This window comes from Protopterus annectens, chromosome 7.part1 (assembly GCF_019279795.1).
Source record: "Protopterus annectens isolate FY-2018-M chromosome 7.part1, PAN1.0, whole genome shotgun sequence".
NCBI lineage: Eukaryota > Metazoa > Chordata > Ceratodontiformes > Protopteridae > Protopterus > Protopterus annectens.
This window is the reverse complement of record NC_056740.1, coordinates 448405560-448477648: the sequence shown is the minus strand read 5'-3', so window position 1 is coordinate 448477648 and position 72089 is coordinate 448405560. Positions and strand designations below refer to the sequence as shown.

The following is a 72089-nucleotide window of genomic DNA, read 5'->3' as shown; positions in this document are numbered from 1 at the left end:
TGTCCCCCTCCCATCAAAGAATGATTTGTTAAGGTTACCCCTACAAGAGCACAAAGGTCTATACATGAAGATTACAGGGGACACAACCTCCTTCACCAGAACAGGGACAGAATCTCAAAAGGAGAATTTTATAATTATACTCTTGTAAAAAGTTGTACACCATGTTATTCAAAAATTGAACAGTATATTCATTACTGCCAGATGATTATGCTCCCAGAATCACAGTGTGCAAGTTTTTTTAATAAATATTTCCCAACGTCCTCCCTGTCATAAACACTGTCAGCCCTTCCTCATTGCCTTTCCTCACATACGTGCCCAGAGTCTGCCATTTTGAGCGGTATGGTGCTTCTTCCCACCTGTTTCACACCCAATGTCTTTTTTCTCATTTCTCTAGCATCTGCTGCTTTTCACAAATGAATGGCTCCTAAATGTGACCTCCCCCCCCCAAGTTTTCATTTGTTGCATCCTTAACTGACTTTCAAAATAAAACTTGAATACATTTATGAAGACAAAAGGTGTTACATAGTTCATTTTTGCTCACAGATTTCAGCATCATAAATGACACGTCCAGACAATCTTTAAGCACAACTGCATCCTTCCATAAATGCAATCACAGCAGGATTCATATCCCGTAAATAGAATTCTGTGGCCTGGTCACCCTTCACAGCTAGGCTCATACCTCAGATTTCAAGAGCAAACAGGTCAGTATTACCACTAATGACATGCAAAGCTGTTTTCTGAACAAATCCTCTCTTACCTGGGGAGGCTGATAAAATGCAAAACAAAAAAAAAATGGGGGTCATTATATTAGGGGAATTCCTCTGCAGTCAAAATTCCACAAAGAAAATGTGTTAAAAAGACACAACGTTCTCACTGTCTGTTCCAAAGACAACGGGCAAGTAGCTTCCTAAATTGGCAGTTACATTGATGATCTCATCACCTTCATTAGGCTGCTTGTAGCCTATACAGACAGCATCTCCCTAAATTACCAGAGTGCCTATTTAAACCACCTGCAATGTCACAATATTAAAATTCTCTGTTATTTTTTGTATGTATGAATAGATTAGTGTCTGTTATACTCCTACATTATGTATGCGTTCATAATAATTGTAGATGTATGCATTCATAATTATTGTAGAATTGCAAATACATATCATGATGACTTTACTTCACCTTTGTTGGTTGATATTTATGAAATGGAAAAATGAAAGTTATTCATCCACAGCACTTATTAACTTTACATCAACTAAATTAGGCGCTCATGTAATAATAAACACTTCACACTGACAACACACATACTGAACACAACTTTGTGTTCATCTGGCAGGTAATGCAGAGGATTAAGGTTCTGAGCTGCTTCCTGAAGTCCAGAGTTTGATTCCCCCAGTCTCTGCTTGCCTGCTGTGTTTCACCGACAGCACTCTTGGGAAGTTGGGCTAGGCTCCTACTGTGTCTCTTAAGTGCTGTTTTCTCCTTGATTTAGCAAAACTCACATTTCACATATCCCACTTCAGTATTCTGGAATAAAACAATTGTATATTTCAATAAAAATGGTGAGAATATAGTAAAAGCACAAATCCTGAACCCCTGTACCCCCACTGTACCCCCACTGTACCCCCACTATACTCCCACTGTACCCTGTACCCTGTATAACTTAGACTGCAGTATATGCTGTGTATGGAGCCATAGTACATAACGTTCATCTAAAGTTAACGATCCATGTCTCGCCTTCTTTTTCATTTTATGTATAACCAAGACAATAGGTGTGCCTAAACACTCTGTGATAACTACAATGGTGAGATAAAAGTCTATGAGCATTTCAAGAAAAGTTTAGCAGTTTATTGCTGGCTCTTCAGTCTATGATTGGTTACTTCATTGAGTTTAACACCCTCATTTTTCACTCACAATAAACCATGTGAATCTGGAGGAAGGAGGAGCTGGCATTATGGCCAAGGTGATTATCTCACAGATTAAATATACAGAGTTTGATTCTGGCGTCTGGTTGTTGGCTACATTTGTAATAGTGTGCAGACTAATAGCCTAGTATTTACCTCTCAACCTATGAATGAGTTACTTAAGTAAGCCAATGTTCCTGATTCATTCCTAAAACACACACACTTGTGCTTTAGTGGAATTCAACAATCCAGGCAAATTTCCAACATGCTATCTATGAGACGCCATGCAATGAAGTGTAACTGATACTATGCAGTTCTATCTTAATGGGAAATTTCACGGTCACTTTCCAAAAATACTCTTTGGATATGCCTTTAGACTGTTCAACATATGTTTCATTCATAGGATTTTTGTTTTTTTTTTTTTTGGGGGGGGGGGGGGTAGCTACAGTTGCTTGAAATTCTAGCCCAGCTAGGATCGCAGACTTTTAATTTACACTGACAATACTGAGAGCTCTGTGATTTGTTGCTCTAGTTTCTGTTTTTTTTAATTGGTTGTCTCTCCTAGTTTGTTTCCAATCTGCACTGAGCTATGGTCAGCACACCACCACCATAGGTCTCGCTTGATAGTGGGTAGTGTACACAAGGGCTGTTTACATTGCAAGCCTTGCATGAATTAAACAGAATTTAATACTCTGAATTTGTAACCTCACTCAGCTACAATGAGAACAGATAAGACACAGCTCCACAGCAGCAGCTATCGAAGTCTCCCCTCGAGTGGAATAAAGCAAATCACTGTTTTATAAGTAGTCACCTCAGAAACCTATCCAGACAGGAATCACCACCCCTAGTCACTGTACCCAACCAAACTACTTCCCCACCTAAAACAACCCCCCCACCTCCAGTAATCTTACAAATAGGAACCATGGAAAACCACTCTCGTGGAATTTCTGTAGCCAGTCTGATTAAGATGGGTACCTTGAGACAATATAAGAATTGTCTCATACTGTCTAATGACTAACAACACAACACAGTGTGTGATGGATGTATTTATTTAATGTTACTGGAGGCTAAAGGCTCACACTCTGTCACCACTGATGCAAGGATCACCAGCAGCTCACCCCACAGCAGGCCTCTCCACAACTCACATAAAACACATAGTGCATCATATGTTGAGGTTCGAAAGCTTAACCTGTCCAGACCTCAAAGACCTCCAAAACCCAAGAGTATTAAGCACTCTCAGCAACATTCCCCTTCCTCATTCCAGTCTGGATGTTGGTGCAGAGGATTCAGGATCTGTTAATGACTTGTTTTCTGTGGTCTAAAGGTACAAGGTTTGATTCCCTCAGCCACCTTTGCCTAACTCTGTGACTATGAACAAGTCACTTAACCAGACACAGCTCCCACCTGAGACTGAAAAAGGACGATGGAGATCAGTCTGGCAACAAGGCCAAAGCCTACCATCTCACATAGCAAATAAGGTCACATTATCTCAAATACTATGCCCATAAGGCAAGCTTCCACACAACCTAATATTCTAGTCGTAGGTGACTCCACAGTGAGACATACAGATGCACCACTTACCAGGCTAAGAAAGGAAAAAGTGACAATCAGTTGCTTGTTTGGGCTATGATCCATCAGATCACACAAGCACTCAGGTCCTTAAACAGCAAGTACAATTATGATTCTGTCATAGTGCATGTTGGTGTTAACAACTTGAGATGTACCTCCCTGGATTAAATGAGGAGGGACATGCTGGAGCTCTCAGACTGTGTGAGCCAGGCAGATAAGAGCCTAGCACTTAGCAGCATCTACCTTCTCCAAGCATGATACCCTTCAATACAACCAAAAGTTAATTAACATCAATAACTGCCTTAATGTTTGGTGTCATCCACGGGGCGGGGGTGTGATATCTGTCTGCCTGGGAGGACATAGTTAACAGACTGAGTTGTTTTGGCAGGGATGGCCTGTATCTGCCCCTCTAGGCTTTTGGGTAAAACATTATCCACCCACATTCTTCCTTTTTAGGCAATGCTAATGAGAACAAACTACCTACATAACAAAACAACGTAAAGCTCAGAGGTCAAAATGAAAAAAAGGCTGTCTGAGTATCAGACTGCTCAGGAAGAGCTGTTTCAAAAATGGCAGAGTTAGAGGACAGAGCACACACAGAAAGCCTGATCACTGCTAGGAGCCTAAATAAAAAAACTCAATTTTCTGCAAGCCCTCATCACCCTAGAGGGCATTGACATATGTGTAGTGACCAAGACGTGCTTCAAATTTGCAGAGAGCACTCTGGCAATGTAGGGCTATAATTGGGCTATAATGCCTTCCACATGTTTAGACCAGCTACTACACAGGAAGAGAAGAAAGGTGGAGGTGGCTCAGTCCTCATCCAGAAAAGACTCACATCGAGGCTGGTAAAGAATCATGATGCCCTTCTGATCCTTCATGTCCAACTCACCATCAGCAAAGTCCCTTACCATATCCTAACAAGCTGCAGAATACCCTTTATGATGCAGAAATAAGTCCCTTACCATATCCTAACAAGCTGGAGAATACCCTTTATGATGCAGAAATAAGTCCCTTACCGTATCCTAACAAGCTGCAGAATACCCTTTATGATGCAGAAATAAGTCCCTTACCGTATCCTAACAAGCTGCAGAATACCCTTTATGATGCAGAAATAAGTCCCTTACCATATCCTAACAAGCTGCAGAATACCCTTTATGATGCAGAAATAAGTCCCTTACCATATCCTAACAAGCTGCAGAATACAAGCCTCAGGATAATTTTTGCTGCAGAATAAAAGCCTCAGGATATTTTTTCTGCTCAAACCTATTATATACATTTTTTCTTTCAACTCCCACCATACCTTATTGGACCAAAAGGAGCACCTATACTCACCTATCCAGCCTGTGTGGGTTATTCTTCACCTGGGTAACCAAACTCCACTGGACTAAAAGCCTCAGGATATTTTTTCTGCTCAAACCTATTATATACATTTTTTCTTTCAACTCCCACCATACCTTATTGGACCAAAAGGAGCACCTATACTCACCTATCCAGCCTGTGTGGGTTATTCTTCACCTGGGTAACCAAACTCCACTGGACTAAAAGCCTCAGGATATATTTTCTGCTCAAACCTATTATATACATTTTTCTTTCAACTCCCACCATACCTTATTGGACCAAAAGGAGCACCTATACTCACCTATCCAGCCTGTGTGGGTTATTCTTCACCTGGGTAACCAAACTCCACTGGACTAAAAGCCTCAGGATATTTTTTCTGCTCAAACCTATTATATACATTTTTTCTTTCAACTCCCACCATACCTTATTGGACCAAAAGGAGCACCTATACTCACCTATCCAGCCTGTGTGGGTTATTCTTCACCTGGGTAACCAAACTCCACTGGACTAAAAGCCTCAGGATATTTTTCTGCTCAAACCTATTATATACATTTTTTCTTTCAACTCCCACCATACCTTATTGGACCAAAAGGAGCACCTATACTCACCTATCCAGCCTGTGTGGGTTATTCTTCACCTGGGTAACCAAACTCCACTGGACTAAAAGCCTCAGGATATTTTTTTCTGCTCAAACCTATTATATACATTTTTCTTTCAACTCCCACCATACCTTATTGGACCAAAAGGAGCACCTATACTCACCTATCCAGCCTGTGTGGGTTATTCTTCACCTGGGTAACCAAACTCCACTGGACTAAAAGCCTCAGGATATTTTTTCTGCTCAAACCTATTATATACATTTTTTCTTTCAACTCCCACCATACCTTATTGGACCAAAAGGAGCACCTATACTCACCTATCCAGCCTGTGTGGGTTATTCTTCACCTGGGTAACCAAACTCCACTGGACTAAAAGCCTCAGGATATTTTTGTATGTCTCCTAATATTTGTGTCCTATGATATTTTGCATATTTTAATCTAATACAACCTTAAGGTATACTAGAATAGATGTTGGTTTTGCCAGCAGCCATATCCCCCTCACCTCTAGTTTCATCCACTGAAACACTCCACTGCCTCCTCCTGCACCCCAGCAGCCCCTATCTACCTCACTTTTCTTTATAAAGCTTCCTTCTCATTACCTTATTTCTGTTTTCCTTTTCTGTTCTCATTACTGACTCTCTATTGATTTAATACCAGCTCCGGCCACTAGATGGCAGTCTGTACTCTCCACTGATTCTTCTCACCTTTTCTCTTCTTACCTTCTACCTAAACCCTTTTTAAGACTGTTTCACTCCTCTCCGTTGAATTTCTCTCTGTTTCTCCCTTGGTCTCCTTACTGTTTTACTTACCCTGTTACCCTACCTAGTTTTCCCTCTACAATTGTACCTTCTCTTTCTCCTGTAATTTACACCCTATGCCTCACCATTGACTTAGCCCTTTTACCTGTCTTCTATTAGAAGTTCCTGGTCTTCTATCTTACTTTTCCTTTTCTTGTACCTTTTGACCTTACTTACCTCCATGTCTGATTGTTTCCTCCTTCTCTTTTCTTTAGCTGTTTCTTTTTCCGCTCATTCCATAACTTCCGGACTGTGCTTCTTTCCTATATATCTTTTGCCCCTCCCACTAGCTTACCTCATCCTTACCTGAACTTTCTTATATGACTACCTTGCTAGGGTCGCCATTTTAATCCCCCTGCTCTCCGCGTGGCTGCTGAGCAATCCCTTGCGTCTTAGACTATCTAACTTTGTAAGTTATCTGTTTTTATATTGGCTTAGACTAACTAACTTTGTAAGTTATCTGTTTTATATTGTATTCCTTTTTTGCATTTTGTGTAAGGGTACCTTTGTGCTTACCAGTGGATTTATGTTTTTACATTGCTTGTCGGTCTGTATAGAACTGTGGGTTCTCTGTTTTCATATTACAGTCATTACTACTATAATGCACTGCGTGCAAGGTTTCCAGTGCTGATTTGATGACCGCATTCATCTGCCTTTAGATGTAACTTGTTTATTGTATTTATCGGTCTTAAATACCAGCCCCGCCTTTACAGCGCACTAAACAAGCTTGCTGTAATATATGACCGCATTCATCTGCTTTTAGAAGAAACCTGTTTTTTCTATTTACCGGTTTAAATTACCAGCCCCTCTTTTTACAGCGCACTATACTAGCTTGCTGTAATACATCGCTCTGACTACCCCTTTTTCAGACCGCAGTCCTGCTGTATTGCCTCCATTAAAGGAAATAATATATTCCTTGTCACCTGAACTAGTCTGCGCCATAGTAGTTTCCCCTCTCTTAGTTACAGCCTCCCACTCTCATTGCTTACAATCAGAAGTGCTTTCTACAGCTGTTAATAGGTTAGCCGTAATTTGCCTTATATCCCCATAAAGAATATTGCAACTGCTCGCTGTTGTCGCAGAAGTACCTCTCTAGACTTCCCCCATAGCTGAACCTCCTTTTATGCGAGCAACAAAATAGAAGGCATCTTTTTTCTTTTTCCCACCTTAGATATCTGCCCCTACTCTCCCGCTACGTATTACTACCCATAAGGTATTAGTCTGTACTCTACAAACTACCTAGAACGGATAGTTTTCAGGGTAATCTCACTAGTCGCTATACTCTGCAACAAGGGATTTCAATAGCGCCTAGTCTTTTATGCTTATCGCTTATTAGATAAGAATGTTTTAAGCGTACTATGTACCCATCGGAATGCTGGAGAAGTAGTAGCTTTTCTTACTGATTAGAAGGCATGTACTCTGAACCAGCCTTGGCGGAAGCCTGTTGCTCCTTTAAAACCTGATAATTAGCAGCATAATTTCAACGCTAGTGTCTTTATTTTATTTATCCTTCTTTAGGAGCTATACTATTTTAGATTTCTGTCTCTTTTAATTCCAAGAATACTATGGTATAACCTCACCCTCCTGTATCTTTGTCTACCCTATTGTAGACACACATGAGTAGTTATTTTGTATGGGTAGACTGTCCTTAATATTAGATTTGAAATTCTCTACCTGTAGTCCCCACATTTATTTGAAAGCGAATAGTCCTAGCCAATACTTAGTATACTGCCTTACTTGGTAACTGGACTTAATTGCTGTATCTCAGTAAACTGACCATTCTGAGGTCGTGGGAAAGGATGTCGCATTAACTGATACACTACAATATGGATGTGCCAAATAACATCATATAATTTCTGTTTTGTACATAGTTGACATTCTTGTGGATTTGAGTTAATCTGTATGTCTTTTTATTAATCCAACTGCTTAGAGGATCGCTAGAAAGTATGTTTTGCCTTACTGTTAGGACATGTGTTGCATAGTCCTGTTTTAGATAGTTTTATCTGAATTAGTTGATTAATCCTGTGTAAACTGTTCTGCTTATGAAACATTTCTATTGTTTAATCCTCTGCTAACTCATACTTTCTCCCCCCCCCTTAATATTTTTTCTCTCTCTTCAGCTGCTCAAACCTATTATATACATTTTTTCTTTCAACTCCCACCATACCTTATTGGACCAAAAGGAGCACCTATACTCACCTATCCAGCCTGTGTGGGTTATTCTTCACCTGGGTAACCAAACTCCACTGGACTAAAAGCCTCAGGATATTTTTTGTATGTCTCCTAATATTTGTGTCCTATGATATTTTGCATATTTTAATCTAATACAACCTTAAGGTATACTAGAATAGATGTTGGTTTTGCCAGCAGCCATATCCCCCTCACCTCTAGTTTCATCCACTGAAACACTCCACTGCCTCCTCCTGCACCCCAGCAGCCCCTATCTACCTCACTTTTCTTTATAAAGCTTCCTTCTCATTACCTTATTTCTGTTTTCCTTTTCTGTTCTCATTACTGACTCTCTATTGATTTAATACCAGCTCCGGCCACTAGATGGCAGTCTGTACTCTCCACTGATTCTTCTCACCTTTTCTCTTCTTACCTTCTACCTAAACCCTTTTTAAGACTGTTTCACTCCTCTCCATTGAATTTCTCTCTGTTTCTCCCTTGGTCTCCTTACTGTTTTACTTACCCTGTTACCCTACCTAGTTTTCCCTCTACAATTGTACCTTCTCTTTCTCCTGTAATTTACACCCTATGCCTCACCATTGACTTAGCCCTTTTACCTGTCTTCTATTAGAAGTTCCTGGTCTTCTATCTTACTTTTCCTTTTCTTGTACCTTTTTGACCTTACTTACCTCCATGTCTGATTGTTTCCCCTCCTTCTCTTTTCTTTAGCTGTTTCTTTTTCCCGCTCATTCCATAACTTCCGGACTGTGCTTCTTTCCTATATATCTTTTGCCCCTCCCACTAGCTTACCTCATCCTTACCTGAACTTTCTTATATGACTACCTTGCTAGGGTCGCCATTTTAATCCCCCTGCTCTCCGCGTGGCTGCTGAGCAATCCCTTGCGTCTTAGACTATCTAACTTTGTAAGTTATCTGTTTTTATATTGGCTTAGACTAACTAACTTTGTAAGTTATCTGTTTTTATATTGTATTCCTTTTTTGCATTTTGTGTAAGGGTACCTTTGTGCTTACCAGTGGATTTATGTTTTTACATTGCTTGTCGGTCTGTATAGAACTGTGGGTTCTCTGTTTTCATATTACAGTCATTACTACTATAATGCACTGCGTGCAAGGTTTCCAGTGCTGATTTGATGACCGCATTCATCTGCCTTTAGATGTAACTTGTTTATTGTATTTATCGGTCTTAAATACCAGCCCCGCCTTTACAGCGCACTAAACAAGCTTGCTGTAATATATGACCGCATTCATCTGCTTTTAGAAGAAACCTGTTTTTTCTATTTACCGGTTTAAATTACCAGCCCTCTTTTACAGCGCACTATACTAGCTTGCTGTAATACATCGCTCTGACTACCCCTTTTTCAGACCGCAGTCCTGCTGTATTGCCTCCATTAAAGGAAATAATATATTCCTTGTCACCTGAACTAGTCTGCGCCATAGTAGTTTCCCCTCTCTTAGTTACAGCCTCCCACTCTCATTGCTTACAATCAGAAGTGCTTTCTACAGCTGTTAATAGGTTAGCCGTAATTTGCCTTATATCCCCATAAAGAATATTGCAACTGCTCGCTGTCGTCGCAGAAGTACCTCTCTAGACTTCCCCCATAGCTGAACCTCCTTTTATGCGAGCAACAAAATAGAAGGCATCTTTTTTCTTTTTCCCACCTTAGATATCTGCCCCTACTCTCCCGCTACGTATTACTACCCATAAGGTATTACTCTGTACTCTACAAACTACCTAGAACGGATAGTTTTCAGGGTAATCTCACTAGTCGCTATACTCTGCAACAAGGGATTTCAATAGCGCCTAGTCTTTTATGCTTATCGCTTATTAGATAAGAATGTTTTAAGCGTACTATGTACCCATCGGAATGCTGGAGAAGTAGTAGCTTTTCTTACTGATTAGAAGGCATGTACTCTGAACCAGCCTTGGCGGAAGCCTGTTGCTCCCTTAAAACCTGATAATTAGCAGCATAATTTCAACGCTAGTGTCTTTATTTTATTTATCCTTCTTTAGGAGCTATACTATTTTAGATTTCTGTCTCTTTTAATTCCAAGAATACTATGGTATAACCTCACCCTCCTGTATCTTTGTCTACCCTATTGTAGACACACATGAGTAGTTATTTTGTATGGGTAGACTGTCCTTAATATTAGATTTGAAATTCTCTACCTGTAGTCCCCACATTTATTTGAAAGCGAATAGTCCTAGCCAATACTTAGTATACTGCCTTACTTGGTAACTGGACTTAATTGCTGTATCTCAGTAAACTGACCATTCTGAGGTCGTGGGAAAGGATGTCGCATTAACTGATACACTACAATATGGATGTGCCAAATAACTACATATAATTTCTGTTTTGTACATAGTTGACATTCTTGTGGATTTGAGTTAATCTGTATGTCTTTTTATTAATCCAACTGCTTAGAGGATCGCTAGAAAGTATGTTTTGCCTTACTGTTAGGACATGTGTTGCATAGTCCTGTTTTAGATAGTTTTATCTGAATTAGTTGATTAATCCTGTGTAAACTGTTCTGCTTATGAAACATTTCTATTGTTTAATCCTCTGCTAACTCATACTTTCTCCCCCCCCCCTTAATATTTTTTCTCTCTCTTCAGCTGCTCAAACCTATTATATACATTTTTTCTTTCAACTCCCACCATACCTTATTGGACCAAAAGGAGCACCTATACTCACCTATCCAGCCTGTGTGGGTTATTCTTCACCTGGGTAACCAAACTCCACTGGACTAAAAGCCTCAGGATATTTTTTGTATGTCTCCTAATATTTGTGTCCTATGATATTTTGCATATTTTAATCTAATACAACCTTAAGGTATACTAGAATAGATGTTGGTTTTGCCAGCAGCCATATCCCCCTCACCTCTAGTTTCATCCACTGAAACACTCCACTGCCTCCTCCTGCACCCCAGCAGCCCCTATCTACCTCACTTTTCTTTATAAAGCTTCCTTCTCATTACCTTATTTCTGTTTTCCTTTTCTGTTCTCATTACTGACTCTCTATTGATTTAATACCAGCTCCGGCCACTAGATGGCAGTCTGTACTCTCCACTGATTCTTCTCACCTTTTCTCTTCTTACCTTCTACCTAAACCCTTTTAAGACTGTTTCACTCCTCTCCGTTGAATTTCTCTCTGTTTCTCCCTTGGTCTCCTTACTGTTTTACTTACCCTGTTACCCTACCTAGTTTTCCCTCTACAATTGTACCTTCTCTTTCTCCTGTAATTTACACCCTATGCCTCACCATTGACTTAGCCCTTTTACCTGTCTTCTATTAGAAGTTCCTGGTCTTCTATCTTACTTTTCCTTTTCTTGTACCTTTTTGACCTTACTTACCTCCATGTCTGATTGTTTCCCCTCCTTCTCTTTTCTTTAGCTGTTTCTTTTTCCCGCTCATTCCATAACTTCCGGACTGTGCTTCTTTCCTATATATCTTTTGCCCCTCCCACTAGCTTACCTCATCCTTACCTGAACTTTCTTATATGACTACCTTGCTAGGGTCGCCATTTTTAATCCCCCTGCTCTCCGCGTGGCTGCTGAGCAATCCCTTGCGTCTTAGACTATCTAACTTTGTAAGTTATCTGTTTTTATATTGGCTTAGACTAACTAACTTTGTAAGTTATCTGTTTTTATATTGTATTCCTTTTTTGCATTTTGTGTAAGGGTACCTTTGTGCTTACCAGTGGATTTATGTTTTTACATTGCTTGTCGGTCTGTATAGAACTGTGGGTTCTCTGTTTTCATATTACAGTCATTACTACTATAATGCACTGCGTGCAAGGTTTCCAGTGCTGATTTGATGACCGCATTCATCTGCCTTTAGATGTAACTTGTTTATTGTATTTATCGGTCTTAAATACCAGCCCGCCTTTACAGCGCACTAAACAAGCTTGCTGTAATATATGACCGCATTCATCTGCTTTTAGAAGAAACCTGTTTTTCTATTTACGGTTTAAATTACCAGCCCCTCTTTTACAGCGCACTATACTAGCTTGCTGTAATACATCGCTCTGACTACCCCTTTTTCAGACCGCAGTCCTGCTGTATTGCCTCCATTAAAGGAAATAATATATTCCTTGTCACCTGAACTAGTCTGCCATAGTAGTTTCCTCTCTTAGTTACAGCCTCCCACTCTCATTGCTTACAATCAGAAGTGCTTTCTACAGCTGTTAATAGGTTAGCCGTAATTTGCCTTATATCCCCATAAAGAATATTGCAACTGCTCGCTGTTGTCGCAGAAGTACCTCTCTAGACTTCCCCCATAGCTGAACCTCCTTTTATGCGAGCAACAAAATAGAAGGCATCTTTTTTCTTTTTCCCACCTTAGATATCTGCCCTACTCTCCGCTACGATTACTACCCATAAGGTATTAGTCTGTACTCTACAAACTACCTAGAACGGATAGTTTTCAGGGTAATCTCACTAGTCGCTATACTCTGCAACAAGGGATTTCAATAGCGCCTAGTCTTTTATGCTTATCGCTTATTAGATAAGAATGTTTTAAGCGTACTATGTACCCATCGGAATGCTGGAGAAGTAGTAGCTTTTCTTACTGATTAGAAGGCATGTACTCTGAACCAGCCTTGGCGGAAGCCTGTTGCTCCTTTAAAACCTGATAATTAGCAGCATAATTTCAACGCTAGTGTCTTTATTTTATTTATCCTTCTTTAGGAGCTATACTATTTTAGATTTCTGTCTCTTTTAATTCCAAGAATACTATGGTATAACCTCACCCTCCTGTATCTTTGTCTACCCTATTGTAGACACACATGAGTAGTTATTTTGTATGGGTAGACTGTCCTTAATATTAGATTTGAAATTCTCTACCTGTAGTCCCCACATTTATTTGAAAGCGAATAGTCCTAGCCAATACTTAGTATACTGCCTTACTTGGTAACTGGACTTAATTGCTGTATCTCAGTAAACTGACCATTCTGAGGTCGTGGGAAAGGATGTCGCATTAACTGATACACTACAATATGGATGTGCCAAATAACATCATATAATTTCTGTTTTGTACATAGTTGACATTCTTGTGGATTTGAGTTAATCTGTATGTCTTTTTATTAATCCAACTGCTTAGAGGATCGCTAGAAAGTATGTTTTGCCTTACTGTTAGGACATGTGTTGCATAGTCCTGTTTTAGATAGTTTTATCTGAATTAGTTGATTAATCCTGTGTAAACTGTTCTGCTTATGAAACATTTCTATTGTTTAATCCTCTGCTAACTCATACTTTCTCCCCCCCCCTTAATATTTTTCTCTCTCTTCAGCTGCTCAAACCTATTATATACATTTTTTCTTTCAACTCCCACCATACCTTATTGGACCAAAAGGAGCACCTATACTCACCTATCCAGCCTGTGTGGGTTATTCTTCACCTGGGTAACCAAACTCCACTGGACTAAAAGCCTCAGGATATTTTTTGTATGTCTCCTAATATTTGTGTCCTATGATATTTTGCATATTTTAATCTAATACAACCTTAAGGTATACTAGAATAGATGTTGGTTTTGCCAGCAGCCATATCCCCCTCACCTCTAGTTTCATCCACTGAAACACTCCACTGCCTCCTCCTGCACCCCAGCAGCCCCTATCTACCTCACTTTTCTTTATAAAGCTTCCTTCTCATTACCTTATTTCTGTTTTCCTTTTCTGTTCTCATTACTGACTCTCTATTGATTTAATACCAGCTCCGGCCACTAGATGGCAGTCTGTACTCTCCACTGATTCTTCTCACCTTTTCTCTTCTTACCTTCTACCTAAACCCTTTTTAAGACTGTTTCACTCCTCTCCATTGAATTTCTCTCTGTTTCTCCCTTGGTCTCCTTACTGTTTTACTTACCCTGTTACCCTACCTAGTTTTCCCTCTACAATTGTACCTTCTCTTTCTCCTGTAATTTACACCCTATGCCTCACCATTGACTTAGCCCTTTTACCTGTCTTCTATTAGAAGTTCCTGGTCTTCTATCTTACTTTTCCTTTTCTTGTACCTTTTTGACCTTACTTACCTCCATGTCTGATTGTTTCCCCTCCTTCTCTTTTCTTTAGCTGTTTCTTCCCGCTCCGTTCGCCCTGCGGGCTCACTCCGCTCCCCTCCCTACCCCCAATTCCCACCCACCCCCAGGGGTCCTACATTTATCCAGCCTCTGGACACACCTCAACCTTCTTACACCCAATCACACTCTTCCTCAAATTGTGTACCACCTCATATTTAGCCACACCTACTTACCTATTATAACCTGCCCCACCTCTCTGTTTAACACACCTAAAATAATACAATCACTCCCAACTCCCCAAATCCTCACATTACTTCCACCTACAACATACCATCAAACCATACTCAAACTTACAACTAATTTATCATGACTACAGCTATCTTCCAGCCCCAGTTAAAAATACCTATCTCCTTCTTACTATTATTCCCCCTCATCACCACTTACTTCTTAACCTCCTATGAACATGCCATAACTGCCTCCCTCTCCCTTCCATCAAAACATACCAGTACTACTGCTACTTCCACAACTCCAACCTTCATACACACATCCACACAATCTACCTACCTATTTGCCAAATACCATAGGCTATTTCACTACAAAGTACCAAAAACTAAAACAAAGAAAATATTCGACACCCTTCTAAAATACAAAGTTGAAAACTATTTTAGACTACTCCATCTACTACTAGATGGTGACATACACCCCAACCCAGGCCCTCATGCTATTACTACGAAAACTCACAAAAATCATATCAAACCCTTCTCTATTTCATCCACTACACACTCTAACTTATTAACCTTAGCCCATCTCAATATACGTAGCATCTGTAACAAACTTAGTCAACTCCATGCCCTATTAGATGTTCACAAATTTGACATTCTATGCTTATCAGAAACTTGGCTAAAACCTTCAATTAAAGACATTGAAATCACCCCACCAGGATACAACATTATTAGACTTGACCGTACCTCCAGGAAGGGAGGTGGAGTAGCTATTATATATAAAACAAACCTGCAGCTCTCTCTTCTTGACCTTACCCTAACCCAAACAAATAATGCTGAAATAATATGCTCCAAATTTCAAATTAATACTACTAAAGCAATAAACATCATCTGTGCATACCTCCCCCCTGGAAATAACATCCCTACTTTAGAACAACTTCTTGAACAACTCTCCAATACCCTCCCCCAAGAAACACTAGTCCTTGGGGACTTTAACATTGATTGGAAATCTTGTAACAATACTACCCCTACTTCCCATATAAACCTTTACGGTTTCAAACAACTAATTGAAAGTCCCACTAGAATAAATACTAAAAGCAAAAAAGAAACCACCCTAGACTGGATTCTTACCAACTCTCCTCTACAAACCTACCAAACTGGCATCCTTCCAGATGACCTTAGCGATCACTCCCTCACCTATGTCATTAGGACTAAGACTAATCTAAACTTACCTACCTCTCAGAGAACACTATATTCAAAAAAACATTTTAATCCCGAACAGTTCCAAACAGAACTTTCACATTACAACTGGACCCCACTAAGACACCTCTCACTTAACAATGCAGTTGAACATTTCAACTCAGCATTCCTCGCAATCTTAAATCTACATGCCCCAAGTCGTACCATTAGAACAAAGACCAAAACAGCACCCTGGCTAACTACTAATACTAAACAAAAAATCAAACTGAAAAATAAATCTTGGAAAAATGGCTCCTCGAGAAACCCAACAGATCATGAAACCTTTAGAGAGCTTAGAAATAATACCAAAAAATCCATCCTCTCCGATAAAAAGAACTATTACCTCCAACTTCAGCAATCCACCAAAAAGGAACCAAAAAAGTTCTGGTCTACTATCACTAATCTACTTACCCCAGGCAAAGTAGTTACACCAAACCCACAGGATTTAGACCCTGAAAACCCCTCGTTAATAGCTAACAACTTCAATACCTTTTTTACTACTTCCATACAAAGTCTAGCTAACCACTTATCTCCGGATGCTTCGCAACTGCTCCTAAGTAACTTAAATAACTCCCTTCCTCCCCTCCAACTCCAACCCATATCCACCTCATACATTCAATCTCTCTTACAAAAACTTAAACCCACTACGCCCTCAGCAGACAAACTTCCTGCTGAATTCCTTCAAATAGCAGCTAAATCTATTGCCTACCCTGTTTCTATCCTAATAAATAGATCCATACAAGAAAGTACATTTCCAACTATTTGGAAGATATCACATATAATACCCCTACACAAAGGAGGCAAATCCACTGACCTTTCTAACTATCGCCCTATAGCACTATTATCTCCACTAGCTAAAATCATGGAAAAATGTATACATAAACAACTACTTAACCATCTCCTTCAAAACAACCTACTAGCTAACACTCAACATGGATTTAGACCTTCACATAGTACCACTACTGCACTACTTTCCTTTACCAACACCATCAACTGTAACCGTAACAACAACAAACTAACCTCTTCTCTTTTTCTAGACCTGTCTAAAGCCTTTGACATGGTCAACCATACACTTCTTCTTCACATATTAAAATCCCTTGCCTTACATTTCTCTTCCTTAACCTGGTTCTCATCCTATCTTGAAAACCGACAACAAGCAGTACTATGGAAAAATTCTCTATCTGCTCTACTACCCATCTCGCTAGGAGTACCTCAAGGATCTATACTAGGCCCACTCTTATTCTCTATCTTTATCAATGATCTTCAATCATCTATCCAAAACACTACCTGTATACAATATGCAGATGATTCCACAATTATTTGCACAGCCTCCACTCAATCTGAACTCCAGTCACTGACACAATCTACCTTTTCTACCGTCGAACAGTGGTTCTCTAAAAGATGTCTACTACTCAACCCCAAGAAAACAAAACTTTTACTATTCTCACCTACCCACAAATCTTCTCAACTAAATTTACTATTACCGCTAGTGACAACTCCGTCATCTCCCCTGACTCCACTACCAAACTGCTTGGTGTCACTATTGATAATAATCTCAGCTATGATTATCACATCAATAACACTATAAAAGCAGTTAATAAAAAGATCGGTTCACTGTACAGAATTAAACCCTTCCTTACTCCAGAATCACGGACCACCTTAGCACAATCACATCTTATCTCTACCCTTCTCTATGCTTCCTCCATTTACACTAACCTCTCTAAAAGCAACCTTAGGAAACTGTCTACATCCTACCACAACATAGCACGTTTTGCTACAGCATCTCAGTATAGAACACACCACTGTACAAACCTAAAACAGTTACACTGGTTGGAACTTCCTAATAAACTTATCTATCAACAACTAGTAGTAACACATAACATTCTATATCAACCATCTAAGACACCTGCTCTTAGTAACCTCTTGACCCCCTATAATAACTTGAAACAACTGCGCTCCGCCGAAAAGCTACAAGTCAACACCACCAGGATCACAAATTCTGCAGGTAACTGCCTTTTCTCCAACTCTGTAGGTAAAAGATGGAATAACCTCCCCTCACACATTACTGCTCTTGGCTCCTTACATATTTTTAAAAAACATCTTTTTTTACATCTGACCAACTTCTGGCTTTGCTCTTGTACCAACCCAGACTAATCTACATTATTCTTTTTACTATCAGAATTTCTTATTTCAAAACTATCTTTCTCTGTCAACACAAATGACATTACAACTGTATGACTGTACTATTTCTATTGCTCTCAAAAAAAAAAAAAAAAAAAAAAAATTTAGTTGTCTGTTATAATTATGTATATACATTTTAAAATGAGTAATTACCCTATTCTCATACAATAGTACTGTAAACAATTAATGCCTTTCTCAATACGTACATATTACCATATGTTTTGTATTACTTTATCTAATCTAATATGTATGCATTGTTGCCCACTGTCTGAGTTTCTCACATTTATTGTAATTGTTTAATCTCTATTACCTTATTTTAATCTGTGGAGCTTTTCTCCCCGGGCCTCCACTGAAAATGGAAATTATCCAGCTGGACTAGCCCGGTCAACAAATGTAAAATAAAATAAATAAAATAAATACCCTTTATGATGCAGAAATAAGTCCCTTACCATATCCTAACAAGCTACAGAATACCCTTATGATGCAGAAATAAGTCCCTTACCGTATCCTAACAAGCTGCAGAATACCCTTTATGATGCAGAAATAAGTCCCTTACCGTATCCTAACAAGCTGCAGAATACCCTTTATGATGCAGAAATAAGTCCCTTACCATATCCTAACAAGCTGCAGAATACCCTTTATGATGCAGAAATAAGTCCCTTACCATATCCTAACAAGCTGCAGAATACCCTTTATGATGCAGAAATAAGTCCCTACCGTATCCTAACAAGCTGCAGAATACCCTTTATGATGCAGAAATAAGTCCTTACCATATCCTAACAAGCTACAGAATACCCTTTATGATGCAGAAATAAGTCCCTTACCATATCCTAACAAGCTACAGAATACCCTTTATGATGCAGAAATAAGTCCTTACCATATCCTAACAAGCTACAGAATACCCTTTATGATGCAGAAATAAGTCCCTTACCATATCCTAACAAGCTACAGAATACCCTTTATGATGCAGAAATAAGTCCCTTACCATATCCTAACAAGCTGCAGAATACCCTTTATGATGCAGAAATAAGTTCCTTACCATATCCTAACAAGCTGCAGAATACCCTTTATGATGCAGAAATAAGTCCCTTACCATATCCTAACAAGCTACAGAATACCCTTTATGATGCAGAAATAAGTCCCTTACCGTATCCTAACAAGCTGCAGAATACCCTTTATGATGCAGAAATAAGTCCCTTACCATATCCTAACAAGCTGCAGAATACCCTTTATGATGCAGAAATAAGTCCCTTACCGTATCCTAACAAGCTGCAGAATACCCTTTATGATGCAGAAATAAGTCCCTTACCATATCCTAACAAGCTGCAGAATACCCTTATGATGCAGAAATAAGTCCTTACCATATCCTAACAAGCTGCAGAATACCCTTTATGATGCAGAAATAAGTCCCTTACCGTATCCTAACAAGCTGCAGAATACCCTTTATGATGCAGAAATAAGTCCCTTACCATATCCTAACAAGCTACAGAATACCCTTTATGATGCAGAAATAAGTCCCTTACCATATCCTAACAAGCTACAGAATACCCTTTATGATGCAGAAATAAGTCCCTTACCGTATCCTAACAAGCTGCAGAATACCCTTATGATGCAGAAATAAGTCCCTTACCATATCCTAACAAGCTGCAGAATACCCTTTATGATGCAGAAATAAGTCCCTTACCATATCCTAACAAGCTGCAGAATACCCTTATGATGCAGAAATAAGTCCCTTACCATATCCTAACAAGCTGCAGAATACCCTTTATGATGCAGAAATTAGTCCTCATTATCCTAACAAGCTGCAGAATACCCTTTATGATGCAGAAATAAGTCCCTTACCATATCCTAACAAGCTGCAGAATACCCTTTATGATGCAGAAATAAGTCCCTTACCATATCCTAACAAGCTGCAGAATACCCTTATGATGCAGAAATAAGTCCTTACTATATCCTAACAAGCTGCAGAATACCCTTATGATGCAGAAATAAGTCCCTTACCATATCCTAACAAGCTGCAGAATACCCTTATGATGCAGAAATAAGTCCCTTACCATATCCTAACAAGCTGCAGAATACCCTTATGATGCAGAAATAAGTCCCTTACCATATCCTAACAAGCTGCAGAATACCCTTATGATGCAGAAATAAGTCCCTTACCATATCCTAACAAGCTGCAGAATACCCTTTATGATGCATAAATAAGTCCCTTACCATATCCTAACAAGCTGCAGAATACCCTTATGATGCAGAAATAAGTTCCTTACCATATCCTAACAAGCTGCAGAATACCCTTTATGATGCAGAAATAAGTCCCTTACCATATCCTAACAAGCTGCAGAATACCCTTATGATGCAGAAATAAGTCCCTTACCATATCCTAACAAGCTACAGAATACCCTTATGATGCAGAAATAAGTCCCTTACCATATCCTAACAAGCTGCAGAATACCCTTATGATGCAGAAATAAGTCCCTTACCATATCCTAACAAGCTGCAGAATACCCTTTATGATGCAGAAATAAGTCCCTTACCATATCCTAACAAGCTGCAGAATACCCTTTATGATGCAGAAATAAGTCCTTACCATATCCTAACAAGCTGCAGAATACCCTTTATGATGCAGAAATAAGTCCTTACCATATCCTAACAAGCTGCAGAATACCCTTATGATGCAGAAATAAGTCTCTTACCATATCCTAACAAGCTGCAGAATACCCTTTATGATGCAGAAATAAGTCCCTTACCATATCCTAACAAGCTACAGAATACCCTTTATGATGCAGAAATAAGTCCCTTACGATCCTAACAAGCTGCAGAATACCCTTTATGATGCAGAAATAAGTCCCTTACCATATCCTAACAAGCTGCAGAATACCCTTATGATGCAGAAATAAGTCCCTTACCATATCCTAACAAGCTGCAGAATACCCTTTATGATGCAGAAATAAGTCCCTTACCATATCCTAACAAGCTACAGAATACCCTTTATGATGCAGAAATAAGTCCCTTACCATATCCTAACAAGCTGCAGAATACCCTTTATGATGCAGAAATAAGTCCCTTACCATATCCTAACAAGCTGCAGAATACCCTTTATGATGCAGAAATAAGTCCCTTACCATATCCTAACAAGCTGCAGAATACCCTTTATGATGCAGAAATAAGTCCCTTACCATATCCTAACAAGCTGCAGAATACCCTTATGATGCAGAAATAAGTCCCTTACCATATCCTAACAAGCTGCAGAATACCCTTATGATGCAGAAATAAGTCCCTTACCATATCCTAACAAGCTGCAGAATACCCTTTATGATGCAGAAATAAGTCCCTTACCATATCCTAACAAGCTGCAGAATACCCTTATGATGCAGAAATAAGTCCTTACCATATCCTAACAAGCTGCAGAATACCCTTATGATGCAGAAATAAGTCCCTTACCATATCCTAACAAGCTGCAGAATACCCTTATGATGCAGAAATAAGTCCCTTACCATATCCTAACAAGCTGCAGAATACCCTTATGATGCAGAAATAAGTCCCTTACCATATCCTAACAAGCTGCAGAATACCCTTATGATGCAGAAATAAGTCCCTTACCATATCCTAACAAGCTGCAGAATACCCTTTATGATGCATAAATAAGTCCTTACCATATCCTAACAAGCTGCAGAATACCCTTATGATGCAGAAATAAGTTCCTTACCATATCCTAACAAGCTGCAGAATACCCTTTATGATGCAGAAATAAGTCCCTTACCATATCCTAACAAGCTGCAGAATACCCTTATGATGCAGAAATAAGTCCTACCATATCCTAACAAGCTACAGAATACCCTTATGATGCAGAAATAAGTCCCTTACCATATCCTAACAAGCTGCAGAATACCCTTATGATGCAGAAATAAGTCCCTTACCATATCCTAACAAGCTGCAGAATACCCTTTATGATGCAGAAATAAGTCCCTTACCATATCCTAACAAGCTGCAGAATACCCTTTATGATGCAGAAATAAGTCCCTTACCATATCCTAACAAGCTGCAGAATACCCTTTATGATGCAGAAATAAGTCCCTTACCATATCCTAACAAGCTGCAGAATACCCTTATGATGCAGAAATAAGTCCCTTACCATATCCTAACAAGCTGCAGAATACCCTTTATGATGCAGAAATAAGTCCCTTACCATATCCTAACAAGCTACAGAATACCCTTTATGATGCAGAAATAAGTCCCTCATTATCCCAACAAGCTGCAGAATACCCTTTATGATGCAGAAATAAGTCCTTACCATATCCTAACAAGCTGCAGAATACCCTTATGATGCAGAAATAAGTCCTTACCATATCCTAACAAGCTGCAGAATACCCTTTATGATGCAGAAATAAGTCCCTTACCATATCCTAACAAGCTACAGAATACCCTTTATGATGCAGAAATAAGTCCCTTACCATATCCTAACAAGCTGCAGAATACCCTTTATGATGCAGAAATAAGTCCCTTACCATATCCTAACAAGCTGCAGAATACCCTTTATGATGCAGAAATAAGTCCTTACCATATCCTAACAAGCTGCAGAATACCCTTTATGATGCAGAAATAAGTCCCTTACCATATCCTAACAAGCTGCAGAATACCCTTATGATGCAGAAATAAGTCCCTTACCATATCCTAACAAGCTGCAGAATACCCTTATGATGCAGAAATAAGTCCCTTACCATATCCTAACAAGCTGCAGAATAACCTTTATGACGCAGAAATAAGTCCCTTACCATATCCTAACAAGCTACAGAATACCCTTTATGATGCAGAAATAAGTCCCTTACCATATCCTAACAAGCTGCAGAATACCCTTTATGATGCAGAAATAAGTCCCTTACCGTATCCTAACAAGCTGCAGAATACCCTTTATGATGCAGAAATAAGTCCCTTACCATATCCTAACAAGCTACAGAATACCCTTTATGATGCAGAAATAAGTCCCTTACCATATCCTAACAAGCTACAGAATACCCTTTATGATGCAGAAATAAGTCCCTTACCATATCCTAACAAGCTACAGAATACCCTTTATGATGCAGAAATAAGTCCCTTACCATATCCTAACAAGCTACAGAATACCCTTTATGATGCAGAAATAAGTCCCTTACCATATCCTAACAAGCTGAAGAATACCCTTTATGATGCAGAAATAAGTTCCTTACCATATCCTAACAAGCTGCAGAATACCCTTTATGATGCAGAAATAAGTCCCTTACCATATCCTAACAAGCTACAGAATACCCTTTATGATGCAGAAATAAGTCCTTACCATATCCTAACAAGCTGCAGAATACCCTTTATGATGCAGAAATAAGTCCCTTACCATATCCTAACAAGCTGCAGAATACCCTTTTTGATGCAGAAATAAGTCCCTTACCATATCCTAACAAGCTGCAGAATACCCTTATGATGCAGAAATAAGTCCCTTACCATATCCTAACAAGCTGCAGAATACCCTTATGATGCAGAAATAAGTCCCTTACCATATCCTAACAAGCTGCAGAATACCCTTTATGACGCAGAAATAAGTCCCTTACCATATCCTAACAAGCTACAGAATACCCTTTATGACGCAGAAATAAGTCCCTTACCGTATCCTAACAAGCTGCAGAATACCCTTTATGATGCAGAAATAAGTCCCTTACCGTATCCTAACAAGCTGCAGAATACCCTTTATGATGCAGAAATAAGTCCCTTACCATATCCTAACAAGCTACAGAATACCCTTTATGATGCAGAAATAAGTCCCTTACCATATCCTAACAAGCTACAGAATACCCTTTATGATGCAGAAATAAGTCCCTTACCATATCCTAACAAGCTACAGAATACCCTTTATGATGCAGAAATAAGTCCCTTACCATATCCTAACAAGCTGCAGAATACCCTTTATGATGCAGAAATAAGTTCCTTACCATATCCTAACAAGCTGCAGAATACCCTTTATGATGCAGAAATAAGTCCTACCATATCCTAACAAGCTGCAGAATACCCTTTATGATGCAGAAATAAGTCCCTTACCATATCCTAACAAGCTACAGAATACCCTTTATGATGCAGAAATAAGTCCCTTACCATATCCTAACAAGCTGCAGAATACCCTTTATGATGCAGAAATAAGTCCCTTACCATATCCTAACAAGCTGCAGAATACCCTTATGATGCAGAAATAAGTCCCTTACCATATCCTAACAAGCTGCAGAATACCCTTATGATGCAGAAATAAGTCCCTTACCATATCCTAACAAGCTGCAGAATACCCTTTATGACGCAGAAATAAGTCCCTTACCATATCCTAACAAGCTACAGAATACCCTTTATGATGCAGAAATAAGTCCCTTACCGTATCCTAACAAGCTGCAGAATACCCTATATGATGCAGAAATAAGTCCCTTACCATATCCTAACAAACTGCAGAATACCCTTATGATGCAGAAATAAGTCCCTTACCATATCATAACAAGCTGCAGAATACCCTTATAATGCAGAAATAAGTCCCTTACCATATTCTAACAAGCTGCAGAATACCCTTTATGACGCAGAAATAAGTCCCTTACCATATCCTAACAAGCTACAGAATACCCTTTATGATGCAGAAATAAGTCCCTTACCGTATCCTAACAAGCTGCAGAATACCCTTTATGATGCAGAAATAAGTCCCTTACCGTATTCTAACAAGCTGCAGAATACCCTTTATGATGCAGAAATAAGTCCCTTACCGTATCCTAACAAGCTACAGAATACCCTTTATGATGCAGAAATAAGTCCCTTACCATATCCTAACAAGCTACAGAATACCCTTTATGATGCAGAAATAAGTCCCTTACCATATCCTAACAAGCTACAGAATACCCTTTATGATGCAGAAATAAGTCCCTTACCATATCCTAACAAGCTACAGAATACCATTTATGATGCAGAAATAAGTCCCTTACCATATCCTAACAAGCTGCAGAATACCCTTTATGATGCAGAAATAAGTTCCTTACCATATCCTAACAAGCTGCAGAATACCCTTTATGATGCAGAAATAAGTCCCTTACCATATCCTAACAAGCTACAGAATACCCTTTATGATGCAGAAATAAGTCCCTTACCATATCCTAACAAGCTACAGAATACCCTTTATGATGCAGAAATAAGTCCCTTACCATATCCTAACAAGCTGCAGAATACCCTTTATGATGCAGAAATAAGTCCCTTACCATATCTTAACAAGCTGCAGAATACCCTTATGATGCAGAAATAAGTCCCTTACCGTACCCTAACAAGCTGCAGAATACCCTTATGATGCAGAAATAAGTCCCTTACCATATCCTAACAAGCTACAGAATACCCTTTATGATGCAGAAATGTCACAGTATCTATGCAAGAGTCACATGATTTTGAACACCATATTCCTGGGTGATTTCAGCTATACAGCCAATGCCATAGACTGGGAAATATATACCAACACTAGCGTGCAAAAGCCCAGAGATTCCTTGACTTTGTCAGTACAAATGCCCTGGAACAATTAGTTAGAGTATCCACCAACAGAAACAACATTGTTGGCATTCTCCTCAGTAATATGGGTGAATCCTTCATCATTCATCCTCACCCACCTGGTCCGACCATAGAGCCATCTCCCCCATAATAAAGATAAAACCAGAGTCCTTCTTGGACTTTTTAAAAAGTCCTACAAAACTAAGTTCTTATTTGGGACTTCCAAGATGTACACTGATCAACAGATTAACATCAGCTGTCCGTGTGTAAAAAGAAACTGAGAGATAACAGCTAGTAATTCTGCCAGTTTTAGTGCAATTCAGTTACTGGCCAGTGAGTACACTGCCTGGATGCCAGCAAAGAGAAACTTAGAAAGCCTGAAAAAAAAATCAACTAGAAAAGGTGAAGAGAAACACTGACTAGGAAGAATCCTGCAGCTGTTCAGCAAAAACCAGTTCAAGCTCCAGATTCGGTACAAGATGTGGCTTCCGGTAATTTAGAGGAAACAATAACTTAAATGTGCTCAGAGCTGATTAAAATAAATTAAACACTGAAAGAGTAAATCAACTCAAATAACAAAAGTCTAGAACAAATTGAATAAGCTTTAAAAGCTATTCAGATGAACTGATAAAACTGTAAAACTCAGAGCTTGAAAAAAAAAAAAAGGCTGGCTGAGTACGACACGGTTCAAGAACAGCTGTTTCACAAAATGGTAGAGTTAGGGGACAGAGCATACAGAGAATACCTGAGATTTTCTGCTGTACCAGAGAAACTGGAAGGAACAGACTATTAATTTTATGAAAGCACAAATAAGCAACTGAACTGGAATTCCACAGCAGGATTTGTTATTTGAATGGTTAGGTCTCATGTATCTGCGCCAAACCTGGCCATGAGAAAGCAGCCAAGACCTGTATTAGTAAATATGCAATCATACCAGCTGGAAGAGAGTTAGTCCTAACAAAACTGTGGCAGAAGGGCAAAGTATTAAAAACTAGAGACAGTAGAGGTTTTGTGGAAAATGATTATTCACTGTATACCAGGCAAAAGAGAAGCACATTTATCCCAGCAATCATAGAATGTCAAGAGGCAGTTGTGAGATTCAGGCTGCTGTATCCAGCTGTCTTTCAAATATTTTTTTCTTAGAAGATAAAAGGAATTTATTTATTTATTTATTTAACATTTGTTTTCCAGGAAAGTCTGACTTGGAACAAAGCCAATTTTCAGCGAAGGCCTGGGGAGAAATGTTCTAGATGCATAGGATCATAGGAAGTTACTAGGCTATTGGCCCTGAAGCTCTTATAAGCCTAGCCAATAGTTTAGCCCATGTATAGACAAATCAGCACCAGATGCCCCTGTCCAGCAGGGACACAGCTGGAATTCTAGGGATTTATTTTCTATTCCCCATCCAGTTATCCAGGTTGCACTTCACAAGTACTTTTTTCTTTTTTAGTTTTAAGAAAAGCAGACACTACAATGTAAAGAGAGAAGGAAGGCTGGACAAAAGCATGCTTAAGTTAATATGATCTAATCTCAGGCTGTTAGGGTGGGGGGTGAGGTATAAAAGTGCAGGATCATAATATATGTAGAGTTGAGATGTTTTCTCTTACTTTTGCATAACATTTTTGTGTGTGTGTGTGTTTGTCTGTGTGTGTGTGTGTGTGTGTGTGTGTGTGTGTGTGTGTGTGTGTGTGTGTGTGTGTGTGTGTGTGTGTGTGTGTGTGCACGTGCACGCATAAGCATGTGGTTTTAAGAATAACAGGACACTGTAAATATAATGAAAAGTTTTCCTTTAGCAAATAAATGCTCAGTGTGAGTTGTGAAGTCTGCAGCTGAATGCAGCTGATCATTCTCCAAGGAGAAAAGGAGACTACAGGTGCAGGCAAGAAATCTTGATAGTTCTGGACATTGTTTGCTGATGGAATTATACATTTAAAAGGTACAAGGGCAAGCAACATATTAAAAATAAAGTTTGAAGTTATTGGAAGTGAATAAGATATAACAGCTTTCCAGGTATCTAAATGCTTCAATGCATTTACTATAAATGTATATAATTTAGTTTTATTTAAAGATAGCAAGTGAACTTTTCCTTAAGGCTAAAAGGTAATGTTTTCTGAAAGTATACAGGCTGTTTTTTTGCATGTAGGATAGGAATAAAGATAAGAAAAGAAGAGCCAGCAGTCAGTCTAAGTAGGAGTCTGTAACATCTGTCTTAGCACAGATAACCTTAACTTTAGGATAGGCAATGCCTATGTGTGCATCTGATGGTTTGGAAGAATTGCTGCTATCAGGAGGGTTAAAATTCATTAGCTGAAGATGTTCAAAGTTTGTGGGTTTTGTTTTAAGTTAATAGGCTATGGAGGTGTTCTTGGAGTGTGTTTTCTTTTTTTTTTAGGCCAGCCACTGGGGATGCACAAGCCAGTGCATTTCTTCGTGCTGGTCCCAAGCCCGGATAAATGGGGAGGGTTACATCGGGAAGTTCATCTGGTGTAAAACCTCTGCGAAATAACATATGCGGACAACAATATAGATTTCCATACTGGATCGGTCGAGGCCCGGGTTAACAATGACTGCCACCAGTACTGTTAGCCAACAGGGTGCTGGCGGAAATTGGGCTACTGCTGGCCGAAGGAGAAGAAGAGGGGGAAGGCATGCCAGAAAGCAGAAAGAGATGAGGAAGGTTAGGAGTATAGTAGTGAGGGTAAGAACCTTGAATGTTGGCAGTATGACTGGTATAGGGAGAGAGAGCTAGCTGATATGATGGAGAGAAGGAAGGTTGATATATTGTGTGTGCAAGAGACAAGATGGAAGGGGAGTAAGGCCAGGTGTATAGAAAGCAGGTTCAAATTGTTCTATCATGGTGTGAATGGGAGGATAAATGGGGTAGGGGTTATCCTGAAGGAACAGTATGCCAAGAGTGTCTTGGAGGTGAAAAGAGTGTCGGATTGAGTGATGTTTATTGATGGTGTAATGATGAATGTTGTTAGTGCATACGCTCCGCAAGTCGAGTGTGTAATGGATGAGAAAAATTTTGGACTGAGTTGGATGAAGTGGTGCTGAGTGTACCCAAGGGGAGAGACTGGTGATTGGAGTGGATTTCAATGGGCATGTTGGTGAAGGGAACAGAGGGGATGAGGAAGTGATGGGCAGGTATGGTATTAAGGAGAGGAATGCAGAAGGTCAGATGGCAGTGGATTTTGCGAAAAGGATGGACATGGCTGTGGTGAATACGTATTTTAAGAAGAGAGAGGAGCATAGGGTGATGTACAAGAATGGAGGAAGATGCACACAGGTGGATTATATCCTATGTAGGAGGGTCAGTCTAAAGGAGATTGGAGACTATAAAGTGGTGACAGGGGAAAGTGTAGTTAGGCAGCATAGAATGGTGGTATGTAGGATGATGTTGATAATCAAGAGGAGGAAGACAAGTGTGAGAGCAGTGCCAAGGATCAAATGGTGGAAGTTGAAAAAGGGTGATTGGGAGGTGGAGTTCAGGGAAGAGTTAAAACAGGCATTGGGTGGCAGTGAAGAGTTACCGAATACCTGGGTAACTACAGCAGAGATGGTAAGGGAGACAACTAGAAAGATGCTTGGTGTGACATCTGGACAGAGGAAGGAGGACAAGGAGACCTTGTGGTGGAATGAGAAAGTACAGGAGAGTATACAGAGGAAAAGGCTGGCGAAGAAGAAGTGGGATTGTCAGAGAGATGAAGAAAGTACACAAGTATAAGGAGATGAGGTGCATGGCAAAGAGAGAGGTGGTGAAGGCTAAGGATAAGACATATGAAGAGTTGTATGAAAGGTTGGACACTAAGGAGGGAGAAAAGGACCTGTACCGATTGGCTAGACAGAGGGACTGAGCTAGGAAAGATGTGCAGCAGGTAAGGGTGATAAAGGATAGTGAGGGAAACATACTCACAAGTGAGGAGAGTGTGTTGAGCAGATGGAAAGAGTACTTTGAGGGGCTGATGAATGAGGAGAATGAGAGAGAGAGAGAGAAGGTTGAATGATGTGGGGATAGTGAATCAGGAAGTGAAACAGATTAGCAAGGAGGAAGTATGGACAGCTATGAAGGGGATGAAGAATGGAAAGTCTGTTGGTCCAGATGACATACCAGTGGAAGCATGAAGGTGCTTAGGAGAAATGGCAGTGGAGTTTTTAACCAGATTGTTTAATGAAATCTTGAAGTCAGAGGATGCCTGAGGAGTGGAGAAAAAGTGTTTTGGTACCTATTTTTAAGAATAAGGGTGATGTGCAGAGTTGTAGTAACTACAGAGGAATAAAACTGATCAGTCACAGATTGAAGTTATGGGAAAGAGTAGCGGAAGTTAGGTTAAGAAGGGAGGTGATGATTAGCGATCAGCAGTATGGTTTCATGCCAGGAAAGAGCACTACAGATGCGATGTTTGCTCTGAGAGTGTTGTTGGAGAAGTATAGAGAAGGTCAGAAGGAGTTGCATTGTGTCTTTGTAGACTTGGAGAAAGCATATGACAGGGTGCCTAGAGAGGAGTTGTGGTATTGTATGAGGAAGTCAAGAGTGGCAGAGAAGTATGTAAGAGTGGTACAGGATATGTATGAGGGTAGTGTGACAGTGGTGAAGTCTGTAGTGGGAGTGACAGGTCCATTTAAAGTGTAGGTGGGATTACATGAAGGATAAGCTCTGAGCCCTTTCTTACTTGCAATGGTGATGGACAGGTTGACAGACTAAATCAGACAGGAGGTGCCATGGACTATGATGTTTGCAGATGACATTGTGATCTGTAGTGAGAGTAGGGACCAGGTTGAGGAGACCCTGGAGAGGTGGAGATATGCTCTAGAGAGGAGAGGAATGAAGGTCAGCAGGACTAAGACAGAATATGTGTGTGTAAATGAGAGGGAGGATAGAGGAATGGTGAGGATACAGGGAGTTGAGTTGGCAAAGGTGGATGAGTTTAAGTACTTGGGATCAACAGTTCAGAGTAATGGTGAGTATTGGAAGAGAGGTGAAGAAGAGAGTACAGGCAGGGAGGAATGGATGGAGAAAAGTGTCAGGAGTGATTTGTGACAGACAGGTACCAGTAAGAGTAAAAGGGAAGGTCTACAACAGGGTAGTGAGACCAGCTATGATGTATAGGTTGGAGACGGTGGCATTGACAAAAAGGCAGGAGTCAGAGCTGGAAGTGGCAGAGTTAAAGATGTTAAGATTTGCACTGGGTGTGACAAGGATGGACAGGATTAGGAATCAGTATATTAGAGGGTCAGCTCAGGTTGGACGGTTTGGAGACAAAGTCAGAGAGATGAGATTGCATTGGTTTGGACATGTGCTGAGAAGGGATGATGGGTATATTGGGAAAAGGATGCTAAGGATGGAGCTGCCAGGTAAGAGGAAAAGAGGAAGGCCTAAGATAAGGTTTATGGACATGGTGAGAGAGGACATGCATGTGGTTGGTGTGACAGAGCAATATGCAGAGGACAGGAAGAAATGGAAACAGATGATCCACTGTGGCGACCCCTAACGGGAACAGCCAAAAGAGAAGAAGAAGTGTAAAATAAAAAGTCTTGTAAAATGTTACATAGGTTCAAATGGAGATGACAAGACACAGCTGTATAAAAGATGAACCTGCAAAACATTAGTAGATACATTTAACACAAAAGCTGGAAATATACATTTAAACAACACTGTCATATATAACAGGTGGGAATAATAAGTTATTTTTATTTTTTTAAACAAGAAACATCTTTATTGAATTATAACTTATGAAATAGGCAATCATATATTTATATAAATGTAAACAAACCAGTTTGTCATATTTTCAGTTGCAAATGTTACCCATCAGATATAATCTTCTATACAGTCATTGTCAATTGAACATTACATAGTTCATTCAGTTCCTGCCTTCCCTTAACCCCCATTCTTCCTACAAAATATTATTCTGCATGTATTGTTTCCACAATTTCCATTTTTTATGTAATTTGCTCATACCTTCTTCTGAAGATCCCACTTCCACTTCTTTTATCTCTGTCACTATATTCACTACTTCTAGTATGGTTGGTTTAGACTTTGATTTTCATTTTCTAGTAATTGCTTTTTAGGTAGCCAACAGAATTAAACTCAGCAAGACCTACTATGTCTGCAATAATAACTTCTTATCATAATGGCTGCACTATCCATATTATTTTGGAATGTGAATAGCCTCACAGATTTAGACAAAAAGGTAAGAGTATTGAATTATATTAATAAGTAATAACTGCAGAGTGCAAATAGAAATGTTACAGCAGACAAATTTGGAAAGAAGTGGGCATGTGAATTTGATAAAGAAAGGATTTCAGGCTGGATATTCAGCAGAACATTATAGGCAAAGGAAATGGGGGAGTACTTAAACTAATTGCTAGAGATGCTCCAATAGTGATAGAAGAGGGAAAATGATAATAATGGCTGATTTATTGTAGTAAAAGGCTACTGGCAAGGGAGGAGGATTATGCTGGCATGTATTTATACTCCACCTAAAACTGCTGTTATGGAGATTAAGACAATTTCTGGAGAAATAATCAGCTTTCAGTAGGGAATATTGCTTATAGAGGGGGACTTGAACTTGATTTTCTGCAGTAAGGATGTATCTGCTGAACCTAGAAGAGGAAACATAACAAGAGGGGTTACATTTCTGAAGAAATGCATGAATATATTTAGTATGGAATATGTAAATTCAGTGAAAGGAACACAAACATAATTTGCATACTATTCACCAAGGTACAATAACTGGGCTAGACTAGACAGAAATTACATTTCACAAGGACATGTGTATTTAACTGAAAGCTTTGACACACATCCATTAACTGTTTTCAATCAACTAAGATAAAAATGCAGGGTAATGAAGTAAAAATGAAACACTGGTACTTCCTCACCTACCTGTTAAAAAGAGAGAAATTTAAGGAATGGGTAGTAGAAAATATACAAGAGTTTTTATAGAAGATAGAACTTTCTTCAGACGTTACAATTAGTGAGTGGGATAACATGAAAGTGGGTTTTAAAAATAGGTTAGAATTAAAAGGAAAAGAGATATGGTTAAGAAGTAACAAATTATTTAGAGGGACTGACTAAGATTAAAGTATTGCAGAATAAGGGGAATCTCACAGAACAAGAAGAAGTGCAACTGAAGAATGGTAAAGCAAAAATAAGGGAGTATATCTGCATAATATGCATGAGTTTTGAAAGACTTCTGTTAAGAAATTGTTTTTTGATAATAACTCCACAGCACAAAACCTTTAAGCACAATGACTTACTCAACAGAAGGTAAAAGGGTTTTTTTGCAAGCTTAGGGAGCCTAGAACAAGAAAAAAATAACAAAAGATCTTCAGTTTAATTTCTCTAAGTCTTTTGGGTTTCTAGTACCATGACTGGAATGGACCCCATTCCTAATTTAAAGTATGATTAAAGTTTATGAAATTAGTATTATTTCAATCTTTGATGTCAGTCACAAATGCTCTTCAAAGCACCTGCAGGAGATCATGTAGAAGTATTAGAGATATTTTGGAAATGTTATGAAAATTTGTATAAAGCAGAGAAATGTGGAAATCAAGAAAGAGCACAAATGAAAATATCTATAGAAAATGTAAACATGCCAAGGTTAGAGGTAGGTGAAGCTCAACAATTAACAGTTAAGATAGGAGGAGAAGAGATACAAACAGTAGTGTATAATCTGCAAGAAAGTTTCCAGGAGTCGATGGTATTCCTGTGAAGTTTGGAAGCTAGGAAGGAAGGAAGTGATAAAGATCTGGAAGGTTTTTGTTTAATAATATTTTAAAAGGAGGGGAAGCAATACCATCCTGGAAGAAAGCTTTGGTGGCTGTAATACATAAAGCCTGTAAAGATCCATCAGGCACAGCTTTATATAGGTCCATTTCAATTCTAAACCAATATTTATAAAGTGTTTATGTCTATAATAGCTAAAAGAATGGCAATGGTGTTGCCAAAATTAATAGATATGGATCGATTTGGTTTTATGGAGGGAAGACAAACATTTGACAACATTAATAAAATGATGATTCAGAGGGAAGCATATGTAAGAAAATACTACCGTTGTTAGTGGGCCTTGATGCAGGGAAGCATTCAGAGTAAGATGGGAGCCTATGAGCAGGGCAATGGAAGCATTTGCTTTCTCTGACACAATAATAAGATTAATTGGGAGGATATATCATGGATTGGAGGCAAAGATTAAAGTAGGAGGGTTCCTCTGTGACAATTTATGTCTGAACAGGGGACCCAAGTAGTGGTGTCCTTTTTCCCCTTTATTTGCTTTATATTTAGAGCCATTGGCAAAGTAAATAAGGGACTCAGAAATTCAAGGATATAATTGGTTTGGTAATCAAGAAATATTCACTTTATTTGCAGAAAATATTATTTTGTAACTGATAAAACCAGAAAAGCACATGTCAATACTGTGGAACATTTTGAGACTGTTTCAACTCTTTTTGGGATATAACATTAATGAAGATAAAACAAAGGTTACAGCTGTGAACTATGTACCCACAAGTGACTTGGTTCAGCAATATGGGGACGCAATCAAGTATTTGGGGATATGGGTTAAAATGATTCTGTTATGGCAGCTAAGGATATATGAGAAGAGACTAAACAAATGATAATACAAAAACTGAGGATTTGTGGGAAGAAACTAAACAAAAGAAAATACAAAACCAAGAAACTGTTTATGGATATGGGTAGCAAAATACAAGCAGTAAAAATCTTTGTAGTCCCTTTACTTTTATTTTTATCAACCAAAGGAGAAGTTGTGGACAATAATTAATAAACAGTTGAAGGAATTTATGTAAATGGGATGGGAAGAGGGCAAAGATCAAGTGGGATAAACTGATCCTTCCAATGGAACAGAGTGGTCTAGGATTACCGGATTTGAATGGATATTTTAGAGCTACACTGTTAATACTGATATACATAGCACAAGCAAAAAGTTATAATTCAAAGTGCAAAGGGATGATGAAGTGGGGAGAAATTCAAGAAATAATGTGAGAGATGGATTTTGGATGCAAATCCTTAAGGAGAATAAAAACAGTCATACAGAATATTATATTCATAATGCAGCAGGAAGTATTCTAAGAGCTAAGCCAAAACTAGAATGGACAAAGGAGATTTTGCCGTTAGGGATGACTGCAATTATGGGTACAGCAAATAGGCAAGAGAGAGGCTAAAATTTACTGGAGAAAACTGGCAAAGGAACCAAGGTATTGGGAGCAAATAACTAGAGAAGGAAAGGTAACAGAATGGGAAGATGCCAAGAAGACATCTGGACTGCAAGATAGAGACTTGCCTTTCCTATCAGGGATTGAGATCAGAGTGTAGGCAAAGAGAAAGGGATACGGGAATAATCAGTGAAAGACATGCTGTGGTAGAGGTTTAATTGAATCTAGAACAGAAGCTGCCATTAAAAAAGGAATAATTAATAGGGCATATAAAATACTGCATGATGGGTATAGAAGCCAATCAAAGGAGGTTAGAGAAAATTAGGGAGAGAGATTGAATAAGCAAATTACAATAGGCGGACATATGTGTGTCTCCCAAATATGCAACAAAGTCTAAAAGATTTAAAAGTTTTGCTTGGAAGTGTTTGCATAGGTATTTTTATACTCCTAACAGAATCCATAGAGTTGTTCCTCAGGTAGATACCACATTTTGGAGGCATGATGGGAAGTGATAACTGGGAACATATGTTTTCAGGAGCATAATGAGTTGTCAGACTGTAAAATGTCCCGACAGAGTACTCTGTCAGAAATATTAGGTGAGCAAATGGGTGCAACTAAACTATTTCTTGAGCTGGAATACATGATCTGAATTGCCTAGACATATTAAAACATTGTTAAGTTCAATTGTGGTGGCTACCAAAAAAAGCAATTACTAAAAAAATATAAATCAAATCTAAACCATCTGTATTTGAAGTACTGAATATTGTAACAGAGATGAAAGAACAGCAAGTGGGATCTTTAGAAAAGGGTTGGAGTAAATTGCATAGAAAAAATAGAAATTGTGGGAAGAATACATGCAGAAAAATGTTTCGGAGGAGGAATGAAGTTTAAAGAAAGGCAGAAACTGGGCAATTTATGTAATGTTGGATTGATGGTAGTTATACAAAATAATACATGTGATGTATAATGTTTGTAACTAGAAAAATGTTAATATGGTTTGTTTTCTTTTAAATAAGTATATGTTTGCCTATGTCTTAAATAATAATTCAATAAAGGTATTAAAAAAAACTTTCTACTTCTTACTGATTCCTTGACCAGACTGAAATCCCCCTCCCCAAACCCGGAAAGTCCTGCAGTTCATGCTAAAACGCACACTGCCAGCTATGACGAATATAGCCGCCCAACGTGGGGCTCGAACCCACGACCCTGGGATTAAGAGTCCCATGCTCTACCGACTGAGCTAGCCGGGCAGGTGGTGTACACAATTGCAGAGAAGCAGCCATGCCTAAAGGAAACAAGTGCAGGCAAAGCCAAAAACAAAGCACCCTGGTGGAATCGCAGCATAAATAAAGTTTATAACAAGAGGAAAAACCAGTCAAAAAGAACAAGTGCAACTCCTAGCAAAATACGAATCTAATTAGAAAAGCAAGCAACGTGGGAATATACTCAAAGTTATTAAGGCCAAATTAGAGAAAAAATAGCCACCCAGGCCAAGAACAACCACAGAGTCTTCTTTATCTATGTCTGTAATGTCCAGGTCAACACCCATCAGTGTGCGGAGCTAATTGTAAGCAGGCACCACCCATATGAGATTTGTGGATACAGCAAACCTACTAGCTGACAAATTAATCTCAGACATCACCCCTCCCAAACCCCCCAGTAATCTTACAAGGGATATCAGGAAAACCATGCAACCCTAGCTATCATACAGCACCAAGTCCTGGAGGCACTTGTAAAGGTTAAAAATATGGCTTCTATGGCTACTGACAACATCCCAGGATGCATCCTAAGTAGCATGAAACAAGATATGTATACTTCCCTAACAAAGTTTTCAGCCTCATTCTCCAAACTGGCTTTGTACCAAGTAAATGGAGGACAGCAACAGTCATACCCCTGCACAACAGAGGGCCATACACCGACCTGGGCAATTAGCAACACAAGTCTAACCGGCCTCATATGTAAAGCTATGGAAAGACGTGTCATGAAAGTAATCAATAAGGACACAGGAAACCCCCAAACACTGGACTAATCACAGTTTGGTTTTGTCAAGGACAGGTCATGTCTGCTCAACCTAGTGGACATTTTTGAATAAGTCACTAAAGGCAGCAGATAAGATAATACACACTGCCTTCTTCTTTGAGCCAGCCAAGACCTTTTACATTATAGCCCCACTCAAGCATTATAGATAAGCTTGCTAAACTAGGAAAAAACCTCAATTTTACCCAATGTATTAGAAACTGGCTCACTGATTGAATACAGGAAGTCATGGTAGGGCATGCCACACCAATAAACTGGAGCTACTCTTATTTGGCATCTACTTCCCAATAGTCAAATCAAACATCACAAACCTATGATTGACCATGTCTGCAGATGATTGTAAGGTGGACTCAGTCATTAACTCCACCAAGGAGTTAGTGATCCAACAGGAGGGGTTTTCCAAACATATAACTGATGTCAGAGTAATAGGCTAAAATTAAATGGTAAAGCGTGCATTACTGTGTCCTTTGGAAAAGCAATTGCTTCTGTGAATTATCATAATGGCAATGCACCCCTAAGAGCAGACCCTGTAGATTCGGGCAGTTACGTTGATAGTGACCTAACTTTTGACCAACATGTGTCCACTGTTGTGAGGATGCCCTTGGATTTTGTGCAGCTTATAAATAAAGGGATAGCATCTAGATACAGAGAAGTCATTGCCCAATTTACTGAGCTCTCATTAGACCTATCATACAGTAGACTGTCCTTTTGGCATGCATCGTTCCAGGCACTTGTAATAATTGGAGTGTCCCAGAGGTTCCCTATAAAAATAATAGTGGACCTAAGCCACATGACCTAAACAAACTGCCTCAAAGCCCTGTCTCTATACTCAGTTTCATAGAGACAACTAAGAGGTGACCATGCTTGGCTTATAAAGCATCCACAGATCCAGCACTAATGGATTTACTGCACATATGCAAGTTAAATAGTAATAGAAATACCCAGTCAAGAGACCTGGGCCTCTTTTGCAACAAAAAGAGAATGGTGTGCAGGGACAGGTTCACATTCCAGAGGATACCACTGTTATGATCTTATTTAAGCATAATTTTGATCACTGAATGGGAAATGGGAAAGGTACCCCAGGACTCACGTTTTTTCTTCCTAATGGACAGAGGCAGTGCTTAAATGCCCTACCTTACAGTTGGGACCCTTAATACACTGAATGCTTTGACCAAATCAAAATCATCCACTACAAATGAGAAGCATTTAAACATAGCTATGGCTAAGATAGTTAAACACCTATGGGATAACACATCCGGGTGACAAACAGGAAGCACGGCTAGGCTAAAAATGTCCCATCAAGGGCAATAACCTATTACTCACGTATGAAAATATGAAATGCCTCTATCTAAAATGTGAAGCATTTTCAAAACTTCTAAGAGTGTGCTCAACTCAATCTGATGAACACACGCTTGTAACTTTCACAAGTTTTACTATTTTGAAAGTTAAAAAAAATAAACTCAGCCTTTTTATACATTGTGAATCCACCAGCAAAGTAAATTCCAGAAATAAATGTATTTTTTATTTTAAATGTGTTTCTGCTTTCAACAGGTCTGTTTAACATCAATGTACAGTAATAAATACATATTCCAGTTACTCCACTGACATGGTTTAAAATATATGAAAAATACAGGTTGACATATTATAAGTGGAATAAGTAACATTTTACCAGATGCTTAGCCAATGTGTTGCAAGGTTTTGCTGACAAGTGGTCGAACGTTCATTTTATTGACCAGAAAAAAAAAGCCACCAAAACTGACAGAAAATCAACTTATTGCATGCACCAGACTTTTTTTTTGTATGTGAGATCATGGTACAGTGGGAACTGTGGAATTAGCCCTTTCCCCACTGTAGTGTGATATTATCTCAGAGCTGGGATATACATACACACATGCATATAATTAGCAGGGGTGTGGAGACTCTGGCGGTGCTTGCTCCCCTGCAAAACCAACATTTTATTTGTTTTTGTTAAGATCATTTGGTGATTGACCAGTTGTGTTCAGTCACTTGCCGTTCTATATTTTATGTTTTTGATACATGGACATACAGCGATTGTAAGGCATTCATCTTTACAATATGCTTGTGTGACACCCTAGCACTGGCCTAGTAATCAAGGATCCTCAATCCTCACCACTAGCACCAGTGAGGGGCGTCCACATTGGGATGGATATCAAATACAGACGCAGTAAATTACAATTTCCCTTAAGAGCACACAGAGTTCACAGTCAGTCTGGGGCTGATTTCTACTTTTCTCTCCAGATCCTCAATAAGACTCCCCACTGGCACAGCTATAGAGTGGAGTCCTTAGCCAGGGTTCCAAGCTAACTCCTCCCAGCACTCCCTCTGTCCAACCAGTGCTTCGTGTCTCTGCCTAAGTAGATGACACACACACACAGGCTTTGAGATATGATTTATATACAACCATACAGACACTCCTGTGGAACGCTGGCACAGGTTCACTAGCAGTGCCCCTTCTGTCCAGGCTATAAGGTAGTAATCCACTGCCACCAGAACCCTTATTTATCAGCTACCAATAAGGCCCTTCCCAAAGGATGTCCAATTATTATTGTGCAATATTATTATTCAGTTAGTAAGTGTGACCAGAACTTTTAAGGCTTATTGGAGTGGCTTTGTACAGTATCACTATATACATGCAATACACTCTAGAGCTTAAATTATCTCTACACAAAACAGCCACAGTTGAAAGGTTTAAAAATATTTAATAATAAATAATAAAAACACAAGACTATTCTTCTTACTACACAGTGCCAGTCAAGAGTTCATACATCACAGGAAAATGCTTAAAATAATACTGTAGAATTGTTCTGAAATAAATATAGAAAACAGCTAGGCTAAACTTACTATTTTCTATCTTTTCCTAAGAGAAATCACATTTCTAAATAAACTTACATATAGAGCAAAAGCAGAGTACTGGTGAGTTGTTGTCAGCCTTAGACAAAATCCAAAATGCTCTTTCTCTCTCTCTGAGACAGTCTTTTAAATTGATGATACGTCACTGCAGACTCATTTTAGATTACATCATTCTTCTCTGGTTCCTAGGCTAACAGAAACTCAGAGTTTAACATATCTTTGATCTTGCACCTGGTCAGGAAATCACAACAATTAAAGACATTATATATGTAAAATCTTGCAATTAGCGCTGGTCTCAAAAGAATAGAAAGAATCTACTGGTCCAAGCATCACAGCTCCGGGTTTGAGATCAAACAGCCATACAAGGCTTGACTTATCAGCTTTCTTCAAGCAGAGTGCACTGTTGTTACATTTTTGATGTTCAATATTTAACACAATTTTCTTTCATTTAAGAGAAACTGTGGCTTATATTAATATTTACAAATGACAGAATTATCTACAAAATTCTATCTAGCTAGGCTGACAGCCTTCACAGTTTGAATATTCAGTGAAATATGATCTGCACGCTTTCTTGAATGCCTTGTTGTGTACTTCAGCAGATGTACTAAAGTATTTATATTTTCTGTAACTGATACACATTCAATTCTTATTTTGTTTACTAAACTGTTCAAACACTGAGTAACTGGTATACATTCCACCTTGCACTGATGTCTTCTGATTGCAGCTACTGCATATGATACATCTTGTACTGATGTGTCAAATTGTTCAAACCTTCTGAAAGTGATATATATTATACACCAAGTATTACTATACTACACTTCACTGTATAAGTGACATAAATTAAGGACTGCGCAGCAGTTCTAAACTCTTAAAATCCTCCAGAACTATTATGCATTACGCAACCAGTACTGTTGTCCTAAACTGTTCAAACCTACTCTCACAACATACATTGCACCTTGTGCCTTTACTAAACATTTGAAACTCTTTGTAAATGATAACATACTTCTTTGAACCCAAAACCAAGAGGTGAAGTTCACACAAAGAAAACTACAATATAACCAAAGAACATGCGACCCGGACCACCAGGAAAGCCAGAAACGAAAGGCAGCAGATAGCAGTTATAAAAAACATGCAGAGTTTTAATTTAATGAATAAAAACTAAACAAATGAAAACAACCAACATATCACCCAGTAGCTAAGCACTTTTGTCCGATAAGCTGTAACAAGAACTCCTTCATAATAGGAAGTAACTGGCTCAAGTTATTTTGAGTCATGCTACAAACACTAAGACAATACAAGTTGCTGTAACAGTGTTCGTTGATCAAGAGCTTAGAAACTTCTGGAAGACTCAGTACAAAGACAAAGAAAAGGGTAAAAGGGTGCTGAAAAATAGTAAAGTCTCAAAACAGTAATTTGTGATCAGTGCTATTACCTTCTTAGCAAAAGAGAAAATAAACAGATAAATCAATAAAATAGAGGACCAAATATATTTACAGCTATGAAGCTGTGTGCTATTTAAATTAGGCTGTGAAGAATTCCGCTAAGCTTCTGATCAGACCCCTGAAACCTTGAAGAATGCAGTGATATTAAAATATTTGCAGATACTGTATTAATAAAAATGTGTGTAAATAAAACATTACACCAACAAAGGTATACTATGAAAGTTGTGTCCATTGAAATGCATTTAGATTCATATGTTCATAGGTAGGTACTAGGCTATCTGCCCGAAGGCATTTATAAGCCTAGCCAGAATGTGTTGGCTTCCGCCACCCCCTTAGATTAGTTCCCTGTGCCTCTGTCTAGCAGAGCCATTGAAGTGATCCTTGGGGTAAACTTTGTTTCCCATCCACTTGTCAAGGTTTCTCTTGAAGAGGGTTAGTGAGGAGCTCTGCCTAATGTAGATTGGAATCTTGTTCCAGAGCATGGAAAGTCTCTGGGACAGAAATCTATCCCTCCAGCACGTCCTATTTATTGTTGTAGTGAGGTTTAAATCCCTGGAACGTGTGGCTTGAGGGGATATGGTTTTCTTTAGGTGGAGCACGTCCATCAATTCTGGGTTGGATATGGCCTTGTATGTCAGGCAGAGATCACCTCTGAGTAGGCGGTATGCAACTCAGTACAGCTGGAGTTTCTACAGTCGAGCTGCATATGGCATCTGCTTGAGGCCAGTGATCCTCTTAGTGAGGTACTTCTGTGGTTTTTCCAGTTGTTGCAGGTGTCTTGTAAGGTACATCCCAAATGGGGCATCGTACTCTATGATGGGTCTGATGAGTGATGTGTAGAGGGGCTCAATGACCTCTTTTGATCTGGATGCAAACCCTTTTGTGATTAGGTGGGCCACATAGAAGGATTTTCTAACCACTTTGGCAATGCGATTATCAAAGGAGAGGTTACTATCTACTTGGGTCCCCAGATCCCTTATTACGTCTTCTGTATTTAGGGGGCTACCACCTATGTGGTAGTTTGTGGATACTTTGTTTTTTCCAAAAAGGATGACTATGCACTTTTTGGCATTTAGCTTGAGGCCATGGTTTTGACACCAGGTATCTGTCTCAGTGAGACCCTTTTGGAAGATGTCTGTGTCAGCCGGAGAGTCAATTATAGCCCCTAGTTTGCAATCGTCTGCAAACTTCATCAGCCATAGTCCTCCTGTGCTTGCCTGTACCTCTGAGAAGTATATGCCGAACAGGAGGGGTCCTAGGACTGAGCCCTGGGGAACGCCACTTGTAACCGGTTTAGAGTCAGACCTAGATCCTGCAACTCTTACCATGTGGGGTCTGTCCATGAGCCAGTTGGCAACCCATCTCATGATGTAGGGGTTTATGTTCAAGCTGGTGAGCTTGTCTATAATACCTGAGTGGGGAATGGTGTCGAAGGCCTTTGTGAGGTCTAGGTAGACTGTGTGGTCCACCTTTCCCTCATCTATAGCCTTGGTAACCATCTCAAAGAAGTCCACCAGGTTTAGGAGACATGATCTGCCCTTAACAAAATCGAACTGGGTAGGTTCCAGTGTTTGGAGGTTTCCAATGTCTCTGTTAATGAGATCCATGATGATGCACTCCAAGGCTCACTGTTGCTTTTCAGCTGTGAGAAACATTTCTGCAGTTTGTTTCCCACCCTCCCTCCCTGTTAGTATAGTTTTTTTATACTTGGTGGCTTTGCAGTTGCCCGCCCCTAGTGTAAATTTGATCTGGGACCCTCCTTCCAGTCTAGTCTCATTACCTCATTCTACCCAGTACAGGGAGAACATTTGAGAAGGCCAATCAGCTTAGTTTCTGCTACTCCTTTCTCTCTTTCCACTTAAAAAAAAATGTATCTGCTTTTACTGTATTTGTGTTTCTTCCTACTTTATTTTGCTTTTGCGTCATCTTAAAAGTACTCAATTGTATTTATTACTGCTTGGTGTAACTCATTCTAAGCCTTTTAGTTTAAGCACTTGGGCTTCAGACCAGTTGTTTTACATTAAGAAGATTTGTGGTCTGCACTTGAGTGGCAGAACAGGTAGCTTACATCCTTCTAAGTTGGGAACTGCTGATTGAGGGCTCAGTGTCTGTTATTCTAAAAGTGTATTAATTCTGGTTTAAGCACTTGGGCTTCAGGCCAGTTATTTTACATTAAGAAGGTTCGTGGTCTGCACTCTTGTGGGAGGAGAGGCTGGACTCTGCCCTTCTGAGCTGGAAATTTCTGGTTAAAGGCTTATAGTGCCTGCATATTTGAACTGTTTCTTATTGAAATTGGTACACCTTGTTTTCTGTAGCATAGACTAGATCCAGGCCTGCTGAATCTAGCTTTGTTTGTATGCTTGTTGTTTGTTTGCTTGTTATTTCCCTGAAACTCTAATTCCACCTAAAATGCGGCTTTTCAGTGCTTCTGTGGATCCCTAGTGATATCTGCATTGCTTACTGTACTTATTTCCTTGTTTCACTTGAAAGAAAGTTACTGTTTGTCGTTTTTGCATTTAAGTTACCTGTAACACATTGCATTTAAGTTACCTGGCACTTGCTCACTAAAGCAATTATACAAGTCAGCACTAAAAAATTAAAAGCACTACACCCTCACAAACTCCCCTTGAGTACCTTGTTCCCCATTGGCCCTTTTTTTCAATTATAAAGGAATTCTTGATACTATTCTAGCATGTCCAAAGGTCAGTTGTCAATCTCCTCTCCGGTCCAGCTGGTGAATCTGGGAATCTTGAGGCAATGTTACAACTGCCTCATGTACACAGACAACCCCCTCTTCCTCCCAACAAATTCCAACACATGTGAGAGATGCAACCATATAGCCAAACTGGAGGCTAAGCTCTCTCAACTCAGTACTGGCGTAACCAGTCAGGAGGAGAAGGAAACCACACTCACTGCAATTCCAGTCTCACATAGACCTACCACAACAGCAAACCAAACACATAAACACACAAAAACATACTCGGAGGCTCTAAATAAAAATCTGCCTAAGCAGCAGAGACCTCCAAAGCAGACACCCAAGCAACCGCTACCCCAAAACAAAACACGTGCAACACATAGCTCACAAAGCCAGTGTGCCAAACAGTCACAGCCCTTAAGGCTAAACAACACACCTGATACACTTGTAATAGGTGACTCTATCATCAGGCACACTGACATCCCGCTCACCAGGCTGATCAAGGAGAAGGTCACGGTGAGCTGCCTGTTGGGCGCTAGGATCCACCACATAACACAAGCACTCAGGTCATTCCAAGGCAAGTACAAATATGACTCAGTCATTGTCAATGCTGGTGTGAATGACCTGAGATGTACCTCCCTGGACTACACGAAAAGAGACATAGAAGAGCTCTCTGAGCATGTAGCCCAGGTCGGTATGACCCTGACCTTGAGTAGCATCTTACCCTCACCAAGAATGATGCCACAATATGAAGACAAGATGATCAATTTCAACAATTGGCTTAAGTATTGGTGTCATTCAAAGGGGATCCAATCCCTGTCAGCCTGGGATGACATGCTCGACAAGCCACAATGCTTCGCTAGGGATGGCTTGCACCTGTCATCTCTGGGCTTTCAGATATTGGCAAAGGCTCTTGCTACCCCCATAGTGCCTTTTTTAGGCAAGGCTCAAAAGACAAACCCACCTCCATAGGTATCACAAGGGATAAGAAACTAAGAGTAATGCTACTCAATGCCAGAAGTCTAAACCTCAAGATGCACACACTCTAAACTCTCCTTAGCATGGAGAACATCGATATCTGTGATTCATAGGTTAGTTAGTTAGTACTAGGCTAACTGCCCTTGCGAGCCATTTTTTAAGCCCAGTCAATTACCCCTTGAGAGACTCAAACCCTGCACCCTGTGTTTGCAAGGCAAACACCTTAACCATTAGGCCACCCCTGTGCAGTAACAGAAACCTGGTTCAAGGCTCCCGAGAGCACCCCAGCACTACCAGGTTATACCTCATACCATGCTTTTCAGCCCCAAAACTTGGACCGAACCACAAAGGAGGGAGTATCAATATTCGTCAAAGATACCCACACCTCCAGGTTGGTGGCACAGCACGAAGCATCAGAGACTATCCATGTGCAACTAACAGTGGGTAAAACTGCCTTCCAGTTTATAGCCTGCTACAGACCACCCTCCCAAACCCAGGAACCCCACTCGGCCTTCCTGAGAACACTGGAAAATATGAAGGTCTCTCCAAACACCATTATATTGGGTGACTTCAACTACCCAAACATAGACTGGGAGCATTGCTCCAGCTCCAAAACCCTAGCCCAAAGATTCCTAGAATTTATAAACTCAAATGCTATGGAACAACTTGTTACCACTCCCACAAGAGGGGAAAACATACTGGACCTGATCATCACCAACATGGGGACTCTATGCTCCAGACCAGAAGTGTATCCCTCACTGGTAAAATCAGACCATAAACTAATCTCACTGGATATTCACATCCCGACCCCACCCCCTGCCCAGAAAACCACAGTGAAAAACTTCTCTAAAGCAAATTTCACACTCCTCAAAACTAAGGTGGAATCCTTCAAAGCCCCCGGGCCTGTGGAAAATATGGCCCAGACCGCAGAATAATTTATAAACGCATTCTATGAACACCTTCAGGAATGCATGGATCATGCAATCCCAAATAAAACCAAGACCCAATCCTCCAAAGGCAGGCGTCCTGTCTGGTGGACCCCAACCATAAACAAACTATACAATAGAAGAAGGAAGCTACTACATAATAGACCAAAATTCCAAAAAGGGAAGGCATTTCTGATCAGTATTAGCAAAAAACTACGGGCACTCATAAAATTGTCTAAGTCCAGCTTCGAGAGAAAAATTGCACCGGTTACTAAGGATAATCACAAGGCTTTCTTTAGTTATGTTAGGAACCTGGGTGGGAATTCCCAGATATGCTCAGAATTAGTCCAAAATGACAAAAAATATACCGAACCCACAGACATTGCCAACATCCTAGCTGACAGGTTCAGCGCAAACTTCTCCCCACCTCCCCACCAAAAGGGCAAATATCTATCCCAGCAGAGTGCTGACCCCCTGACATCTCAGATGCTCAGGTAAGAGCCGCCCTCTCCAAAGCAAAAAGCACAGCATCAATGGGACCAGACAGTGTCTCGGTCTGCGTCCTACATGAACTCCAAGACAAGCTAAACCCAAACATAAAACTACTGTTCAATCTCAGCCTTACTACAGGATATGTACCCAAAGAGTGGCGTACAGCAACAGTGGTCCCTCTCCACAAAGGTGGTGCCTCAACGGATCCTGGAAACTATTGCCCCATAAGCCTGCCTAGCTTGGTCTGCAAAGCTATGGAAAGGATCATCATGGACCTCATAAATAAAGATATTGGGGACCTACAGACACTGGATCCTACCTAGTTCGGCTTTGTTAAGGGCAGATCCTGCCTCTTAAACCTGGTTGATTTCTTTGAAACAGTCATCAAGGCCATTGACGAGGAGAAGGTGGTCCACACAGCCTACCTGGACCTCGCAAAAGCCTTTGATACAATACCCCACTCGGGCATTATAGATAAGCTCACCAGCTTAAATATAACCCCCTATGTCACTAGATGGGTTGCAAACTGGATCAAGGGCAGAACCCACATGGTTAGAATTGCTGGAGCCATGTCAGACTCCAAATCAGTTACAAGTGGCGTCCCACAAGGCTCAGTCCTGGGACTTCTCTTGTCCGGTATATATTTCTCGGAGGTACAGGCCAACACGGAAGGACTGTGGCTGACCAAGTTTGCAGATGACTGCAAACTGGGCACCATAATAGACTCTCCAGCCGACACAAGCATCCTCCAAAAGGGCCTCATAGAAACAGACAACTGGTGCCAGAGCCATGGCCTCAAGCTAAATGCCAAAAAGTGTATAGTCATCCCCTTTGGCAAAAACAAAGTGCCCATAAATTACCACATAGATGGTAATCCAGTAACTACAGAAGAAGTAATTAGGGACCTGGGGACCCAAGTTGATAGCAATCTCTCATTTGACAACCACGTGGCCAAAGTGGTTAGAAAAACATTTTATATAGCCCACCTAATCATGAAGGGATTCACATCTAGATCAGGGGAGGTCATTGTGCCTCTTTACTCATCCCTCATCAGGCCTATAATTGAGTACAATGCCCCTTTTAGGATGTACCTTACCAGACACCTGCAGCAACTGGAAAGACCCCAAAAGTACCTCACCAAGAGGATCAAAGGGCTCAAACAGATGCCATATGCTGCCCAGTTAAAGAAACTCCAGCTCTACTCAGTGGCATACCGCCTGCTCAGAGGCGATCTGTGCCTGGCACGATAAAGCCATGTCCAACCTGGAATTAATGGACATGCTGCACCTCAGAAAATCCAAATCCCATCGAGCTACGCGCTCGAGAGACATGAACCTCAGCACTGAAATAAATAGGACATGCTGGAGGGACAGATTCATAACCCAGAGGCTCCCTTCACTCTGGAATAAAATCCCAGTCCAGGTTAGGCAGAGTCCCTAATTGACTCTCTTCAAGAGGAATCTTGATGAGTGGATGGGAGATCGTAGGTTTACCCTGGGTATCAATTCTGTGTCACTGTTAGACAGAGGCACAGTATACTAACCTCGAAAAAGGGCATAGCAAAATTAATTTAAAATGGGTGGTGAAAGCCAAACACACTCTGGCTAGGCTTATAAATGCCCTAGGGCAGATAGCCTAGTATGAACCTATGAACCTATAGCTTTGCAGACCAAGCAAGTCAGGCTTATAGGGTGATAGTTCTCAGGGTCTGTTGTGGCTCCACCTTTGTGGAGTGGAATAACCATTGCTGTACACCACTCTGTGGGCATGTAGCCTGTGGAGAGGCTGAGTTTAAACAGTGTATTTAGGTGAGGGGTTAGTTCATCTTTGAGTTCATGTAGGATGCAACCTGGGACACTAGGCTGCATCCACAGTAGCACAAAAGGTCTCACAAACTTGAGATGCCAGAGAACCACTTGACATGACATGTTGTCTGTTCTTATTCAGGAATGGATGTAAGAAAGAGCAATTCTAGGCACAACTGTGGCTACCTCATCCTCGATTTAAGAGTCCACTGGAGCCCACTGTTGCCAATGCTTTCCATAGAGAAGCCATTCAAACATTCTGCTATAGATACTGTGGGACCACAAGCAAGATCTAGCAATGGATATCAGAACACTGTGTTAGTCTGAAGAACAGACTAAAGCTGGTTGTGCCCATAGTAAAAAACATAACTAAGACAAAAATAGAGGCTGTGATGCTCTTGCACTGGCCCAGTAATAAAGGAACCTGAATCTTCACCACTGGCAACAGTGGGGGATGTACACACTGGGAGGACGACAGATACATGCACAGTAAAATGCAATTTCCCTTAAGAACATGCAGAGATCACAGTCAGTCTGGGGCTGATTTCTCTCTCCTTCTCCAGATCCCCAATATGACTCCCCACTGGCACGTCTATAGGGTTGAGATCTCAGCTGAGTGGCCACGCTAAGACCACCAGCAGCCTCTCTGTCCAACCAGTGCTTCGTGCCCCTGCCCAAGTACCTGGCGCACACACATTTTGAGATTTGATTTATGTACAAAAACACACACACATACCTGGGAAAGGCTGGCACAGGTTCAATAGCTTTCCCCCCCCTTCTGACCAAACTATAAGGTAGTTTCCACTGCCACCAACCACTACTTATCAGCTACACAAGGCCCTTAACAAAGGGTGTCCAGTCCTACTGTGCAATGTTGCTATTAATCTAAATGGTAGTCTGACCAAGCCAGGCTATTTAGGAGTGGCCTGTACAATGTGACTACATAGATATGCAAGTACACTAAAAGCTTAAATATGTCTCACAAATATCAGCCACAAAGATAGGTTTAAATATAGGTTCATAGGTTCATACTAGGCTATCTGCCCTAGGGCATTTATAAGCCTAGCCAGAATGTGTTTGGCTTTCGCCACCCATTTTAAATTTATTTTGCTATGCCCTTTTTCGTGGTTAGTATACTGTGCCTCTGTCTAACAGTGACACAGAAGTGATACCCGGGGTAAACCTATGATCTCCCATCCACTCATCAAGATTCCTCTTGAAGAGAGTCACTGAGACTCTGCCTAACCTGGACTGGGATTTTATTCCAGAGTGAAGGGAGCCTCTGGGTTATGAATCTGTCCCTCCAGCATGTCCTATTTATTTCAGTGCTAAGGTTCAAGTCTCGGCATAGCTCGATGGGATTTGGATTTTCTGAGGTGCAGCATGTCCATTAATTCCGGGCTGGACATGGCTTTATACGTCAGGCACAGATCGCCTCTGAACAGGCGGTATGCCACTGAGTAGAGCTGGAGTTTCTTTAACCGGGCAGCATATGGCATCTGTTTGAGCCCTTTGATCCTCTTGGTGAGGTACTTTTGGGGTCTTTCCAGTTGCTGCAGGTGTCTGGTAAGGTACATCCCAAAGGGGCATTGTACTCAATTATGGGCCTGATGAGGGATGAGTAAAGAGGCACAATGACCTCCCCTGATCTAGATGTGGATCCCTTCATGATTAGGTGGGCTATATAAAATGTCTTTCTAACCACTTTGGCCACGTGGTTGTCAAATGAGAGATTGCTATCAACTTGGGTCCCCAGGTCCCTAATTACTTCTTCTGTACTTAATGGATTACCACCTATGTGGTAATTTGTGGGCACTGTTTTTGCCAAAGGGATGACTATACACTTTTGGCATTTAGCTTGAGGCCATGGCTCTGGCACCAGTTGCCTGTTTCTATGAGGCCCTTTTGGAGGATGCTTGTGTCGGCTGGAGAGTCGATTATGGCGCCCAGTTTGCAGTCATCTGCGAACTTGGTCAGCCACAGTCCTTCCATGTTGGCCTGTACCTCCGAGAAATATATACCGCACAAGAGAGGTCCCAGGACTGAGCCTTGTGGGACACCACTTGTAACTGGTTTGGAGTCTGACATGGCTCCAGCAATTCTAACCATGTGGGTTCTGTCCTTGAGCCAGTTTGCAATCCATCTAGTGACATAGGGGTTTATATTTAAGCTGGTGAGCTTATCTATAATGCCCAAGTGGAGTATTGTATCTGGCTGTGTGGACCACCTTCCCCTCGTCAATGGCCTTGGTGACTGTTTCAAAGAAATCAACCAGGTTTAAGAGTCAGGATCTGCCCTTAACAAAGCCGAACTGGGTAGGATCCAGTGTCTGTAGGTCCCCAATATCTTTATTTATGAGGTCCATGATGATCCTTTCCATAGCTTTGCAGACCAAGCTAGTCAGGCTTATGGGGCGATAGTTTCCAGGATCCGTTGAGGCACCACCTTTATAGAGAGGGACCACTGTTGCTGTACGCCACTCTTTGGGCACATATCCTGTAGTAAGGCTGAGATTGAACAGTAGTTTTATGTTTTGGTTTAGCTCTTCTTGGAGTTCATGTAGGACAGAGACCGGGACACCATCTGGTCCCATTGATGCTGTGTTTTTTGCTTTGGAGAGGGCGGCTCTTACCTGAGCATCTGAGATGTCAATGGGGCAGCACTCTGCTGGGATAGATATTTGCCCTTTTGGTGTGGAGGGGGGGGGAGAAGTTTGCTCTGAACCTGTCAGCTAGGATGTTGGCAATGTCTGTGGGTTCGGTGTGTTTTTTGTCATTTTGGACTAATTCTGAGCATATCTGGGAATTACCACCCAGGTTCCTAACATAACTAAAGAAAGCCTTGTGATTATCCTTAGTGTCCTGTGCAATTTTTCTCTCGAAGCTGGCCTTAGACAATTTTATGAGTGCCCGTAGTTTTGTGCTAATACTGATCAGTGATGCCTTCCCTTTTTGGGATTTTGCTCTATCATTTAGTAGCTTCCTCCTTCTATTGTATAGTTTGTTTATGGCTGGGGTCCACCAGACAGGACGTCTGCCTTTGGAGGATTGGGTCTTGGTTTTATTTGGGATCGCATGATCCATGCATTCCTGAAGGTGTTCATAGAATGCGTTTATAAAGGATTCTGTGGTCTGGGCCGTATTTTCCACAGGCCCGGGGGCTTTGAAGGATTCCACCTCAGTTTTGAGGAGTGTGAAATTTGCTTTAGAGAAGTTTTTCACTGTGGTTTTCTGGGCAGGGGGTGGGGTCGGGATGTGAATATCCAGTGAGATTAGTTTATGGTCTGATCTTACCAGTGAGGGATACACTTCTGGTCTGGAGCATAGAGTCGCCATGTTAGTGATGATCAGGTCCAGTATGTTTTCCCCTCTTGTGGGAGTGGTAACAAGTTTTTCCATAGCATTTGAGTTTATAAATTCTAGGAACCTTTGGGCTAGGGTGTTGGAGCTAGAGTAATGCTCCCAGTCTATGTTTGGGTAGTTGAAGTCGCCCAATATAATGGTGTTTGGAGAGACCTTCATATTTTCCAGTGTTCTCAGGAAGGCTGAGTGGGGTTCCTGGGTTTGGGAGGGTGGTCTGTAGCAGGCTATAAACTGGAAGGCAGTTTTACCCACTGTTAGTTGCACATGGATAGTCTCTGATGCTTGCTTTGCCACCAACCTGGAGGTGTGGGTATCTTTGATGAATATTGATACTCCCCCTCCTTTTGTGGTTCGGTCCAAGTTTTGGGGCTGAAAAGCATGGTATGAGGTATAACCTGGTAGTGCTGGGGTGCTCTCGGGAGCCCTGAACCAGGTTTCTGTTACTGCACAGATATTGATGTTCTCCATGCTAAGGAGAGTTTCGAGTGCATGCATCTTGAGGTTTAGACTTCTGGCGTTGAGTAGCATTACTCTTAGTTTCTTATCCCTTGTGATAGCTATGGAGGTGGGTTTGTCTTTTGAGCCTTGCCTAAAAAAGGCACTATGGGGGTAGCAAGAGCCTTTGCCAATATCCGAAAGTCCAGGGGTGACAGGTGCAAGCCGTCCCTAGCGAAGCATCGTGGCTTGTCGAGCATATCATCCCAAGCTGACAGGCATTGAATCCCCTTTGAATGACACCAGTACTTAAGCCAGTTGTTGAAATTGATCATCTTGTCTTCATATTGTGGTATCATTCTTGGTGAGGGTAAGATGCTACTCAAGGTCAGGGTCATACCGGCCTGGGCTACATGCTCAGAGAGCTCCTTTATGTCTCTTTTCATGTAGTCCAGGGAGGTACGTCTCAGGTCATTCACACCAGCATGGACAATGACTGAGTCATATTTGTACTTGCCTTGGAGTGACCTGAGTGCTTGTGTTATGTGGCGGATCCTAGCGCCCGACAGGCTGCTCACCATGACCCTCTCCTTGTTCAGCCTGGTGAGCGGGACGTCAGTGTGCCTGATGATAGAGTCACCTATTACAAGTGTATCAGGTGTGTTGTTTAGTCTTAAGGGCTGTGACTGTTTGGCACACTGGCTTTGTGAGATATGTGTTGCAAGTGTTTTGTTTTGGGGTAGCAGCCACTTGGGTGTCTGCTTTGGAGGTCTCTGCTGCTTTGGCAGATCTTTATTTAGACCCTCCGAGTATGTTTTTGTGTGATTATGTGTTTGGTTTGTTGTCGTGGTAGGTCTATGTGAGACTGGACTTGTAGTGAGTGTGGTTTCCTTCTCCTCCTGACTGGTTATGCCAGTACTGAGTTGAGAGAGCTTAGCCTCCAGTTTGGCTATATGGTTGCATCTCTCACATGTGTTGGAATTTGTTGGGAGGAGGAGAGGGTTGTCTGTGTACATGAGGCAGTTGTAACATTGCCTCAAGATTCCCAGATTCACCAGCTGGACCGGAGAGGAGATTGACAACTGACCTTTGGACATGCTAGAATAATATTGGGAATTCCTTAATAATTGAAAACCAGGGCCAGTGGGGAGTGAGGGTGTAGTGCTTTTAATTTTTAGTGCAGACTTATATAATTGCTTTAGTGAGCAAGTGCCAGGTAACTTAAGTGCAATGTGTTACAGGTAACTTAAATGCAAAACGACAAACAGTAACTTTCTTTCAAGTGATACAAGGAAATAAGTACAGTAAGCAATGCAGATATCACTAGTGATCCACAGAAGTGCTGTGAAGCCGCGTATTTGGTGGAATTAGCGTTCCAGGAAATAACAAGCAAACAAACAGCAAGCATATAAACAAAGCTAGATTCAGCAGGCCTGGATCTAGTCTATGCTACAGCAAACAAGGTGTACCAATTTCAGTAAGATACAGTTCAAATATTCAGGCACTATAAACCTTTAACCAGAAATTCCCAGCTCAGAAGGGCAGAGTCCAGCCTCTTCTCCCACAAGAGTGCAGACCACAAACCTTCTTAATGTAAAATAACTGGCCTGAAGCCCAAGTGCTTAAACCAGAACTAATACACTTTAAGAATAACAGACACTGGGCTCTCAATCAGCAGTTCCCAACTTAGAAGGATGAAAGCTACCTGTCCTGCCACCACAGTGCATGCCACAAGCCTTCAACAAACAACTGGTCTGAAGCCCAAGTGCTTAATCCAAAAGACTTAGAATGATAGCTACACTTTAATCAAGTTACTACCAAGCAGTAATAAATACAATTGAATACTTTAGAGAATGCCTGGATTAGTGCTCAAGTTACACAAACAAAGCTAGATCCAGCAGGCCCAAATCCAGTCTATGCCACAGCAAACAAGGCACCAACCGGTAAGAAGCAGTTCAGATATGCATGCACTATAAGCCTTCAACCAGAAATTTCCAGCTCAGAAGGGCAGAGTCCAGCCTCTCCTCCCACAAGAGTGCAGACCATGAACCCTCTTAATGTAAAATAACTGGCCTGAAAGCCCAAGTGCTTAAACCAGAATTAATACACTTTTAGAATAACAGACACTGAGCCCTCAATCAGCAGTTCCCAACCTAGAAGGATGTAAGCTACCTGTTCGGTCACTACAGTGCAGACCACAAACCCTCTCAGTGCAAAACAACTGGTCCGAAGCCCAAGTGTTTAAACCAAAAGGCTTAGAATGAGTTACACCAAGCAGTAATAAATACAATTCAGTACTTTTAAGAGATGCAAAAGTAAAAAAAAGTAGGTAGAAACACAAGTACAGTAAAAGCAGATGAAATTTTTTTTTTTTCTGAACAAGTGCTGAGATCAAAGAAACAGATTTGAGTGCTGAAACTAGAAAACTGGCTAGTTATAAGAAAAAAAAAACTAAGCTAGAAGTCTTCCCTCCAACACAGAAGGGCTTGGGGGCTCAGAAGCCTACAAATAGTCTATACCACTTAACAGGAAAGGCAGGAAACAAGCTTAATTTTTTTTCTGTTTCCCAGATGCTCTCTTTGTACACAGTAGGAGTGCCTGAAATCAGAATATGATCTCACTGCACTCAGTTGAGTGAGCAAATGAGATGGGCCCAGCGAAGGAGTATCCAAACACAAATTTACAAGAGGGGCAGGCAGTTGCAAGGCCACTAAGATTAACACCAAAACAAAAACAGGGAGGGTGGCTGGGACTAACTGGAGAGCAGAGTGAAAACTTCCAGTTCAGTTAATATTCCTTCCACACAGTTAAAATCAATTTAAATACTGTATTTTTTTGAAAAAAAGAGCAGATAAAGGTACTTAAATTCTCTTATATGTCCAGTTGAATATAACAAGTTCTTAGCCAGCCAAAGCTGAGGTTTTTAAGCAGAAAATATTTCACACTGTACCACTTAAATAGGCAAGGACAGGAAATCAAAGAATGTGACTACCCCCACACCTGTAATTACTAGCAAATAACAAAATTCAGCAAACACTGACTAACTTCAGCTAATATTCCTTCCACACAGTTAAAATCAATTTAAATACTGTATTTTTTGGAAAAAAAAAGAGCAGATAAAGGTACTTAAATTCTCTTATACGTCCAGTTGAATATAGCAAGTTCTTAGTCGGCCAAAGCTGAGGTTTTTAAGCAGAAAATATTTCACACTGTACCACTTAAATAGGCAAGGACAGGAAATCAAAGAATGTGACTACCCCCACACCTGTAATTACTAGCAAATAACAAAATTCAGCAAACACTGACTAACTTCCAGTTCAGCTAATATTCCTTCCACACAGTTAAAATCAATTTAAATACTGTATTTTTTTTTAAAAAAGAGCAGATAAAGGTACTTAAATTCTCTTATACATCCAGTTGAATATAGCAAGTTCTTAGCCGGCCAAAGCTGAGGTTTATAATATAAGGTTAATAATAAATAATAAAAAAACAAGTCAATACTCAATAACTCAACACAGTAACTTCAGAGTTAAAAATCACAGGAACTATTTAAAACAACATTGCAGGACAGTCTCAAATAAATACAGAAAACATCTAAACTAATCTTTACTATATTCCTATCCATATCTAAAAGAGTTACTAAGCCCTAAAAAACTTACTTACAGCAAGGCAAGTGCAGAAGGTGATATTGAGTGGATGTTCTTGCTAGGTCCAAGACAAAATACAAAATGCCCAGTCTCTCTTTTAGAGAGTTCTTAAATTAATATCAAATGTTACTGCTGGGTTAGCTTGGATGACATCACATTTTGTTACCTGGCTTCAGTTTCCAAGCTAAACCACCCCCTTTTGTCAGAAACTAACTGAATTTAACATCTCTGTGTGAAAAATACATATCTCTCAGATGTTTTCTCAGAACTGTGCAGCTGCTAGGAAGTCATAATGCAATAAAACACTTCTGCATCTCAAACCTAGTAATTGCTTCTCTTTCAAGACAATACAAAAAACATCTAGCTCTACACATTGTGTCTGCTACACTGAAACTGAGAGATAAGTTTAATAGCACAATCAATTTAATTTCAACTTATTTTCTTGAAGTTTTACAAGTTATCTCTGTATGTTCTAGTTTCTACTGTTAAAAATACATACAGTGACACAATTACAATAGTTTCTATACATTTCTGTTCTAAACCATCAGGTCATGCTGTGGTTACCTTTTTTGAAGCTCAGTACATAACATACATTTCTGTATAACTCATATGAATATTCGCAAACGACATAGAATTATGTACAATATTCCAGATAGCTGGGCTGGCAGCGTGACAGAGGCCATAAAATACTGGCCAATACTCTCCACTAAAAGATATGTGAGGGCTTTTCCTGGATTAGCTAGGCACTACAGAAAATCTGGAAGTAGTTTTACAATGATTGCACATCTTTTGAAAGGTCTCACAAAACGAAAAGTTCCTGTTAAGGCACAATGGTCTCTTGAGGCAGGCAGAGCATTTATCTGAAGAAGTTGGGGGCGTGTCTATATTAGAACATCGAAGTTTCACAACTTCAAATGTTCTAATATCGATCCCTATTCAGTGAATGCTGAAAATAGCAAAGCTACAGAAAACTGAATTTTGTCCTAGGAAAGAATTTGGTTGTCCATTTCTGTCGCTTCGCTATTTTCAGCACTGTGGTGGAAAGTTACGGGTCAGGTTCAGGTAAGTGTGTGATTGGGTGTGGGTTAGGTGAGTTAGGGTTAGGGCGCAGGTCAGGTAAGTGTGTGATTGTGTGGACGTGAGGGTTAGGGCGGGGTAGGTGAGTTAGGGCACGGGTGAGGTGAGTGTGCTATAGTGATGGACCTTTAAGTTAGGGTTTGGGTTAAGGTAAGTGGATAGATAGTGGTGTATGTACACTTTAGTGTAGGGTTAGATGTAAGATTTTATGTGTATGTGTGTGGATTGTTGTTTGTTTGGTGTGCTTGTGTTGTGTGTATGTGCTTTGGAACAGCAAATTTTTTCCCTAGGAAAAAATTCACTGTTCTGCATGTTCAATGTTTTTAGTGTTCGCTGAATAGGGATCGATATTAGAACATTCAAAGTTGTTAAACTACAGTGTTCTAATATAGACCCATTAGAGGCATGGAGTTCAAAAACCTAGTCAGGACCTTTTCTAGAGGGTACAGTGAAATACATGTGGCACAAAGTTAGAATCTGGGCCTTGATGCAGCCTACAGCTCAAGGCGGCCTAATCCTTGGAAGGGTTGTACATGACTATGTATACATAGTGGAGTTACCATGGTGAGGGGTGAGCTGGGAGAGGAGTGTGGTAACAGCTTGCGACCTCCTCTGTGTAAATATTGTTTAGTTTTGAACTAGGTAGCCATCAGTACATATGCATACTTATACACAAATACCATCCACAAGAACTTACAGGTAAATAAATAAATTTTACTTAAATAGTAAAAAGAAAATAGTGCAAATAGACAGTGAAATATGAGTTCTGTATGTCAGCACACATGGAAAATTAAAAGAAAATGCAGCAAACATAGATAGGATGCATAAAGAACAAAACTAACTCCAGATATTTAATTTCTGTGACTACCCTACTAGAAGACTGTATGTGAAAGGAAATATTTGGTTTTTACAGACAGGATAATTTCGCAGGCAAACATCAGCAGTTATAACAACTACATCTCTTCTTCAGTAACACTTTTTCAGCTTCTGTTTCACACACTTATGTAGAAAAAGTCAGTTCTGACATCACTTTTACAAAGGAAACAGGTCATACACCAGCTTCCTCAGCTCCACCCAGCACCGCAGTCACCGGAGTTTGTTAAAACACCTTCACATCTGTTTCTTCTACGACTAAATCCCAGTCAGATCTTTAAAAATTTGAATAATCATTACATTCCAATGCTATTTTATCCTCGTTATATTAGAAAAAGATGTCATTATCTCTAAAGAATCAGCACATCTCCTGGTCCTTTGACACCTGGTCAACAGAAGAGTTGCCCTTTACCATGAGAACATACATTGGAGATAAACATGACAAGAACAGGAAAAATAAAAAACAGAAAAAAAATAATACATTTTGCTTCATTCAGTGAGGCATCATCGCATTTCATAGTCATTGTCTTTTAGCTTGCCATCAAACCTGGCTTCACAGGCCCCAAGGAGGAACTGGTTTATAACAGTGGGCATAAGAGAAAGTTACCCTTTAAAAAGGTTTTTCAGAATTTCAAAGAAATCTAACACCAGGTGTTGATGCATTTGTGGAATTTGGATATGGCAGGTAGGTGAACTTTAACCTTGAGGTAACTAAGGCTTGAGTCAAAAATGTGAGATAGGTAATTAAGGAGGCCACATGTGCAATAAAGAAATGTAAGGCCTAGGACATAAACTGCAAAGACAAATGAGTCCATTTACATTTGTAAATGTTATAGTGTTTCATGCCTAAGTAGATGTTAGAATTTGGATCACCTTTTCTGGTTCAGATGGGTCCTTGGCCATCACTGGAACTAGAAAAAGCATGGCGTCCACAGTAGAGACTGAAAGCCCAGGTGAGGTTACTGAGCAAAGTGATACAAGATACTCCTGGGTGGTCACAGACAGACAGGCAGACTGCTCCAGACGATGGGGTCAGACCAGTGATAACCACAATCTCTGGGCTCAAAAAGGGGTCCATCAGAATGACTTTGGCTTTGCACAATACGGCATTCTCTGGAATCTTGGAAATAAGGGAGAATGGGGGGGAGCATCAAACAAACCTACGTCTGCTTTTGGGTGAAAGAGTTTCTGGAATTTACTCCTCAGAAATTAATAAGGGAAAATAAATTGCTGAATTTTATATTGGTTGGGATTATAAACACATCACATCAAGGGTTCTTCCAGCAATAGAACAGCTTCTGTGCTGTTCATGCCCTGAGACTCTATTTATGCAGTAATGGTAGGCATGGATTGAGCCTCTTCACTAATGAGGTGGCTTTTCCTGATATGTGGCTGGCTGTGAGAAGGTAACTGGCAGACAAAGCCTGTTTCTAAATTATCATTGCTTCCCAACACAGGGAACAGGAATGAGTTCACCCTTGGTTGTTAAGCCATACCACAGACATGTTGTTGGTGTGGATAGCAACGACACCTGGAAGGGGAGACAAAAGTCTCCTGAACCGGAATAACAGTCATCAGTTTCTCTAACTGCAATCCATTGTATCTAGCATTAATAAAAGTGGAGGTTAAATGCTACATATGTTTCACAGTCCTCCAGGAAATGAGATTACCGTAACCATTTTACACAAAAAGAGTGCTTGTGTTGTGGGGACATTAGTAATCACATCAACACTTTCTAAACGCCCGTGTCTTTTTTCCCACCACCCTAAAACTACAAGAATGTACCTTCACAGACGTACCGCTAATAAACTCGTGAGCTACACACCAATAAACAAAAAAATAAACTAGAGAGTGAAACTGGAGCAAGGCCAAGTGGGGGAGGGTAAACTGACATACGCAGCAACTCTGACAGAAATATAAAGCAAAAATGGAAATAACTGGTCTGAGAATTGAAAAATCATAAGTCAGAACTGACAAGAAATCAGAAATTACAAATATTAAAAGAAAATGCCACAAAAATTTTATTAATAGCAAATGGTAGCCAAGGACCATTTGTAGATGTGACACACTTTCATTCATGGCAAACAGATCTGGGGAAGAGACCTGATTTTCATAATATTTTGGGTAAATGGAGAGGTGACTTTAGTAGATAGGGATAGTTTTATATGCCAGCTGATGTGCTGCTGGTTTGAGTCCTTGAGCTCATACAGCCATGCCTGACGACCTTAAAAGGTAAGTACACATTGATCAAAGTCTAAATAGTTGTGTACCACTATCTCTAGATCTTTAACGATGGTGTTATTTCTAATTATTTTATAATTGCAGTTTGTATCCTTTTTGAGTCTCATGATGCCACATGTATTGACATTAAATGTGCTAATTACATCATATAGGTATTTTTTTAAATAATTTCTTTGGCATCTTTTCCTAAAATAATTATACCAACAAGTTTACAATCAAAGACATATTTGGTTATTCATTGCTCATTTCTGTTTTTCATATCTGAGAAAACATAAGAACTTCCCTGCCTAGCAAATAATATAATAAAAGAATTTTCCACCCTGTTAATGCAGAAGAGTGATTTTATAACACGGAAGCAGGGAACAATGTTATTTGATTTGCCACACCTAGGAGCTTGTATACGTTGATTTGAAAGGCAACTAACATATTTTCTTTATCAGACTAGGTCATTACTTCAAATTTCTGCATGCCCAGATGTCTGCAGTAACGTGTTACTTCCTTACATGCAAAGCACCTTCTCTGCAAGGAGTTTATGTTGCTGATACTTCTGAGGTGATAAGCAGGTCTCCTTCTTTGGCAACATTGATTTTTCTCTTGTACTTCTGTATCGCTGGTGTTACACCTGTAAGTTATACTTGCTACCGATCCCTGTGTGCCAGTGTCACGGTGGATGCATTATTGTATCTCCCCCTAACTGTGTTACAAAAATAATGATGTAGACACTCTGGGTTGTAAACATATGACAATCAGTTTTTAACTTCAAGCAGTCCAGGTCTGGTACCATTTATCAACATGAAATGAAGATGAAGCAGAATATATAGAGCGTTCAAGTGCAGCCCGAGCGTAGAACTCTTCTCTGCTTGATTCTTATCCCTTCTCTTGCCTCTGTTTCCCAACTACTGCACTGCTAATGTACACCCCATTCAGTCCACAGTAACATTTGTACAGCACTTTTCTTTAGCTGGATTTGAATAGTTTCCTCACTGCTGTTCACACATACGTCTCCACGTCTTGATTTAGCCCTGCATACACCTCTGTAAACATAAACAGCAAATACAGTCAACATGACTAAATCACCTACAGCCATATTTTACACCATCGAGTGGCTATCTCTGCCACGGTGGGTAGTCTGGAATCCCTTTTCTCCTATCTTGAGGATACTGAGCACCACAGTAGGTTCCCAAAGAGGTTGGCCAGTACATCTCTTCCCCCTGTAGGGCACCATCCAGAGTCTGAGCTGCTGTCCACAGCTCCATGCTTGGGTGAGTTTGAGATGGAAACACTCAGCACACTTTTCAGAGGTGGGAACAACTCCAAAGAGACACAGGGAGAACATGCAAACTCCAAACAGGCATTTGCCAGAGGTCAGGGTTGAACCATATACCTTGTGCATGGGAATTGAAGACCTTAACCATTATGCCAACTGGTCTCTCTTAAACAGCAGCAACAACAACATAAGCTGGAATTAAGACTAACTTTTTTGTTTCTTTGTCTCTCTTACTTTCATCTAACTGGCGTGTGCAAAAATTCGCTTTATTTTCCTTCCACATCCCAAGAATAAATTTAACTCTCAAGAGATGCAAATAACACTCTTGCTAAATTTAACAAGGAACTCTGAACACTGATTAAGTTAACTAAAGCCAGATGTAGACGGCTGTACAGAAATTTAGAGAGCAATTCACCATAGGATGCTTTGTTCTCGGGGTTTTTGGAGGGGGACTGAATTTTTACAAACCATCACTTAATAATATGTAATTTGCCTTGGAATAGTTCCTAACTGTTATTGGACTCATGGGTTCATAGGAGTTTACTAGGCTAATGACCACAAGGGCCTTTTTAAGCCTAGCTATGCATCCCAAATCTCTGACAAGTTCTAGTACCTTTGATAAGTGTAATCAGGGGCCTGGGAGATGAAATATTAACAAGCAGCAGCCTTGGAGATTAACCATTTACACCCTATGTGTGTCCATTGGAGACATAGGTGCCAAATCAGGGATGAATTTCCTGTTCCCCATCTAATTGTCCAAGTTAAACTTGAATTAGGTTAGGGAGGAACTCTGCTTCACATGGATGGGGAGTCTGTTCCAGGACAGGGTAGTCTCTGGGATACATACCTGTCTCTTCAGCAGGTCCTATTTATATCACAGGCAGGGTTTACATCTTAAGAATGTGTAATTCTGCTGCTGTTTGTGTTGTGACTATGCAGGAGGTCCATCAGAGTGGGGTCTGAAATGCCCTGTATGCCAGGCATAAATCTCCCTTCAGCAGCCTGTAGGAGACAGAATACAGGGATAGGGCCTTGAGTCAGTCTGCATAGGACATTTTACTTATGGCCTGTATTCTTTTAGTGAAGAACATCTGTAAACATTCCAGTTGTGGGATATGCCTGGTTAGGTAAACACCAAAAGGGGCATTGTACTCAATGATTTGTCTGATGAATGCCAAATACAGTGGAACAATGACTTCCTTGGACCTATATGCCATGCCTTTGTTTATAAGTTGGGTAACATAGAATGATTTCCTCACTACTGTAGACATGTGATGGTCAAAGGCTAGATTACTGTCTGCATGTCCATAAGTCCTTGACTACTGGGTTAACTCTAATGGGTGTGTTGTCAATATGATAGTTATCAGGGATGGATGACTTCCTGAAGGACACTATTATGCAATTATTGGCATTTACAAACCAGTAAAAAACGGAAAACCAAAATAGAAAATGCAGGCAACCTTGAGTCCGACAAGCAGGCTAGAGGCAGAAAAGCACAAGCGAAATCTCCTTTAACGCAGTATTTATTTTACAAAAGTAAAACGTTTTCGCCGTAACCAATGTCACAGCTTCATCAGAAGGAAACAGTTAACTAATGCAAACCACATAATATATATAGTACATGAACAGGAAGTATCTAACCACAATTTCCTGTACTCAAAAATTAATTAACCAAATTAAAATAAATAAAACCTTACAATATTTTATATAATGGTTATAAAATAACACCTAATATATTGAATAAATAAAACATATTCAAATAGTAAAAAATATATAGTTACCTCAAGTAACTCTTCAATTTTAAAATACAAGATATATTACAATTTTCATTCAGACCAGGTGGTCTGAATGCATCAAACTCAATTGCCAAGCTAGTTCTACATTTTCTAACAGAATGGAAAATGGGCCTCCTCTAATAGATGGCACTACCTGGTCAATGCCCATAAAACTAAAGCTGTGGCCAGGGTTAATATTCACATGTTTAGCTAAGGCATTTTCCAACAAAGGTTTTTTTATGGCATAAATGTGTTGGTACACCCTTTCTTTTAGTTTACGATTGGTCATTCCAATGTAAAACAAGGGCAGCAGTTGCACTGGGCAAGATATACCACTGATTTGGAATCACAAGTAATCTTATAATGTATAGAGTACTTAACATTCCTAATCTTGAACAAACTACCTGACGTGATAAACTTACACATGTTACAAAAGCCACATTTGAAGGACCCCTTAGATTTGAACAGTCTGATATGTTAGAATTCATCTGTAATAATTCCTTGAGGTTCCTTCCTCTTTTGTAAATGGCTATAGGGCGTATTCCTAGTTTATCAATCAGGTTAGGAGAGTTGATTACCAAAGGCCAGTTCTTTAACACCGAAGCCCAGATATCAGGGGAATTTAAAGTGTATTGCGTAATGAAACTCAAAGAGAAATTTTTCATTGGTCCCTGTATACTTCCCATATCAACAGGGATGGCACCTTCATTAATTAAGGGTGTCAGCACAGTATTTTCTTGATCAAGTAGTGGTCTATAAATGCCTCTTAGTCGTTTTATATCTACTTCTAGTATGAGATTATTGACTAATGTATCTGGGTATCCTCGATTCAAAAATAAATCTTTTAAGAACTGACATTCATTTCTGAAGTCATCAAGTGTGGTGCACATCCTTCCTGCACGTACTAGCTGCCCCTTAACAATGGACTTTTTTTGTTTAGGTGGATGGTAACTACTGTAGTGCAGGAAGGAATTGCAATAAGTTGGCTTTCTGTAAATCTTAGAGCGATAACTGCCTTTATCAACATCTTTCACTAATTTAACATCCAAATAATTGGCTTCCAAGCTAGAAAAATTGAATGTAAACTTTAAACATTCTGTAGTGGAATTTAAACATTCAACAAATAAGCTTGCTTGTTCTTCATCACCATCAAACAAAATAAAAATGTCATCCAAAAATCTGGTGTAGTATTTAACATTCATCACCAAATTCTGGTTGGACATTAAGTAATGTTTTTCCCAGAAAGCCACAAATAAGTTGGCTAGGCTGGGAGCCCATAGCAACCCTGCACTTTTGTAAATAAAACTGTTGATCAAAAAGAAAAAAGTTGCAAGAAAGTACTATACCCAAAAGTTCAGTGACAACTTCAATATCAGTATGGCGTGCTCCTAGCTCATTAAGAAGAAGTTCAATCCACTCAACAGCCTCATTATGAGGGATAGATGTGTATAAATCGATGACATCGATTGTCAAAAAATTCAAATTGCCATCAAATTTTATACTATTCATGTCGTTCAAAAGGACCATGAATCCTTACAAATAGTAGGGATTTTCTTAACATATTTAGACAAAATATTGTCTATAAGTTTAGAGCATGGATACGTCATGGATGACCTGCCATCAATTAAGGCACATAGGGGATTATTTTGATTTTTGTGAATTTTTGGCAACCCAACATGACAGGTAATTTAGGAGATACAATATCGATGTAATTATATGTATCTAAATCAATCCTACCTGCTAAAAACATGTCACTGAAATATCCCCGAATGCGCCCTTGAGTTGTATTAACCTCATTAATAGAGGAAATCTCATAAGTTGGTGTGTCAAGAACATATAACATTCTTTGTTTATATTGGTAGTCATCAAACACAACCAATCCACCACCTTTGTCAGGTTTTAAAAATCTGATGGGCAGAGATTTTAAAGTATTTAACCATTGACGTTGTTCTGAAGTAATATTCAAAATGTCATTATTTCTGTTCTGCATAGCAAAAATATGTCTTATATCAATCTCACACATTTGTTCAAAGAGGAGTAAATTAGATTGAAGGGGTGGGTTGTACACACTAGGAAGTCTAAGCTTATTACCAGTATTGGAAGGTTCATTGTTAAATAATAACCTTAAATTAAGCTTCCTAGTGAAACATTTTAAATCCATAAGAACTTTAGCTAAACTCCCATATGAACTAGGCACAAACATGAAACCAAGTGCTAACAGTTCAATTAGGTCAGAATCAAGTTCTAATGAAGAAAAATTATAAATTGTAAAATCCTCATTGTTATTGGTATGTAATCTAGGCAAAAGAGTAGAGGCACTCGAAGTGGAACTAAGAACTGAATCAGTTATTAGTTCTTCCGATTCGAATAAGAGCCTTTCTTCTGCCTCTGCTGTCCTAAAAAAACATTAGGCTTAGGGACAGTACCCGAACCTTGTGTTGGTTGGCTGCCATTCCCATTAGTTCCCTTATTATTATTAGTGGAATTTTTATAGGAATTTTTTATCCTATTACTTCTTCTCACCTCTTGGAATGGTTGTTGTTCTATATTTTCAGATCCAGGGACAAGGTCATCTGACAACAATGTGGGAGGTTCATTAGTATTTACAAGAGAACCTACAAACGCATCATGTTGTAGATTAGGATAAGCCTTATTCATCTGGTATGCTGCTCTGTCCCTGACTAATTTCTTGTTTTTGTTAATTTTTAACTTAACAAGAAAGGTGTCTATACTCACAAAAATGCGGTCATAGTCATATTTAAATTGTGAGAACAAAAGATTAGATTTAACTTCTTCATCAATCGTATTAATTTCAGTAATAAGTGAAGCTATCTTAATATCATAATGTTTAACAATGACATGCAACAATTGTAAACCTTGTTCTTGAAACAAATTCTTAAGTTCCAATAAATAATTATTGTCCAATAGTAATCCCGAAGGCTTAAAATTGTTCCTTAAGCCTTTAGGAATCAAGCCTTCCTGAATGCATTGCCTAAAGTATGCAGCTTCTAATTGCAATTTCTTTAAAACAAGAAGCTTTGAGTCAAATACCTTTAGGCGTTCATTCATAGTCACGGAATCAGTAGAGCCCTTGTTCATCTTGGGCATTCAGTCTATCCATTTCTGATGTAGAAAAAATAAATGGATTTTCTTTATTAATCCACGCTTCCAATGGTAAGCGCTCCACTGTTGTAGGAGCGTCATGCGCTCTCGAATGAATAGAAGAGGCAGGCTGGCGTTCGTGATTGTTAGCTGCTGTAACAGCTAAAGCATAGTTACCATTAGTTGCACTAGCTCTTAATTGCGAAGAAAAAACTGCAGGCATACCTCCGTTTGTTCCCGGTACATTTGCAATAGGAACCGCTGTCACGCTGGTCTGGTTAACGTTACTCGACGATAGTGCCAAAGGAGGTTGAGCTGCTGGAATGGTAAAACCGCTTCCATCCAAAGCGGAAGTCGCATTACGTTGTGTCACGCTATCGGTGGACCCTGTTCGTATGGCTGGGGGCGTTGCTCCAACACATCAATACGGCGTGTAAAGCTTCAATCTTTTGAGAGATTGAAGCCAGTAAGGAAAGTAAATCCGGGTCTTCATTGCTTCTTTGCTGGTTAACTGTCCCAAAAAGGTTCGGACTAGCCGGACTGACAGGAATACCTGCTTCCATGAACACAAGCACAAACCAGTAAAAGCGGAAAACCAAAATAGAAAATGCAGGCAACCTTGAGTCCACAAGCAGGCTAGAGGCAGAAAAGCACAAAGCGAAATCTCCTTTAACAGTATTTATTTTACAAAAGTAAAACGTTTTCGCCGTAACCAATGTCACAGCTTCATCAGAAGGAAACAGTTAACTAATGCAAACCACATAATATATATAGTACATGAACAGGAAGTATCTAACCACAATTTCCTGTACTCAAAAATTAATTAACCAAATTAAAATAAATAATACAATAATACAACTCAAGGGCGCATTCGGGGATATTTCCGTGACATGTTTTTAGCAGGTAGGATTGATTTAGATACATATAATTACATCGATATTGTATCTCCTAAATTACCTGTCATGTTCGGGTTGCCAAAAATTCACAAAAATCAAAATAATCCCCCTATGCGTGCCTTAATTGATGGCAGGTCATCCATGACGTATCCATGCTCTAAACTTATAGACAATATTTTGTCTAAATATGTTAAGAAAATCCCTACTATTTGTAAGGATTCATGGTCCTTTTTGAACGACATGAATAGTATAAAATTTGATGGCAATTTGAATTTTTAGACAATCCATGTCATCGATTTATATACATCTATCCCTCATAATGAGGCTGTTGAGTGGATTGAACTTCTTCTTAATGAGCTAGGAGCACCCCATACTGATATTGAAGTTGTCACTGAACTTTTGGGTATAGTACTTTCTTGCAACTTTTTTCTTTTTGATCAACAGTTTTATTTACAAAGTCGAGGTTGCTATGGGCTCCCCATGTGGCGAGCCTAGCCAACTTATTTGTGGCTTTCTGGGAAAAACATTACTTAATGTCCAACCAGAATTTGGTGATGAATGTTAAATACTACACCAGATTTTTGGATGACATTTTTATTTTGTTTGATGGTGATGAAGAACAAGCAAGCTTATTTGTTGAATGTTTAAATTCCACTACAGAATGTTTAAAGTTTACATTCAATTTTCTAGCTTGGAAGCCAATTATTTGGATGTTAAATTAGTGAAAGATGTTGATAAAGGCAGTTATCGCTCTAAGATTTACAGAAAGCCAACTTATTGCAATTCCTTCCTGCACTACAGTAGTTACCATCCACCTAAACAAAAAAAGTCCATTGTTAAGGGGCAGCTAGTACGTGCAGGAAGGATGTGCACCACACTTGATGACTTCAGAAATGAATGTCAGTTCTTAAAAGATTTATTTTTGAATCGAGGATACCCAGATACATTAGTCAATAATCTCATACTAGAAGTAGATATAAAACGACTAAGAGGCATTTATAGACCACTACTTGATCAAGAAAATACTGTGCTGACACCCTTAATTAATGAAGGTGCCATCCCTGTTGATATGGGAAGTATACAGGGACCAATGAAAAATTTCTCTTTGAGTTTCATTACGCAATACACTTTAAATTCCCCTGATATCTGGGCTTCGGTGTTAAAGAACTGGCCTTTGGTAATCAACTCTCCTAACCTGATTGATAAACTAGGAATACGCCCTATAGCCATTTACAAAAGAGGAAGGAACCTCAAGGAATTATTACAGATGAATTCTAACATATCAGACTGTTCGAAATCTAAGGGGTCCTTCAAATGTGGCTTTTGTAACATGTGTAAGTTTATCACGTCAGGTAGTTTGTTCAAGATTAGGAATGTTAAGTACTCTATACATTATAAGATTACTTGTGATTCCAAATCAGTGGTATATCTTGCCCAGTGCAACTGCTGCCCTTGTTTTTACATTGGAATGACCAATCGTAAACTAAAAGAAGGGTGTACCAACACATTTATGCCATAAAAAAACCTTTGTTGGAAAATGCCTTAGCTAAACATGTGAATATTAACCCTGGCCACAGCTTTAGTTTTATGGGCATTGACCAGGTAGTGCCATCTATTAGAGGAGGCCCATTTTCCATTCTGTTAGAAAATGTAGAACTAGCTTGGCAATTGAGCCTTGATGCATTCAGACCACCTGGTCTGAATGAAAATTGTAATATATCTTGTATTTTAAAATTGAAGAGTTACTTGAGGTAACTATTTTTTACTATTTGAATATGTTTTATTTATTCAATATATTAGGTGTTATTTTATAACCATTATATAAAATATTGTAAGGTTTTATTTATTTTAATTTGGTTAATTAATTTTTGAGTACAGGAAATTGTGGTTAGATACTTCCTGTTCATGTACTATATATATTATGTGGTTTGCATTAGTTAACTGTTTCCTTCTGATGAAGCTGTGACATTGGTTACGGCGAAAACGTTTTACTTTTGTAAAATAAATACTGCGTTAAAGGAGATTTCGCTTGTGCTTTTCTGCCTCTAGCCTGCTTGTCGGACTCAAGGTTGCCTGCATTTTCTATTATTGGCATTTAGTTTTAGTCCATGGCTCTGACACCAGTTGAATGTCTGTGTCAGCCCTTCCTGGAGAACATGTGTGTCAGTGTGGGATTCAATGACAGCTCCTAATTTGCAATAATCTGCACATTTAGTCATCCAGAGGCCATTGACATTGCCCTGGATTTCAGAGAAGTAAATGCCAAAAAGGAACAGTCCCAGGACCTATTCTTGAGGGAATCCACTTGTGACTGTCCTCTTTGAAGAGGTGGACTCCCCAATTCTAACTTCCTGCATCCTGTCTGTAAGCCAGTTGGCTATCCACCAGGTGACATAAGAGTTCACACCTAACCTCTTGAATTTGCCAACAATGCCCTAATGAGGTATTGTGTCAAATGCTTTTGCCATGTCAAGGTAGGCAATGTGAACCATTTTGCCCTAATCCATTGCTTTGGAGACCTTCTTAAAGTCCACCAGGTTGAGTAAGCATGACCTGCCCTTGGCGAAACAAAATTGGGTTGGCTCCAGTGTCTGGAGGTTTACTATATCATTATTGATCATTTCCATGATAATTCTTTCCATAGCTTTACATATGAGACTAGTGAGACTTATGAGTCTGTAGTTTCCAGGGTCTGTAGATGGCCCACCTTTGTACAGAGGGATGACTGTTGCTGTTATCCATTTATGAGGCATGAAGACTGTTTGGCTACAGTTAAATAGTAATTCCAGAGGCCCTGATAGGTTATGTTTGATGCTATTTAGAAGGCATTCTGGGATATTGTCCAGGCCCATTGATGCAGTGTTCTTGGCCTTAGAAAGAGCATTAAGCACCTGTTGTTTCCTAGTGATAGCAGGGGGAGTTATATTTTATGGTATTTCCTCAGGAACGTTGAAGGAGAGAGGGGGGAAAGTTGGAGCTGAATTTGTCATGCAGTAGGTTTGCTATATCTTCTGGTTCAGTATAGGTGGCTCCATTTTCAGCGAGCTCTGCACGCAATTCTGTATTGTCTTTGAAATTCTGAACATAGCTAAATAATGCCTTGTTGTTGTCCTTGGCCTGGGAGGTCAAATTTACCAAAAATTTGCTTTGGTAGACTTTAGTTGTCTGAGATGTTTGTTTAGTTTGATGAGAGTGCTTTTTTCTGATAGGTGCTGCACCTCCTAATTTTTGTTCATAGGTTCATAGGTTGGTACTAGGCTATCAGCCCTAGGGCCTATACAAGCCTAGCCATAACAATTCCCTGGCTATTTCTTCCCACACTATTTACTTCCCTGGACCCCTGTCTAGCAGGGCGACTGATGTGATCCCTGGGATGAATTTCCTTTCTCCCATCCAATCGTCAAGGTTCCTTTTGAAGAGGACCAAAAAGGCACTCTGCTTGACATGTATGGGCAACCTATTCCAGAGTCTGGGGAGTCTCTGGGTCAGGAACTTATCCCTCCAGCATGTTCTGTTTATTGTGATGACAAGGTTTAGCTCCCCGGAGCATGTGGCTTTGAGGGATTGGGATTTCTTTAAGTGTAGCATGTCCAACAGCTCTGGGTTTGACGTGGCCTTGTATGTTAAGCAAAGATCACCTCTGACTAGACGATATGCGACAGAGTAAAGCTGGAGTTTTTTAAGGCAGTCAGTGTAGGGCATCTGCTTTAGGCCTGTGATTCTCTTAGTGAGGTATTTCTGTGGCCTTTCCATTTGTTGCAGCTGCATTGAGGGGTACATACCAAACGGGGCATTGTATTCTATAATGGGTCTAATGAGGGATGAGTACAGTGGGACAATGACCTCCTTTTTTCTGGATGAAAAGCCCTTAGTGATGAGGTGTGCCACATAGAAGGATTTCCTGAATGTTGTGGCGATGTGGTTATCGAAGGTGAGACCGCTGTCCACCTGTGTCCCTAAGTCTCTTATCACACTTTCGGTGTTTAGTGTACTGCCACCTATATGGTAATTCACGGATACATGTTTTTTCCCAAAGGGATAACTATACATTTCTTGGCATTGAGCTTGAGCCCATGGCTCTGGCACCAAGCATCTGTTTCTGTAAGGCTCTTTTGTAGAGTATGCACATCATTTGGGGATTCAATAATGGCTCCCAGTTTGCAGTCATCTGCGAACTTTGTTATCCAGAGTCCCTTAGTGTTGGCCTGTACTTCAGAGAAGTAGATGCCAAACAAGAGCAGTCCCAGGACTGAACCCTGAGGTACTCCACTTGTCACTTGTCTGGAGCTGGATTTGGAGTCGGCTACTTTTACAGTGTGGGTTCTATCAGTAAGCCAGTTAGCAACCCATTCGGTGACGTAGAGATTAATGCCCAGCTTAGTAAGTTTATCTATGATTCCAGAGTGGGGGATGGTGTCAAAGGCCTTGGCAAGGTCTAGATAGGCTGTGTGGACCACCTTACCCTTGTCCATGGCTCTGGAGACTGATTTGAAGAAGTCAATCTTGACATGACTTTCTTCCTTCTGTTATGCAAAGTTAGTTCTGTACTTCTTCCTGGTGGGTACAGCTGCCTCTATGCAGCTATTAACATGCTTGTATAGAGTTTCTGTGAACAGTTCTGCACAGGCATCAGTGTTCTCATGGTTTATGGGAGCTTGACATTTTGCCAGGTTATCACTTAATAGCAGGAAGTTAGCCTTAGAGTAGTTCCAGAATATTCCAGGGTTAGCTAGGGTCCAGGTTTTATTTTTACTTCAAAGGAGACAATTTTGTGGTCTGATCTTACCAAGGAAGACATTACACTAAGGGATCTCATATTAGTTAGGACCAGATCCAGTATGGTTGCACCCCTGGTTGGTGTACTGACAATCTGGTCCTGGGAGTTTGTGTTTACAAAATCAGGAATCTCTGTGCCTATACATTTGGTGTTGTATAGGATTCCCAATTAATAGTGAGGTAATTAAAGTCACCCATGAATATGGTATTGGGTCGGATGGTGAATGTTTCCAATAAGTTGAAATACATAGTATGGGTTTCCTGGGTCATAGAGGGGGATCTATAGCTTGCAAGGAAGTAGTACTGGATTTTGCTTACAATGTTTTTAAAAGGAGAAGCTCAAGTGAATTGTCCTGCTTGACCAGCTTTGAGGCATATTTATTTTTTATGTAAATCAAGACACCTCCACCTTTAGTCCCTGTCTGAGTAGTAGCTGATCTAAATGTGTGGAAGGCATTATAACCTTGCACTGCTGGTGTGCTCTCTGCTGCTTTAAACCATGTGTCAGTGACTGCACAAATGTCAGCATTCTCTGCGCTGAACACAGCTTATATGGAGTGGAGTTTTTTGTTTAGACTCCTAGCATTGAGCAGTAACACCTTTAGATTTTCTTGGTTTTGATTTGTTATGTCTGAAGTACTTTCAGTTTGGCATT

General features: G+C 40.0%; 1 non-coding gene across 1 annotated transcript; it reads right to left on the bottom strand.

The window, feature by feature from the left end:
* Positions 1–35914: 35914 nt before the first annotated feature.
* Positions 35915–35987, bottom strand: TRNAK-CUU. The gene has a single exon. It is a non-coding gene; the product is annotated as a tRNA-Lys (tRNA).
* Between the last annotated feature and the right edge of the window lie 36102 nt (positions 35988–72089).